The sequence below is a fragment of the Taudactylus pleione genome, unplaced genomic scaffold (genome assembly GCF_031769625.1).
Source record: "Taudactylus pleione unplaced genomic scaffold, aTauple2 ptg000543l, whole genome shotgun sequence".
Taxonomy (NCBI): domain Eukaryota; kingdom Metazoa; phylum Chordata; class Amphibia; order Anura; family Myobatrachidae; genus Taudactylus; species Taudactylus pleione.
In genome coordinates, this window is record NW_028284945.1 from 455,972 (window position 1) to 528,060 (window position 72,089).

The 72,089-nt window shown below is 42.1% G+C and overlaps 1 protein-coding gene across 2 annotated transcripts; it reads right to left on the reverse strand.

The window, feature by feature from the left end:
* Positions 1-5,130: 5,130 nt before the first annotated feature.
* Positions 5,131-58,368, reverse strand: PRRX1 (paired related homeobox 1). Of its 2 annotated transcripts, XM_088451276.1 has the most exons (5): positions 58,266-58,367; positions 49,602-49,777; positions 43,751-43,932; positions 19,019-19,100; positions 5,899-5,983 (listed from the first exon to the last, which is right to left on the reverse strand). In XM_088451276.1, exons 1-4 carry the CDS (start codon positions 58,279-58,281, stop codon positions 19,049-19,051), a joined length of 426 nt encoding a protein of 141 aa, XP_088307402.1. In that variant the 5' UTR covers positions 58,282-58,367; the 3' UTR covers positions 5,899-5,983; positions 19,019-19,048. The 2 variants fall into 2 exon arrangements, with proteins under 2 accessions (XP_088307401.1, XP_088307402.1); XM_088451275.1 differs by lacking the exon at positions 19,019-19,100 and having other exon boundaries at positions 5,131-5,983; positions 58,266-58,368.
* Between the last annotated feature and the right edge of the window lie 13,721 nt (positions 58,369-72,089).

Here is a 72,089-nt window from a genome sequence, read left to right on the forward strand (position 1 = left end):
TTAGTTTTTCATGTGAAGGAAAGTAAAACAAGCACCTGAAAATTATAATTAATAGCCCTAGAAAGAACTTTTGAGACACACCACAGCCTGGGTGATACAGGGGTATAACCAAATCTCAGAGGCATGGCCATGCCCAGATGAGAAAAAAGAATAGGAAAGTACTATGCCCACCACCGCTGGACTGGGATAATAGTGCCCATCTTCCCCCCTTCTCGATGGGCCGTGGTCCTACTACACATAAGTGCAGAAAGCAGTAAAATGTATTTAATATGTTGAGACTAATCCTCTATGCCGACTGTAGGTCAGTGTACCAAGCAGGCTAATGTTATGTCAACTTTTTTGATATGTTGACAATGGGCCTGATTCACTACGGATCGCTATTGCGATTGCAGCTGCGATTCCGCACGCAGTTCTGCTGTGAAAATATTCTAATGTCTGCAACTGCTCACTCAGCATAGAGATACCCACTACCGCTTTCGCACATCTGTATACATCAGTAACATCGAGTAACATCAGAGCCTCACACAGAATTACAACAGGTCTGACCTGTCTCAGAAATTGCAACTTTCATTGCACGCAATGAGTACCCAAGCTGCGAATGCCCTCGCAGTGGCTAATTAATGCATGCCCAGGAAACGGCTTTCAAATGGACAGGCACGTCTGCGTTTATCCAACCACTCCCGCCTCACCACCCCCAAATGCTGACGTGCTATCACTCAGTCTGCAATGGCTTTGTATCTGCACACGTGATCACAGTGCGATCACAATACTGTCCGGCGCACGTGCACTGCGATGCATGCACAGTATGCACCATAGGCCGATCTGCGTACGCTGTTGCAGTTGCGATCTGTGATAAATCAGACCTAATGACTTTTGATTGTAATTCTAACACTAACAATAACCTTAACGGTAACCCTAATCCTAGTAAGTGGTAACTCTAAACCTAACCCTAATGGTAACAATAAGGCTAATGGAATTGTTCACATCATGATAATGTCAACATTTCCTACAGAGTTGGCAGCCCATATGATAACAGCAAACATAGATGTTGATCTCTCTTCTGTCAGTTTCACAGGTGGTGTGACAATCTGCGCTGCACATGACTTGATAGGTGGGTAAGTCTGAGAAGAAGGATTAGAAGAGGTGCTCAGATATTCAGGAACCCCTAATGACTTTCACATCAAAATCATAAAAACATGTAAACTTGTCAGATAATTTTAATAATCGTGTGAGGAATATGATGATGTTACAGATAATTAACAATGCAATTCTTGATAAAAAAAAATAAAATAAAATAAAAAGAATAAAATATAAATGGATATCTGCTACAACAATGTGATCACTTTAAGATGGAAAACTACACTAATGTAAGAGAAATTTAATTTAAGTATGTATCCATCTGAATTCTGTGAAACTGTCACGGTAGTTGACAATTCCAAGTTATTAAAAATGGGTACTAAGAAGCAGAAATTAAATGTACAATAATTGACAAAACATGGCACAGAACATTGAAATGTGCTTGTATCATGTGACACACAGAACAGCAAGGCAGAGACCAGGCTGCCCAGAAGCTGGAGGAGGTGGTTACTGAAGAGCTTATGAAGGAGTCACCACTGGGTAAGAAGGGGGTCACTGACAAATTTGTGAAGGAGGCACAACATGAGCAAGAGGTGCAACACAGTAGATGGAGTATAACAGATAGGGCACCGCATAACCATTTACCTCTATGGTTTATTATCAGTCACATGGGGATCGCACCATATGCCTTTTCTTCCAACACATTGAGGAATTAATTTATTGTTATTTATTTTGTTACACGCCGGATATACTATTGTTTGTATTTGATTTCTTTATATTTTTTAGATAAGACTTTTAAATGTATTAAAAGTTTTTTAAAAATATATATTCTTTTTTTATATCGCATTAGTTTTTCACTTTTGAAGACATTATACCTTTAGGAAATAGTGTAAATGTAGTGTCATAAAGTATGATTGATTGGAGTGGGTTGCAAGGCAATTAATTGTAAGTGCATCCTAAAAAATACACACATAGCAGTGCACATTCTCCAGATAAGATACAGTATAATCCTGGGATTGAGTTTATTTACAGTATCTAAATGCCAGTAAAAGGTATGAGAAGGAATGATGGATAAATCTATAAACAAATGTATAACCCATCCTCTTAGCTTGTAAGCTTTCAGGGGCAAAGCCCCATTTAGTGACTCTGACACTGTGTGCTCAGCATTCGCTGGGTACAGTCACACTGAATGCTGAAATGCATTCCTATAACTCACCTCCAATTTCCTGTCAAAATACAGAGTTTTGTGACCATCCCTACTGCTACCAGGGATAATGAGACATTTCCCTGGTACTAGAGAGGGGGTGTAACCAAATCCAGGGACATGGCCACACCTGCTCGAAAAACCATTCACGTGCCAAAGGGAACATTGCTAGGCAGCTATGGTTCACCCAGGCCCTGGCCAGGCTCTCCCAAACAAGTCCAGGTAATTAGTATCTGTTTCCTGCACCAACACTTTCTCAGCACCCCAGACAGCTACTAGCATTGCTCTCACCCTAGAGTCTGAGGGCCTGATTCAACAAGCAACGCAAAGGAGAGAACGCATGCACTTGGCTGATGTTTTTGTAATGTGCATGTGTATACAGCGTGTGCGCGAACTAGCCAGCGCGGTCGGGTAAGCGTGCATGCAGACCCCTTCTGATATTAATTGACAGGAAGTGCTGTTTGTGGGTGGTGAAGGGGGGTGGTCGGGCGAACGCAGGCATGCCAGGGCATTGGGACGCCATTTTAGGGGCGTCCATAATTAAGCCAGTGCGGCGACAGACGCAGTGATGAGACTCTGTGCACACAGGAAGTTGCCAAGATCCTGCGTGAGGTCTGGTTAACCAATATTTGCAAATGTGGTCGATGGTTCTCAATGTTACCAATGTCTATGCTATCTTGCGTTCTGATCAGGCAGCCTAATATAGGGCTGGGCTTCTGCGTCTTGTGCTGCTGCCTCCGTGCATATGCATTGATTAGCATAGTCTCACAGCTGATGGGTGCGTGCGTTCTCTCCTTTGCATTGATTGTTGAATCAGGCCCCGTTTTTGGGACTGCCACTCATGAGCTTACAACTACAACGTATCAACCCACCCCGACAATTGTGTTTAGTTTAGACGTATAAACCCTGGACTAGATGTGTTTTACTTAGACCTTATCCCACTCGCCATTGTTAACACAGTTCCTTACCTGATCATCCTGCATCTTTTATTCACCCAACATAACCACTCCACTAATTCCTTGCCTAGTGAACAGAAGATGCTTTTATGATGTCAGTGTTTTGCAGTTTATTTCTTCAGATTGATACAGTATTTCAAGCTTCCAAGAATCAATGTGCCAACATCTTGGATATTGGTCCAAATGTGCTTACCAGGCTGTACCTGGATAAGATTCTCTCTGGCACCTCCACACCAGGCGTTCTCCAGTACCTTCCTCCATCCCTTTCCCGGGTTCTTATTAGTACTTTACTTACCTTAGATCTCCTCTTGGTTTCTGTTTTTCTCTGGGTCTCCTCTCTGACTCTTCTGCACTGACAGTGTAGACAGCAGGCAGCCATGTTTGAATGGGGTAAATAAAGAGCAGCCATGGTGCACCCCCAACTGTCCCATTGCCCTTGTGGCCTGGGCAGTGGTACCATTCACACTGCCCTCAGTACACCCTAGTGCATATACATAATATAAGAAATTGTGCACTGATCTTCAACTCTGTTGTCATTTATTATTTTAGTTGTAAGTTTACTTTATATCAATAGTTCTCGAACTCAGTCCTCAGGACCTCAAACAGTTCACATTTTCCAGGTCACCCAGCAGGTGCAGAGGTGTATTCATTACTCACTGACACATGTTAAAAGATCTAAAGGTGGAGCTAATTTTTTCACTTTCAATTCAGTGAAGAGACCTGGAAAACATGAACTGTTTGGGTGCCTGAGGGCAGAGTTTGAGAACCTGTGCTTTCTTTGATGAACTAGCTGCCCACCTTGGCTTCGCACTGGAGCAATTTCATCTAGCCAAAGCCTCCTGCATGTCATAAAAACCTACACCATGTCACCACAGTCCCCTACACCTCACCACAACCCCCTGCTTCTCACTCCTGCCCCCTGCATCTCACCAGTGTCACCACATCCCCCACCGCTGCTGCCCTGCAGCTGGCTGGGGCCATGCCACTGGGATGTGCTGGGAAGGGCAGGAGGATGATGGATGAGAGACTTGTATTGCAGCTACCATAAGCATTATCAGCAGCATGACCCGGAGCTGGGAAGCCTGTACATATTTCCACAGCCTCCATGCACACCCCTCCCCAGCTGCCAAACATGGCAATAAGCAATGTATTCTTTGCACAATATGCCCTGTATTTTATGGGCCTCCTGTTGAGGTCCCTGGCTGTGGTGCCCTTGTCCGAAAACAGCACTGACTTCCATGGGATGCCTCCTATTCATCTAGAGCATGTGGCTGAGCTGGAACATCATGCTGCAGAGGGAGCACTTCACGGTGGAGGAGTGGTGGCCTTAGTCCACTTGCAGGTTCAGTGTAGGGATGTACATCGTAATCCAATGGTTACTAACCATCAATGTTTTTGCTCCGATGGTAGTGTTTTTACCATTTAATGGTGGCGGTCTGATGTTTGCCACCATTGAATTAAAATCATTCAATGGTGTTCTGATGGTTGTTTTTTATTTTAATTCCTGATAGCTATGCCTCCCCTGGCTCCTTCCTAGCTACTGTGTCTGCATCAGGGCATCTTCATGGGTTCATTGGAAGCTGTCTCCCACTCTCTGTCTGCCTCAGATGTTACCCGCGCTCAGTCCCTGACTCCCTCACCTCCCTAAGCTGCTGCTAAGCAACAGGGCACATTGCTATCTCTGATTGGCTTTCACTGTCTTTTGCTGTTTCAGCACCCTGGCCAGCTCCTATATAGCAGCCTGGTGCAAGAATTTATTTCTGTGACTTTGCTTCACTAAAATCATGTCCGCTTGGCTCCCTTTTGTCACACATGAATGGTTCATACACATAAACCTTCCTTGTCCAATGCTGTATAGAATAGAATATTTATACACAACTGCAGACTGTTAAGGCACATTCATTTAATTAATAAATGAGCAAAAAAATAAAATAGAATTTTGTGCGAAAAGGTATCCGTATAATATAGATAACAACTAAACATTCCCTAAAGCTGAATTTAAACACAAACTGCACGGTTTTTATGATAGTGTTCCTTTAAAACATACCAAATGCATAATAAAAGCACTAATAGCACAAATGCAAATGTCGCGCATTAATGTTTTTCCAAAACATTTAGTCAATGGTAAAATTAATTCAAGTCATTAATCTTAGTGTTACACAGCAAGTGGTCTATATAAACAATGTATATCAATTAATATACGCAGAGTCCTGACCAAAAAGAAAACTTTTACAGAAAAGGGGTTGGCTTTTATTCTCTTTTCAACATTCATTTACAGAATGATCAGCTATGAATACTCAATTTTCTGAGAGATTTGTCCATGTCTATTTGCTGGTTTATTTACTGTAGTTGCAGCAAGGAGGTGTTGTATCTTTTCAGTATAAAATGCTTTGGGAACATAAGCTTTTTGATTATTTTAAGCAAAGCATGAAAAGAACACAAACAACAAACAGGTGGCATTTTCCTAAGACAAACGAAAACCACCCATGAATTAAAGACCAAAACAAACAGTTTATTCATCAAGGTCCCATTTTAACGCCGCAATTAATCAGACAATAATTGCCAATTGAAATCTTATAGTATATGTATTTAAATTGCTTGTCTTCTTCAATTGAGCTTTGGCACTTGATATCTTTGTAAACTGTATTCCTTTGCCTTCAGTCTAAGATTGGCAATGCTGTTGGCCATGTTCATCCCCAGGGCAGGATTGGCATTGACACAAGTAGAGGAATAAGTAGCCATGGCACTATAAAACAAAACGGTAAGGATGAGTTTGTAATACTTTAGTCACTTCTCTGTAAAAATGATTATAGAGCAATGCTGTCTAATAACTGTTGACAATGTGACCGTCCAATATTCCAATATACTATTTGCATCCACATGAAACACCCTCTGATGTAATAAATACCATATATATATATATATATATATATATATATATACATTTTTTTTTAATTTACTGTAACACAACTATGAGGGAGATGTATGAAGGGGTGATAGGGGGGAAAACAGAAACTGTGCATGTTAAGTATTGCAGTTACCACTTCCCCGCATGTAGTAATGCTATGCGCCCTTGTCATTATCTGCACTCCTCTCTTCAAGATAGGACGCCGGTGTGCAGGTAGATGTATGTCAGTGGCTCTGACCGCGCCAACAGCTACAGCTATTGATTTCAACAACTGCAGCTGTCGTTGCTGTATGCATAGCACTGTCCCTGGCTGTCAGTTCCAACAGCCATGGATTGTGCATTTAAAAATAATAAAGATATTTTATTCAATTAGCCATGGGTGCCGCTGGGGGGATTTCTGACTGGAGCATACACAGATGCACTACAAACACCAGTCAGAAGCCGAAAGAGGGAGAGTACACTTAGGAACCAGCTAATTTAAGACTTTCCCTCTTCAGCAAATCTTTTGTTAATACATGCAGGCAGTGACTGCACCTGCTTCTCCACAATAAAAAGGGGAAGCAGGTCGAAGCATTTACCGCATGATAGCCACCCTCTTCATACATCTCACCCTATATTCTTTATAACAAGCTTTATGAATCATTCAATAAATCCAACGTAATCTGAATATGTCTAAATTATTTTCTTTTATAAAAAATAAAATTATTATTATTATTAATAATAATAATAATAATAATAATAATAAGCATAAAAATATAAAAATACAAATAACAGAACATATGAGGATAAACTACTTGAAGAGCAGGGTCTGAGAAGGGTTTGGGAGTAAAGAAGCGGAAAATATAGTAATAATATATTGTTCCCAGTATCACAATGAAATATACATATTTAAGTTCTTGAGGCTCTAACAGGAGTTTAATATTTTAAAATTATATTCTCCTCACTGAGCTTTGAAGTGGGCCCCTCTTAGGGACTGCTCAAATAAGATGATATAATTTATTTATCAAGTTCTTAAAGTCATGTTAATGGTGTTTATTGGTCTAGGGACAGCAATGTACAGTAATACCTTCCATTGACATGTAAAAAATATAATCTATCAAACCAATATTTTATAGAAGGGGCACTTAAGTTCTTTCAACTTTAATAACAGCTTTTGCAGAGTTATTTAAATTCTTCTACATTTTTTATCTTTATAAATCAGTTTTTCTGTAATTTAAAATCCAACATGTTATCTGTTAGGCCTGGAACATTTTATTTAGGACTCTGGGGCATGTTTTTTTATTGTATTTTCAATAACTTGTATACTTTGGTAGGAAGTAAGGGTACGTGTAAAGATATTTATATATTGTAATTCTGCTATTGATCTTCCTACGTTCAAGTGACTTTAGGTAGAGAAACAAAAATTTATTCTATAAGTAATTTGTAAATGTGTGAAATAGAATGCTTAGTAGATTTTTGAGTTGTGTAAAGTAATTCAAGTTCCTCCCTAAAACATTATTCTTGTTAATTGTTTCTTATTTGTACAAACTGCAGGTCCATAATGCATTTAGTTTGAGACTCTTGTATGTTCTGAAATGGATGAATAGTGCCTGAATCCACCAGCTGGCCATTCCCTTGATGTCGTTAGTTACCCATTATTGTAAGGTTGGAGTAATTGTAGGATGTTCTACACTTGAGATAGTGTACATACATGTAATTATATCTATTGGTATATATTTTCCTTTATTGAAATTCATTGTTTAGAAACTTTAGATGTAAGTGAGTATGTGTATTCCTTTATCTAAATGTATTAAATCTTGATATATCAGAAAAATGTGGTGTTTTGAATCCTCTTAAGTGGTCCCACCTATTGCGTGTTTCATATTTCAATCTTGGCTTCTTTACAACCCAGAAAAAGTCACCAATAATGTTTGGTAGCTCTTACAAGAAATTAGGTGTGATTGAAATAGGAAGTGTCTGTTGGCACTATAGAATTTTGGATAGAAAACCGTTTTTTTAATTATATTGACTCTTTATTGTAATCTGCCAAATGTTTAGGTCTACAGATATTTTCCTTAGCATCTCCTCACAGTAATTTTTATATAAATTTTCAATGTCCTTGGTAAATTTTATACTTAAGGGACTTGTGCCATTTAAACATAAATACATGTTATAGGCCTTGTGAAGTAGTTACTTTAAGAACCTTTTAAGAGTAGCTGGTTTTAAAGCTGGATAAACAACCACATTTAGGGAATTCAAAGGACAGGCAAGGAAACCTGTCAAATCATCATCAAAAAGAGCAGTAGTCTGTAATCAACACATATATATTTGTCTCTTATAGCTCTAGCAAGTACTTCCATACATAAGATTAAGATAATAGTGACACCCTAAGCTTGTCACTATAGAAAAAGGATTTGACCATTTCTTATAATCTGGCATTCATGGATTTCTCATAAAGAGATGAGCAGATGGGTAGGAGACTGGATACCCATCCCATAGGAGACATATGGGGTTGATAAAAGCAGGAAAGCAGGAAGGGGACAGAATACAGAGGAGACATTGGGGCCCTTTTATCAACGAGTTTTAACCAGGGATGTGCAGGCTCGGATAGGTTAGAATTTTCCCGCCAAGTTCAGATTTTTCCAGCCAAAAATCGGGTCTTAGAAAGAGGCAAAACATCATCTTTCATGGACAAGCATCATCATTCCTGGACAAAAGTCCATGGAAGATGATGTTTGTCCATGAAAGATGATGTTTTGCCTCTATCCTAATTCTAACCTATCCGACCCTGCACATCCCTAGTTTTAACATACACAATGAGTTTTAAAACTTGTTGCATATATCAAAGTCAAATAATTGGTTATTATCGTTGTACAATTATTGTCTGATGGTCTGATGATGTGTTTCCAAGACGCTACTTTGCGTTGCGCAATCCGATGCGCTAAACTGCGTATTCACAACACAAATTCACTGATGCACATAACGCACACACATATAAATGAATATATATTTATATGCACGGATGCTCATATGTGAATGCACATACTTACACATGGATGCTCATTTGTATATAGTTGCTAATTCAACACACAGACGCACATATGCGGACGCATATGTGCAAGATGGTTCCCATTCACAATAGTTACTAACCAGAGTTTTAAAGATATTTTTAACTAATAATTATGATATAATATGCACCTAAATGAGATCTAAGGTTTAGAGCATAGTGGATATGTCATGTTTGGTATCATACTAAATCCCTGTTTATTTGCAGACTCCTGTTCCTTTTGGCAAAGGAGTCGCATCTTACGTCCGCTAGTTATGGCTGATAGGGAGTTATTGCATTGAATGTTAGTATCTATATGCAGTGTTGTAGCTAGTATTAACCAGTTGTTCGGCGGAAACTACACAAAGAGAACATTGGAGAACTGAGACATGCCCCTGATGACACCGTATGAATCAACCAATGACCAGATTATCCTGAAGCAAGAACCAATGGAAACCTGTCAACTAGTTCTTTTGTTAACGTAGAACTCTGTAAGGTATATAAGCAGTGAGCCGACCCCAGTGTACAGACATCCTCTTTGATGATCACAGACTTCTGGATTGATGACTGTATACTAGGATCAGTGCGCATGCGTATGTATCGGCTTGTACTATTATTGATTGCTTTTTACTCTAATTGTTAAATCTTTCACCCTGTTACTTTTTCTTTATATAAATAACTTTTTGTGCTTTGGAACCACACGATTGGACTGGAAAGCAATTCTTTCTTAAGCGACTTGCAACGCTAAATAGCGACTAGCGACTATTAGGAATCAATACATATGATAATAGTGCTCCAGCCAATCAGCTCCCAACTGTCATCTGTTTGAAAAATGACAGTTAGTAGCTGATTGCCTTGAGCACCATTTATCATACACAATTAGTTTCAAAACTTGTTGTGTAACATAAAACTCATTGATAAATGGGCCCCATTGTGAGAACAAGAAGGATAGACATAAAGAAAGGAAGAAGATTACAAATGGAGAATTACATACACTAAAAAAAGAGGCAGAATAAACATGTCAAATTGCTGTGGAATTTTCTGTGAAGTGAATTTCACAGTGGAACAGTGATTCAGATGTGATACAAATTGTTAGTGACAGTCTTTCATGTCAGCTTTTGCTTTACCATGATGCAGAATGCCCCTTCTGCAGTGTGTTTGTAAATTCTATGTTCCACGTTTTGCATAACTTAAAATATATAAACAGAGCTCAAATTACAAAGGTGTCAGTTCTACCTGCTTTGTGGTATGGACTGAACTCTGGGTGGATCAAAATGAGCAGAACGGTTAGGACAAAATAATGCAGCAGAATGTGTGAAGCTCTATACCCAAATGCTGACTGCACAGTTTTCAAAATTTTGCTCATCTATACACAGGGGCATCTTAAGAGAGGAGGGGGCCCGTGTGCACTCCCCGTGCGGGACCCCCTCCTCTCTTCCCGGTGGCCGACAGCCGACTGACGCGGCTGGCCAGCCACCGGAGCTTAAGTAGACTCCAGGCACTAGAGTGTGCCCGGAGTCTACGGCGCATGCACAGAACGCCAGAAAAATGGCCACAACGGCCATTTTCTGGTGTTCTGAGCAGTGCTGACACCCACCGCGGGACCACGGACAGGTAAGTTTAAAATAATATTGGTGCAGGGTGTGCGGTGCCCCGCACACATTGCACCCATTATAGATACGTTACTGTCTATACTGGAGACAATGGAGGTCAAACAATAGGAAAGAACTAAAGGCAGCAGGTACATGAGGTGACAATGGGCACAGACATGGCAAGGGACAGATGGCACATGCAGGAAAAATATGAACAGAAATACCATATGTACCCACGGGATGCGGTCAATATCCTGGCATAGGGGATGCCGGCGCTTAGAATACCGGCACTGGAATCCAGACACTTGTCGAATCTCAGCACTGGAATCCTGACTGCCGGCATCCCAAAGGTAAGTAGTGGGGTTATGGGGAGGGTTAAGGTTAGGCACTAGAGGAGGGTTATGGCTACACACTAGGGGAGGAGACTTAGGGTGTGGGGAGGGGGAGGTTAGGTTTAGGCACCGGGTAGAGAGGGATAGGGGTTGTGGAAGAGTTAGGATAACTACCGACAGATGTCTGTATCCTAACCCTGTCGAAATGCCACCATCTGGATTTTGACCACCTGGATCCGGACGCTGGCATCCCGTACCCAAACCACACCCATAATCTGTATGGCTTTGATAGGCGGATACATATGTGTGAGTCTACATCCATTTGCAGTTATGTGAACACTACCTTCCTATACTCACCCTATGTGGAAACGCCCCTTCCCTCCACGGCCTGCCTCTCCAATCACACACACAAGTGTGAAATTCAGGAAATCTGCATATGGGTGTGGCCAGTTTACTGGACATGTGTACAACACTTTGCATATTTTACACTATGCATTAAATCTAAGGTGAGCTTCAACTATATTGTTTATACATGGGTTAGATTAAGATTGTATAGTACAATGTTTTCTCTCAAGTCTAGTGCTTTGTAATTGTGTTATTGTAATATACTACTTATGTAATCATAATATTCTTTCAGGTTTAGAAAGCATGGAATTAAGCAGCAACAATTTTGAACATTATGAAAAGTCTGCAAAAGCAATTTGGAAACATTCTACATATAATCATCTTTATTGTTTTGCATGATTCATTTTAATCAGTACCTAACTGTTGAATATATTTTAAAATATATGTTCATTTAATGTTCTGATGTCATTTTCCAGACCCTGTGGTTGCTATTTAAACTGATCTCTGTTCATTTGGGTGTATAATGGCTTGGAAAAAGAAGTGCTACTTCCAAAATGTAGCATTCTTACTCAGTTTTATCATAACATGAGATAAGGCAGAACTACCAGTGTTGGAGTACTGCCATTTCTTTTTATTTATTACAAGCAGGAATGTCAGCCACTCTAACAAGCAATAGGAACCAGGAGGGATAAATGGGCATCCGACTTAGGGAATTTCTTAAACTTCTTACCAAATAATAATATGATGTAGAATAGAGAGCTCCAGTATTTGCTGGACAATTGTAAGACTGTATTGTATGCTGTTCAATTCACTGCACTTTATGCTGGCAATTGAAGGACCAATACTGAATTTCTAAAACAAAAGATACCACCCATAACCCATAGTCTTGCTAAAGTCGATACCACAAGAGAGGACAGGCCAGGATAATGTAATTCACAGTAAGTCAGTCTATGGTATTAGATGCCAAAAACAAAAACTTCAAAACAGCAGGCTACAATCATTTTCTTATAGATAACTGTCTAGATAAGTCTAATAAATATATACTGTAGCTTTTATTAACAATATACCAGTATTAAGAGAGGGCTCAAACATTTGGTGAACTTGTGATAATGACATAAATATACTACGCTTCAAATATGAAGATGGGCGGTAGAACTGCGCTCTCGTTGACCAGGGGGTGGTGTGTTGTGGTTTCGGGGTGCTGCACCTTTGTGTGGGAGTACCTTTCCCGCACTGAAAACGTATGGGGGTAGGGGGGGTAAGGTGCGCTCTTCCTGCTAGTAATGGTGATGGTGATGACTTGTGTGTGTTTGTTAGTGGTGTTAATTAGAATGTTTCTTCTGGTGGTGGTGATGTTTTGGGAGTGAGGAGGGTGTGATTGGGTATGGAGTGTAGTTTGGAGTAATGTGAAAAGGGGAATGGAATAGGATCAAAATGAGGCCAGCGAGACACAGTAATTTTGGGCAAAATCTTTTATTGAGTAGTCACAATGCTGCTCTGTTAAGATCCCGGGCAGGTGGGTGGGGTTCAGTGATGAGTGCTGATGAGACTGGGCAGGTAGGTGGACCCTTTTAGGGGGCTCCTTCCCGTGCGGTTCAGTGACCTTGCACGTCACCCCTGCTGGACCTATGGTCGACAGTCTAGGAAGTCTCGGAGGGGTGGGGGGATTTGCAGAGTGGGTTGGAACACCTGTGCGGCATCCCGTGTGTTCGTGTGAGTCTTGGCAGTACTTACCTACCGGTAGGTTTTTTGTTATGGTGATGTAGGTCGACGTTGCGGCCGTTGCAGATAGGTTGGAAGCTGCAGGTTTGTTGGTGAGCTGGATCAGCGTGTTGCTGGTGTGCTGCAAGTGCACGGCTGTTCTGATTGATCTGCGGAGGTCAACGACCGGAGTATGCAGCTGAAATTGGCTCTTGGTCGTGCCGCTGGTGGTGCAGTGCCAGAGGTGTGGATGGGTGAGCTGCTGGGAGGCTGGGTTGCAGCGTGTGTGCTGGGACCACCCCTGGGGGGTGGTCTGCCCGGGATACTGATTCAAAAAAAGCCAGGGAGGAGGGGGGATGTGGAAAGTGTGACCGGGATGGAGCTGGTCACTGGCGATGTTGGCTGGGCGGACTTGCGGCCGGATGTGCGGGATGCTCTTATCACTGACGGTCCCTTGTGGAAATGGGGATCGACGGTGGAGACACCCCTGGCCAGGAGTGAGTTGCTGAGCACGCCTGGGAGCAGGGGAGGAGAGGGGCTGGTCCGGGGTGGAGCCGGTCACTGGAGGTGTGAGCGGTGTGGACCAGCAGGCGGGTGGGCTGAGAGCTTTCTGCACTGGTGGTCCCTGGTGGGGATGGGGATCTTTAGTGGAGGTCAGCCTGGATCGGTGTCGGGTTAGATGTGAGGGTCTCCAACGCGTTTCGGCACAGGTGCCTTCCGCACCGCTCACGCCTCCAGTGACCGGCTCCACCCCGGACCAGCCCCTCTCCCCCAACATCGCCAGTGACCAGCTCCATCCCGGTCACACTTTCCACATCCCCCCTCCTCCCTGGCTTTTTTTGAATCAGTATCCCGGGCAGACCACCCCCCAGGGGTGGTCCCAGCACACACGCTGCAACCCAGCCTCCCAGCAGCTCACCCATCCACACCTCTGGCTCCGCACCACCAGCGGCATGACCAAGAGCCAATTTCAGCTGCATACTCCGGTCGCTGACCTCCGCAGACCAATCAGAACAGCCGTGCACTTGCAGCACACCAGCAACACGCTGATCCAGCTCACCAACAAACCTGCAGCTTCCAACCTATCTGCAACGGCCGCAACGTCGACCTACATCACCATAACAAAAAACCTACCGGTAGGTAAGTACTGCCAAGACTCACACCAACACGCGGGACGCCGCACAGGTGTTCCAACCCACTCTGCAAATCCCCCCACCCCCCCGAGACTTCCTAGACTGTCAACCATAGGTCCAGCAGGGGTGACGTGCAAGGTCACTGAACCGCACGGGAAGGAGCCCCCTAAAAGGGTCCACCTACCTCCCCAGTCTCATCACCACTCATCACTGAACCCCACCCACCTGCCCGGGATCTTAACAGAGCAGCATTGTGACTACTCAATAAAAGATTTTGCCCAAAATTACTGTGTCTCGCTGGCCTCATTTTGATCCTATTCCATTCCCCTTTTCACATTACTCCAAACTACACTCTATGTTTATAACCGAAGTGACACAGGTTACTAGAGATGTACAGGTTCGGTTCAGATTTTCCCGACAAGTTAGGATTTTTTCTGCCAAAAATCGGGTCTCAGAAAGAGGCAAAATGTAATCTTTAATGGACAAACATCATCTTTCATAGACTTTTGTCCAGTAACATGACTTGAGTTCTGCATCTGGTCTGGTAGCACTGATCTGATGCTCAGTGGGCTGAATAGATCAGTCTTAATCAGTGGCGGCTCCAAAAGTGGGGGTGCAGCGCAGTCCAACATTTAAATAGGGGAGCCACACCAACTGCCAGTCCTGGCTGGCGATGTTTGGCAGCCTTTGGGGTGGCAGTTGGTGTGGTTCCTCTATTTGAATGTTGGACTGCACTGCAGCCCCACCTCTGGAGCCACCACTCGTCTTAATTAATGTTCCAGATGCAAGTGCACCTACTGTATTCACACTGTGAGGTACAAATGTGTCCTCATACACCTAGCCTGAATACACCATGTGGAGATGCCTGGTGTGAGTGAGTTGGCAGGTCCTCTGCTAGTGCCGGGTGTTTTTTTTGCATCTTTTTTGCCCGAAAATGCATCTTAATTGCAATGTGATGTATTAGGATGCACCAGGAGACTGTGCTGATTAATTTGATAGGCAACACTTGTATATCTGTGTGACAAAGGGGTCTATTCACTAAGCTTTGAAAAGAGATAAAGTGGAGAGAGATAAACAGGGGCGTTTTAAGGGAGGAAGGGGCCTATGTGCAGGCTCAGTGTGGGCCCCCTGTTCTTTCCCGGGTGTGCCGAGGTGCAGTAGATTCGGGCTCAGTGCCCGCCCACGCCGTTTTCCCAGGTACAGCAGTACTGCACCTAAGTGAGTCACCAGGAAAATTGCCATTTTTCCAGTGATTTTTGCTGCTCTGCAACGCTGGCTCGGCGCTGCAGATCAGCACTACGGACAGGTACGTATAAGATTATATGGGTCCAGGTTGTGCGATGTGGGCTCCCCTGGACCCAGGGGCCCATGTGCACTGCACATCCTGCACCCATTATAGATACGCCCCTGGAGCTAAAGTATCAACCAATCAGCTTCTGTCATTTTTCAAACACAGACTGTAAAATTACAGTAAGGAGCCGATTGTTTGATACCTTGAGGCCTATGTATCAAAGCTGGGAGAGAGATAAAATTGTAACAAATAAATTAGCAACCAATCAGCTCCTAACTAAAATGTAAATTGAAAGCTGATTGGTTAGTACATTATCTCTCACAATTTTATCTCTCTCCCAGCTTTGATACATATTTTATCTCTCTCCAAGGCTAGTGAATAGACCCCTGAGACTGTAAATGTAGCACAAAGGAACTTGACATGGAAAAAAGCAACGGCTGCTGCAGCATAACACTTCGTATACAGATTCAGAGAATCAGTCGCACACAGATATACAAGTGTCACATGTCAAATTAATTATCTCAGTCTCCTGGTGCGTCCTAGTAGTATCACATTGCAGCTAAGATGCATTTTTTGGGTGAAAAAGACTAAATAAATATGCCAGGCTCTAGCAGAGTCTCACGTGACCTGGCACCCCAAGGGGGTTGTTTGGTGCGACTGCAGTAAGAATGTATGAGGACACATCTGTACATTACAAACAAGCTACACATGATGTTTTCACTGTGCTATAACATTTGTAGCAATGAGAATGGATCAATGATCACAGAGCTTGCTCTATATTCCCTGTGCAGTGTACAGTATGTGGCCATTTCTGTCCCGTCACACCTAATGCACCCCTAAGCTGTGTAATGTGTAAACAAGTCATTGCAGACCTGACCAACCTGTGGCTCTCCAGCTGTTTTTTTTGTCTTTTTACAGCAGCAACTAAAAGTGCCAGCATGCTTTCCCAGCTGATTAGTGGGATGGTATGCTGGAATTTGTAGTTTCACAACAGCTGGAGAGCCACAGGTTGGCTGGGTCTGCATTCGAGGATGCTAAAAGGCTTTATGAGCTTTATGGAGCTCCAGTGGTAGGCTGCAGAGTTGTCAAAGACTGTACAAGTAAAGATAAGAACCAGGGTTTTATTTAATATAATACAGGCAGTGATGTAAGTGAAGTGAAATAATTGGTGACAGCACAGAGAGAAATTAATTAAATGCTGCTTATTCCCAGAAACAGGAATTTACTTATGTAACTTAACTATCAGTAAATGATTGTTTATACTAACTACCTATTGTCTACAGCATACTGTAGCTACATCTCCTTCTGTTCACACCTCCCCCCTCCAAGTACTTACTGCCCGCCACACAGAATGCAGTACCTGTGCCTCTGTTGGCTCCTGCTGTGATCCCCGGTATTGTGCACTCCCTCTCTGCCTTCCCACTCCCCCCTCACATGGTACCCGGGAACAAAAGCTTCCGCTGTCTTCAGGAATTATGCCATTGCTTATAGCATTAAAGTTCGAGTGGGTAAGGACTAAACCTGCTTTACTGTTGCAAGCATATCTGTTTATTATAACCAAGCTGTCTCCAATATGACCACCCAGTACTGTCATTTGGTTCTGTAGTATTCTGATGCTGATTAATTAATTTATCACAAAGGTTTAAAATATCAATTAATACATTTAGTCTCAGCTCTGGATGGAAGTGGAACCTGTCAGGAGCAGGACATTTTATGCAGGATAGTTGTGTTTGAGGGTCTATAATCCTCAGTTGGAAAAAAAGCAACTATAGAATTTTTCCAATACAACAGTATATATTTATGGATTTGTGCAAAATGGTATCCACTGAAAATAGCAATCATGTTTAAAATATATTTAAATTATAATGTTTCAATGATGTCCCTTGAATTAAAATATATTTATTTTCATTAGAGTTCATCTTCGCTACATCCTGGACCAAATGATATACAGCACATAATACATAATGTATATTACTCTATATGGGACTGTCATTTATTTGCTATTATAACATGTTATTTAAAATAATTCCTCACAATTGGGCTGATTCTGAGTTGGGAGCAAAGCAAAAAAAGGAGTAACCATGCTGCAAAGACTGGGGTATTTTTTTGCATGCATAGTAAATAATGGCTGCTTTTGGAGCAAGGGTTGGTTCCTGGTCCCAGGCCAGTGCCCCCTTTTAGACAGAAGATGAAATTGCCTAGTCAAGCATTTGGACCGGATAATTTGCCGGGTCAACCCAGGTCCTTCTTCTGTGTGAAAGGATAAATTCGAGTTGCAGGTCACGGGACATAGTTGGGATCAGGATCGAAGTCCCAAGAATTTAGACCCATGTTGACCCTTTCACATAGAAAAATTACCAAGTCTTTTCTCTGTCTGAAAAGGGTATTACAGGCTGAGTCTCCCATATCCAAAATGCTTGGGACCAGGGGAATTTTGGATAGCGGATTTTTCTGTATTTTGGAATATTTGCATACAATAATGAGATATCTTGGGAATGGGACCCAAATCTAAACGCAGAATGCATTTATGTTTTATATACACATTATACACACAGCCTGCAGGTAATTTTATACAATATTTTTAATAATTTTGTGCATCAAACTAAGTTTGTGTACATACAGTACATGAAATTCATTTATGTTTCTTAGACACCTCATACACACAGCCTGATGGTAATTTTATACAATATTTTAATAAGTTTGTGCATCAAACTAAGTTTGGTTTGTATACACACAGTACATGAAATTCATTTATGTTTCTTATACACCTTATACACACAGCCTCATGGTATTTTACAATATTTATAATAATGTTGTTTCTTAGACAAAGTTTGTCTACATTGAACCATCAGAAAGAAAAGGTTTCAGTATCTCAGTCATGCTAAAAATATTCCGTATTTCTGAATATTTGGATATGGGAGACTCAACCTGTACTTCCTTTTTATGCTTTGCTCCCAACACCAAATCAGCCCAAAAGATTCATGCAAGATGGTACTTGGCTACAATTGCAAAATAAACATTTGAATTAACCATTTCTTACATAGAGCAGGATCCTTGCTTTATTTAGAAAAAAAAGCTCCAAACAAATAATACATTGTTTTGAATATATATTTTCTTCAATAGTGATACATGCAGGGAGTTTTAGGTGAACTGGAAAATGCTTTTCTGTGAAGCACAATTTAATTTCAAATATCTTTTACTTTTAGTTACTGTATACACCAGTAAATGTTATCATACTTTTTTTCTAAAATAAAGATTTAGTGGTCCTTAAACTGTTATTGCCTAAACCTGACTATTGTTGTACCAGTTTAAATTTTAAATTAAGCTTACTACAAAATATATGGATTTGTTTTTAAAGATTAAAACTAATATAATTTCCGATATGTTCTGTTACTTCAGTAACTATCTATATGGGCCATTGTAAAGCATTAATATATTGTACTCACATACTCACCAAATGTGGTAAAATTTGTTTTTCATTTTTTCACCAATCCTGGAAAAGGTAAGTCCTCACTTTCGGAGTTTGGGACCACCCACTAAAACGCAGGAGGCAAAAAAAAAATCTGCTGTCATTATTTCTGTAACCCCTACATATCATGTATGTTGAAGAAAATACAATAATAACTTAAGTAATTGAAGGGTGCCTTTAATGGTATGTTTCATGTTGCTGAAGATAATGGTATTTTTTCAAACATTCATGATTCAGATAAAAAATAGATTAAAGAACATGTATTTTAGATGCCTTCATGCAAAGCTTTTACAAAAACTTAGGGCCTGATTCAGACCCGTACGCTATATGCGTGTGCTCGCACTGAGCGTATGCAAATTTTCCAAATTGACGTCATGGGATGTGATCGCTCGCCAAGGCATAAGCACACCCACTTTGGCTGTGCGAGCGATTGCTCTGTGTATGCAGACACCCCTTAGCATATGTAGAGATGCCCACTGGCACACGTCATCTCCAGGAAGTGTATGAAAACATTGGTACATCGAGGAATGCGAACACGGTGCTTGTGGTAGCCTTACCCAACAGCAAGCTCTGCGAGCATTTCAGTGTAAAAAAAAGCCAAGTGACGTGTACTATGATGCTGCCTGTTAATTATGCACGCCTCTGAAACGGTGTTGAAACACTCAGGCACGCCGGCATTCGCATCTCCAACCCCCAGTTATTACAGGACAGCCCCTGTTACCACCCACAAACGGCCTCTCGTTTCTATATATTTGTTTTTATCTTCTAGAAGGGGCTTGACTGTTAAGTGCTGCACAATGGTGGATTGGGTATAGGGGTATACATACGAATCCCGGCAGCGGCAGGCCGACACGGCTGAAAATCCAGATCGTCCGCAGGTAAGTATGTTCTAACCTAACCCCCCTAACACTAACCCTCATTAAGGGTGTCTAACCCTAACCTTCCCCCCAGTGCTTAACCCTAATCCCCCCTATAAGTGCCTAAACCTAACCCCCCCCTTCCCTGCCGCCTAAACCTAAGTCCCCCGGGGGCTGCCTAACCCTAACCCTCCCTCCCTCTAGCCTAACCATAACCTCCAGGGGGGATGCCTAACCCTAAGTCCCCCCTGGGAGCCCTAAACCTAACCCTCCTTCCCCCGCGGCTGTCCGCAGCGGCGCCCGGCATCACTTCGATCGGGATGCCGGGCGCCGGTCTGCTGGCGTCGGTAAAATGACAGGCATCTAGAATTAGACGCCTGCCATTTAACCCTCACTGGGATAACGCATCCGGGAAGCCGGCTGTCGGGCTTAAGTGCGCCAGCTTCCCGATTGCATACCGGTATAGGAAAGGTGTTTTTGGGACATATGGAAATCAATAAAATAGTGCTACATACATTTTTCCATCCCTTACAAGAGCAACTAAACCTGATGCTCAAGTTCTTCTCTTACCAGTACAGTACTAATAATTAGGTTATGGCAAATTGATCACTAATGCACAATAGAAGGGCCAGGTTGGCCTATAGTAGTGTGCTGTCTTGGAGTTATCCTTGACTGCTCCCTCACCTTCAAACCACGCATTCGGTACCTTTCACAGTCCTGCCATTTCCATCTCTAAAATATTTCCAGCATCAAACCCTTTCTCACCTGGACGTTACTAAGACCGTCATCCACTCACTGGTCATCTCCACATTGGACTACTGTAACCTCCTATTTGGCCTCCAGAAATCCTGCCTCTCTCCACTGCAATCTGTCCTCAACGCCACTGCCCGGCTCATCTTCTTCTCCAAACATAGTACATCTGCCTCCCCTCTCCTACAAGCCCTACACTGGCTCCCATCCCTTTCAGAACCAAATTCAAGCTTCTCACACTTATTTACAAAGCCCTCACCATTCCTATCCCAGTTACATCTCTGACCTTATCTCCCTACACACTCTCATCCACACTCTACACACCACTAATGCATGCCGCCTCTCCTGCCAACTGATTACTTCTTCCCACGACCGCCTCCAAGACTTTGCATGTGCTGCTCCCTGTCTATCTGCCCCTAACCTTTAGAATGTAAGCTCTCACGAGCAGGGCCCTCTTCCCCATGTACTTTTCCCTCCCTTACTATTATTTATGACACCTAACCCTTGACTTCTGCCACGTGCTACTAATTTGAGTATTATGATCACTGTTGCAGCAATGTTTATATATCATGTACTTGTCCTGCACTGTTTTGTACTGTAAGTCACTGTTCTCTTGTTGTGCTAAATTATTTATGTACTTAGGCGCTGTGGAACCCTTGTGGTGCCATATAAATAAAGGATAATAATAATAATAGTAACTAGTAGTATTAAAGTGCACTTCTACTATTAACAAAACCTGTGTTTCTTATTCCCAATGGAGTTCAATTCAATGAAGTCTGAGAGGTAAATTTACTAAACATGTGATTTTGGTGCAGTTCACAAACAGCCACACATCAGACGTGGTTTTTAGCCACATACTGCAGGTTTTACTAATCTATGCTATAGAGGTCGAAAACGCAAACTATTCGATGAGTTGCAGTTTGCAAAGCACTACATTGCATGTGGCACAGAACAAATGGCTTGGTGAAAGTAGTAGTACTGGTCCTCAGGGGCAGACCCATACAGAGCTAGGCCAGGTCAGAGGAGCCTGGTGGCAGCAATCTCCCTGGTCCCACTGCAGCCCAGCACACAGCAGCGTGTGGTGTGCTGGGGAGAGTGGCTGCTGACAGGTAAGAGGGAGGGCATTGGGGGACCCGAACCTCTGTCAGGCCTCTCCAACAAGCCCAGGCCTGGGTAATTAATACCCATTCAGCCCTCTCTTTGTGATCCTGCTCAGAGGTGGCCCCAAACAGACCATTGGACCCCACGGCTATAGAGTACTGGTCCAATGCTGAATACCCCTTCTGGTACTCTATGTGGGTACAAGGGTAATTAGGTATTCATGACTCCATAGTAATAAAATAAGTGTAACTGCCACCATTATTAATAAACGTGACTAAGCGTTTTCTTTATACAGACGACCTACTGAGCATTATCTTTATACAGGAGCCCTACTAAGCATTTCCGTTTTATGGGAGCACTACTGAGCATCCATGAAGGTTTTTGGTTTTGTTTGGCAAATACCCAGGATGCCTACATGGAATGAAGATCACCTTTCTCCATTGTATTAAGGCCCTGATTCAGAGCCGGACGCTCTGAAAGAGCGCTCGCTCTGAATCTGGGCGTTTTTTTTTTTTGCTACATCCTGGCCACTCGCATAGCTGTGGGTGATCACCCACAGCTATGCGAGCGGCCAGGATGATGGTCGCGATGGTCAAGACCATCGCCAACATCGGGCTTGCGACGAGACCCTTGTGATAGAGCCAGAAGCTCTCCCACTGACATCACTTGTGATGTCAGTGGGGCCGCCCACAAATGGCAGTCGTTCGCTTGGGAATGCCTCCATTTGTGAAGCCACCCCCCAGCCATGCCTACCAAACGGGGCGAGCTGTCAATCACCATCGACAGCTCGCCCCCTGTGGTGTGAGACCCGGAGCGACAGAGCACCCGTCGCTAGCCGGGTCTCGCGCATGCCTACGACGGAGCCGGCTCTGTCGTGCTCATGCCCAGTGGGCAAACATCGACCCGGTTGCGAGCGCTCAACATAAAATACTATGTTGTGTATGTTCTGTCTTCATTTCAATATTTTCTTTACAGGTGGCCTGCAGGTGCCAGTGCAAAGATGGAATGCAGATGACCGGGAGTCATGGAGACCATCGGAGACCAACAGACCGATAAGTAGGTTTTGTTTTTTTTCTCACCACTGATTTTTCAGTGCTGAAAACCCTGTGAACATTTTTTTTATTGAATACCATGGGTATCGAGAGTGTGCATACCTGCGGTATTCCACAATTGGGTGTGAGGTCCCCATAACCTTTTTGCCGGAGAAAACCTTGCTCCCAATATGTATATGCCCCTAAGAGTGAAAGAGTTGAAAAATATTTTTAGCTATTACCAGTGCCGTAACAGGGTTCAACTGCTCCCTGTGCTGGTACCTCCCCCTGAGCTTATGACGTCATGATGTTACGCATGATGTCATTATGTTGCACAGAGGGGACGGGGCCATCAGCACGGTCAGTGCAATACTGACCATAGCATCCCAAGGATGCTCCATTCAACTTTCTAGACTGCAGGATGCCTGTCTGGAATGTCTGGGCGCAGCAGTGATCCTGGCTGCAGGGTGCCATTCCAGTAACCCATGATTCATTAAGGTTATGATTCACATATTGTCTATATTAGTTAAAAGGCTAAATTAGCCTGTGGAGCTGCAATGATTAATTGGCAGCATAGATGAGGTCAATAAGAAACCATGTGGTGCAATTGAAGTTGAAATACACCTTCTCCACAGGGAGCAACTGCCATGGGAAAGAGGACACTCAGCACCAACTGCCATGAGGGGTGGGCATTCAGAGTTAAGTTGCAAGCTGGGTACACACTAAATGACATGTGTACCCAGCAATGCGACTGTCAACCCCCCCGCTGATGGGCCGACATATAGGGCAGCTAGATGATCCGTTGCCTGACTGCCCGATATGTCGGCCCCTGCCGCATCCTGTTGCATGGGGTGGTCAGTCACATCGTCAGGTTGAACTGCATGTAGGGACAACCTGACGATGTGGCTGCTGACCCCACGGGAGTGCACAACAGCCGACATAGTGGTACCCATAGTGTACCACACTACACGATTTGGATGATATGTCGTTCCGATCCGTTGGAATCAGGCATATCGTCCGAGAAATCATATAGTGTGTACCAGGCTTTATCATTTACCCGCCTATAACGATCTGGCTACCGCCCCTAATCCGCATACTGCTAGCTCCAACACCATGGGAATAATGAAGGGGAAATAACTTGTGTTTTTAACTGTATTGATGTGCTTATGGATTGGTGCAGTAGCTCCAAAGAATCACATCTGTTTGGTGATTTCATATACACATGTCAGTATCTTCATCTAAAGAATAAACTGCATTTTGGTTGCAACAATCTGCCTGGGTGATTTGAAAGAACCCACTAGGATGTGCGATCCTTATACAGGCCCATCAATCCATCAGCCGTACAGGCATTTGCCAGACGTGCCAGATGGCAAGTCCATACCTGCACAGAGGGTTTCCTCTATAGAGCGTACTAATTAGGCACCACAAAATACCTTGGATTTACCTTGAAGTGTCTAAATGCCCAGTGCTCATCAAGACAAATATATACTCCCCATCTATTCTCCTTAAATTATCACTATTAAATTACCTACTGTATGTTACACATAGTGCTAATAATTCAGAGTTTAAAGTTAATTTCTAACATATTTCTCAAACTAAGCATGTACAGAAAAATGCACATATTTGCCCTGGTGAGTTTACACTACCTTTGCATACGTGCCTGGATTGCCACTAGTCATCATCATCAGTATGCACCCGATTACAACCCACAGTGCCATAACTAGGTGCAAGCAGTGCCGCCACAGAGCGCAGTGACCTATGGGCGGCACCACCGCACACTCTCCAGAGCATCCTGAGAATGCTTCGGTCAGAGCTGTAATTACGAGGGCTGCCGGCCCCACCCCCTCAGCATGACATCATGATGTTATGCTCCCAGGGGGCGTGGCCGGCAAAGGGCACAAGTATAGGTGTGACTGAAATGCATAAATCTCTGTTTCAGCTGAGCTGATGTGATCTCATTTATGGAGTGACACAGTGCAAACCGGCATACATTCAACTTTGCATCATCTCCAATATGCATAGGAATAGATAATGCTACTTACATCTGACTTATAGAATAATGGAAGCCTGATTATACATTTGAACATATAAGGGAGATGTATCAAGCCATGGAGAGAAACAAAGTGAAGAGGGATAAAGTACCAATCAATCAGCTTCTAACTAGAGATGTGCGTTGACCCTCGTGTTTTGGTTTTGGATTTGTCTCTGGATCTGTATCTCCCCTGGTTTTGGATCTGGATCTGGTTTTGGATCTTTTTCCTTGGTGTTTTGTTTTTAGGTTTTGGTTTTGGATCTTTTTCCAAAAAATTATATAAACAGCTAAAACCACATAATTTGGGCCTATTTTTGTTCCTACAATATTATTAACCTTAATAACAATAATTTTTAGGAATTTCCATGCATTTTTAACCATATCATAGCTCACAATATTGATTTCACTATTTTTCACCAATATAGGCCGAAGGCTGCAGCGAGCTGGCTGGCTACAGTAAGCGACAGAGCAGCGGTACAAATGCACGGCAGTTTAAAAAAATATCAGACATCTATGAAACATTGCCACACAGCAGTGGCAGACAGGATGGCAGTTTAATAAATTATAATAATGTCATTTGGCAATACCCCAAATTGTGCCAAATGTAAAGAAAAGAGATGCAAGATGGAATTGTCCCTCCCATCCACTCTTATGTGGGATATTAAAAAGGACATGCACAGTTTAACAAACCAAGCACTTTAGCCACTAGGACAGACACTATTGTGGCTGAACTCCTTGGTTTGTTTGGGCCCCCACAAAACATTGTTTGGAAGGACTACCTTCAATTAGTGGTGGAGATTGCATGTGCTTGGTCCAAACTGCTGGTACTGATACTGGACTGCTTGTTATTAATTATAAATTATTATAATTTTGTTAAACAAATTGCATGAACTCGCTGCAAATTACGTAACAGGGAGGAGGTGCCTAGATGGTTAACGGCCCTTCCTCTGCTAACTTTGGCTTTATAAATGGAATAGAGGCCTTCATAACTGTTGTCAGAATTTAGAGTAAAATCATTCTACACCCAAGACGAGGGTTTTCTGGCTTTCTTTTTATCATGAGCAAGAACTGCTGCCACTGGTGGCTGATTTACGCAAACCACATCCTCAACATCCTCATTAGCGTCACATAGGACACAAATTTCCCCCTCATCCTCCTTTTGCACTTCCACCACACTATCATCCTCATTTTTTATTATTTCACCATCTAATACTAGCACAGCCGTCATGGCGTCAGTGATCCGCTGTGAAACTGGGTGACAGCTGTTATACTTTCTTCCTCTATCAAAGGACTGTTTAATAGTCAATTGTTTTTTAAAATTACTACTAGTAGTAGTCTTCTTGGTCCCTTTCTGGGATGAAGATCCACTCCCAGAAGCAGCAACAGGAATAGCACTCAAGGATCCTTCTGAGGAATCACTGATAGGAGAGGTGTCAGTCATGCTTATGAAATTGGATGCAGGACTACTTCCGATCAAGAATGACAATGTTGATGATGATGCAGGTGTTGGTGGTGGAGATTGCAGGCGCTTGGCTCCAGATAGAAGGGAGCAGCTAGGTGACACTGGACTGATTGTTGTTCGTTTTTTTGTCCCCAAAGTTTTAGAACTTGAAATACCCTTTCCAATTTTATGAATGCGCTGCAAGTGACGTAACAGGGAGGAGGTTCCAAGATGGTTAAGGGCTTTACCTCTACTCACTGTTACTTGGCAATGGTTACAAACGGCTTTGCAAAGGTTGTCCAGATTTGGGTGAAAATAATTCCACACAATGGAAGTGGATTTTTTGGTCCTTTGCCCAGGCATGGAAACAATGGGATTTTTCCCACCATGGGCAACAAATTTTGCCTGATTTACAGTTTTTACACATACATCCTCGCCATCATCATCCTTGTTATTATTGCCAATTACATAAATATCCTCCTCATCTTCATGCTATTCCACAGAAGCATCCTCAATTTCTAATTCAGCATGTTGCTCATCCCCACATTTGCAGAGGGCACACAAATGGTGGAAGAAGGATCCTCTTCAAGTACAGTATTAGAAAGGTCAGGCTCACACATGGCAACTGCAGACACACTTGGACTCTCCTTGGGGATTTGTGATTTTTCAGAGCACACAGTTGGTTCCTGGTGTCTTACTCGTCTTAACAATTTTCATTTTTTTTCTACAAACAGAGGGGTTTAAATCATCACTAGAACCACCAGTCATAAATAATAAAGGCCAAGGCCTTATCCTTTCCTTGCCAATTCTTGTAGTGAATGGCATATTGCCAATTTTTTGTTTCTCCAAAGCTGACTTAGCTTAGATTTTGTTTTATTCTTTAACAGGGTAAAAGTTGATTTTTTTAGCCGGAGTTTTTTGGCCTGACTTAGGTGAAAATTTATCAAAGGTCGATTTGCAGGTCGATTTGAAGAGTGGTTTAGCTCTTCTCAAACCGACTCAAATCGAATGTAGAAAAAGCAGTGATTTTGCCTGATTTACTATTATTCGATTTAAGGTTTATCCAGCAGTTCCCACAATTGAGTTCAATGGAGGGAGCCGTTCATTGGCTGAGAGGTGGGGCTTGACCTCTCTCAGCCAATGAACGCTCAGACACGGAGCTTCAATGGAGGAAGCCGCATCTGAGCTCTTCATTTGGGAAGGAATAATCATCCTTGTTAGGATGGTTATTGCTTAATGCGAGGGTCACGTTTATCGTTTTGTTATTTTAACAACACCTTGGATGCCTACTGGACAAGGGGACCAATCAAGGTAATATAGGTGTGTGTGTGTGTATGAACTACAGGTCCCAGTGGGCCCTTAATGCCCCACATGCTGGTACTTGTGGTTCTCCAAGTACCAGCATGCAGGGGAGGCTTGCTGGGACCTGCTATTCTACTGTAAAGACAATGTTTTTATTCTTCTATTTTTACACTACACTAACACAATCAACCCACCACCCACTGCTCAAGGGTGGCGGGGATAGCCCCGGGCTATCAGCCTAGGCTAGGGGTGCCCTGGAGAGGTAGATCCCTTTATTGTAGGGGTCTCCAACTCGTCAGTGATCCCTGGCCTGGGCTGACTAGTGGTCAGGGCTGATGCTGCAGCTGTGGGGCCTGGTGATAGGGCTCCCCTGGCTATGGCATCAGTCCCACGTTAGAAAGGGTCCAGGGCTGGTTCTGTGAATTATAGGGAGACCCTACGCAATTTTTTTCCCAGTAATTCCAGAACCAGCCCTGGTTCCCATAACCCAGTGCTGGTTGTACTGAGTACAGGGAGACCCTACGCAATTTTTTCCCTGTACTTAGTCAACCAGAACTGGTTTGGAACAGTCCGGGGCTGGTTCTGTTTTGGGGGGGGACCTCACATCATTTTTTTTCACTTTTAACTCTTTATTTACTTTTTACAGTCTGATACATGCAGGCATCTCACTGATGTCTGCATGTATCTGTGTCAATCTGACCTGCTCATGCTCAAATTGAAAGCATGAAGCAGGTCTATTCACTTGGGGATTTGAAGTTCGATTTGAAGACGATTTTGAGATCGGTTTCAAATCGAATGATAGTAAATAAGGGTTTTGTGTGTTGGGCTATGAAAAAGTACCAATGTTTTACCGATGTTCGATTTGAGGCCGATTTGACTAAAATTAGATTTTACATTTGATTTGGCCTTTAGTAAATACCCAAAAGCAAAATCGAATACAAATCGAATGAAAATGGCACCTCAAATTACTCAAAATGCAAAATTGACCTTTAGTAAATTTACACCTTAAGCTCTGGTACATCGGCCTTCATAGATGACATTGACGGCCTTGCATCGTCATCATGACTGCTGCTGGCAGCTACAAGACTGGTATGTGGATCCTGCTCTCCTGTCATGTGACTGTCCTCCATACTCACTGCGGTCTTACAGCACAGCTAAGTTGCGGCTAGCGCACACAACCAACCACACAAAGCATTGTTTTTATTTTCACACTGGTGGTGTAGCTAACATGCAAACACAAAAAAAATGTTTTTATTTTCACAGTGGTGGTGTGGCAGGCTAACACACACACACAAAAAAAATGTTGTTTTTTTTTATACTGGGGGTGAAGAAGAGCACCCCTGATGGACAGAGCACCCCCTGGACAACACAACAGAACAGCAAGCCCCTATGGACAACAGCCAGCCCCTATGGACAGGATAACAGCCAGCCCCTATAGACGGGACAACCTCTATTATGCACAACAGCAGCACAGCACAGCTACCAGCACAACCTCACAAGTCACAATGCACAACAGCAGCGCAGCACAGCTCCCAGCTCCCTCTCACCCTCTTTACTCTCCACAGCCGAATGAAAAATGGCGGCGATCGCGGGACCTTTATAGAATCCAAAGCCCGCGAGAATCCGACAGCGGGATGATGATGTTTTGCCTCATTTTGAGATCCGAGTCAGATGAGAAAACCCGAGCCGAATCGGATCTGACTCTGATCCCCTAAGTTCGGGAGGGTTCGGGTCTCTGAGATCCGAACCCACTCATCTCTACTTCTAACTGTCATCTTACAGGCTGGGCTAGAAAAATGACAGAAGCTGATACTTGATCTCTCTTCTCTCCAATGCATGATATATCTCTCTCTCCCATAGAGAGACCTTCTCAGGGTAAAATCTGTAAGTTACTGTAAGTAAGTAGGCACAGTCAGTTGGTGATATTTTGCTCCTATGGAATGTTTGCTGTAGATGGTACAATTACATTATACTTTATGATGTTAACTTAGCTTTGAAATGAAAACCTAGGACACTGATGTGACCTGAAGTTTACTTAATTGCAAAAATAATCTGATATTTACATCTGTCTGCCAAAAAAGTAAAACAGATAGGTTTCTCTATCTCCACATGTCCTGTTAATTTGGGCACAACAGAAATATCTATTTAACAAGAAGCATTTCCAGTGTGATATTTATAAGGGAAACTAGGACAAATGGGGGGTCCAGCAAAGTCAACCTTATGGTTTCTGTGATGGCAGGATTAATTGTCCATTTCATGACTGTGAGGGTATTTTATACCTTTGTCACCAGACCATACTTTAGCTGTTTTACTGGCAAGAATCAATCATAAAAATTAGTGACAGGTCTTGGTACATAGTAAAAAAAATATATTTTTCATCTATGGCCATTTTACTGGGAAGACATTTGAAACCTTTACCCTATAAACTTCCACTAAATGAACCAAAACCATAGTAAATAAGGATTTATAACATGATTTAAAAAGACCAATGGGAAATAAAATATTATATGATGCTATAGTATTTCCCTTTTTGATTTTTCAAATCCTGTGAGTGCCATTCATCATATTTTTTTGTGTTCAATTTTGAACTGCTTTTTGACTGGTTTTGACTGGTTTTGTGTTTTTGGTAGATTTTCCGTTGATTTTGCAAACCTACTAAAATCGGCCATTTGCTATAGTTAAAACCGACCAAAGCCAAGACTAGAACATTTGACTAACAATGGATACTTTTACTTAGAGAAGAACAGGATCCGCAGATTCATTAAAGTTAAAAAAAAAAAAAATGTGTGCCCCCCTTAAATCCATAACCAGCCCCAGACCTTTTAGCATGGTGTCGTACTGGAAAATCGGAGGAAAAGCCCATTCCAGGCACCCTGCAAGCCACATGCAGGGGCCGTGGAACAGTGATGGTGCCGTCCACAGGTCCATGCTCTCTGTGCAGCAGCACAGCTCAGACACTCCTAGTCATGTCCTTGAACATAAATTAAAATAGCAAATTAATTTTATAACCCCTTTTTTTTGCAGTCACTTAAATATCACTATAGCTGTGGTTCAAATGATTAATTTGTTCATATATGTTAATTTTGACACTAAGCTGTCTACCTTAAAAGTACCTCTTTTCTACTCTACTGTTGCAGTGGGTGTGTTTCAAAACATTTAACATATTTTATTGTAATTAAGACATTAATAAATACAACAATTGTCTTTATAAATGTCTCTTTTTTTAGTCAAATGACTATAATCGTAGATGTGTTATAGATTAAAAATACATACTGTATACAGTATTTATATAGTCTGTAAGATTTGTTAAGCAAACAAAAAAATGTATTAACACCCTTTTTTGCAATACTAAATTACAGTGTACTTTGTATAAGTGATATACATGAAAGAAGGCAGAGTCACTAAGTATTCTATTGTAAACAATTGTTTTTCAGTTAAATAAATACAGCAATTGTTGTTTCAAATGATCTAATTATTTCCTAATATTCTGTCTAAAAAACACATGTAATTCTAATATATCTAACATAACATTTTTATTTTAAATTGTCACACCAAATGAGCTGTCTATAAAGCTTATAATGGTTAAGCAAGTATGGTAATTGTAAATAGCCTTTTAGATGATGCCACATGTTTAATACATTTGTACAATTTTTGCTGGAATAAATGCAACAAAGAAATGACAGCCATGGCATCTTTACACTGGCATTTTCAGTTGCTGGGGCTTATGTAATAGGGTGCGATTTGCCCTGCTGTCTGTAATGCTGTACTTTACCATAATAAAAATATACATTCAGAACTATAGTAATCAGTGTCGGACTGGGGCATGAAGGGCCCACCGGGGGAATGCAGTGATAGGGGCCCCTACTTAGGGGTGTGGCCAGCCTTTAGAGGGGGTGTGGCTAACCATTAGAAAGTGCATGGTCTGGGCCCCTTTAAAAAAATATATAGTAAATACGTCTAGTGCATGCATGATAATATACCAGATTAATAACAGCAATGCATTGTAGAAAATATACCATAGTCCTGTGCAATATAAGGTAACATATGTATAATGTATAATTCAAGTGCATATTCTGGAACCTGATCCCTTAAGGAGGGGGTGGGCCCCCAGGCAGTGGGGCCCACCGGGGGTTTCCCCTGTACCCCTGTGGGCCAGTCCGACCCTGATAGTAATCATTGTTGGGCTGACACTTTTAAAAAATTTACCTTTTTTTTTGAGTTGTATCGGTCTCAATGCAGCAACACTAAGCATGCACACACTTTGTTGGGAGTTCAACTTGGAGCGAAAAATCCGTGCTGGACTTTAAGCTCCACATCGGAGGTTTTCCGGGAATAAAGTATCAGGCGCGTGCCTGCTTTATCCCCGTATTCAATTAGGAATGTATGAAAACAGGAGCCGGCGGAAAGGTAAGTTTCGCAAAAAAAGGGAATTTTGAGAATTGTCCCTGGGACCCCCCTGAAGATGTCAATACATGGAGGATCACTATGGGTACCTCCGTTTTGGCTGCTGAAGGGAAGTCGGGTTTTTAAATAGCCTCGGCAGGTGCTTTTTTGCGCCTGTGAAGAAGGGGTGAAGAATAGCACTTAGGTTTTGTTTGTTTTTGTTTTTTTTTAAATATACCCATCAAATTTGGGGTACATGAAAATAAAGTGCATTTTGAAAATTCTTTAAAAAAAAATGCACCTTCCGCTACCACCCGCATTCTTTAAAACACCTGCCACATACTTGGGAACACCCCCTGAATTAATTTGGCTATTTAAAAACTTGTTCCTCAAAATGTAAATTTTTTTGGGGTGTCCCTATTTTTATTTTTATTTTTTAAACTTTGACAGTTCATTTTTAGGGGCTATTCCCAGGGGTGCAGGCTTTTTTTAAAAATAGTTATGGGTTTCGCGCTATAGAGTAGTACCTCTAGCTGCTGAACACCAAGAAGGTAACCTCACCTTCTTAAATAGATTAATGCTAATAATACGATATGGTGTCTGCGCTCTGAGGTGCTTATTGTGTCATGTGTTGTTACTAAATTACGGGGTGTTTGTGGGATATATCTGTTGTAAAACGTGAGTGGGTTGTACGTGTTTTTTTAATGTCTATGTTTGATTTGAGAGCTCCCCAAATTTTGGGACTTTATATGGAATGTCCTGGTGTAATCCACCTCAAGGAAGCTGTTGGGTGGTAGTTCTTAAAAAACAGCAGTCCTGGTGGTGTTTACTGGTGGGCAAAGACCATCGCGACCATCATTTTGCACACTCGTATATGCTGTGGGTGGTGACCCACAGCTATACGAGCGTCCAGGAGGATGCTCCATATTAATGGAGGTGGGCCCTGATTCAGAGAGAGCGCTCTGGTCAGAGCGTCCGGCTCTGAATCAGGGCCAAAGTTCCAAAGACTCCCTAGGAACCAAGGACTGCATTCAGAGTCGGTCGAAGCGGCCGCACGGTCGTACGCAGGCGATGTTCGCTGATCTGCGCATGCGTACAGTTTGCAATGCACATGCGCAAACTAGCGGCTACGATCAGAAATTTCTCTCTCCTTGAACACCACCAGGTCGGTAGTTTGAGTGACAGATTGCGGCGTTTGTGGGTGGTAACATGGGAAGGTGCTTGAAAACGGGGGTGTGGAGATCCGAACGCAGGCGTGCCTCATTATGCGAACGGCGGTTTAAGAGAGTGCATAATTAACAAAGTAGTGTCATGGCACACGTGACAGGGGAGGTTTTACACTGACATGATTGTAGAGCTTAAGAGAGGGTCTGGTCAACCTTTAGCTCTACGACCAGTTCCGATGGCATACGATGCTCGCGATTAATCCTTATGTAGCCAGAGATGACGTGTTATGCATACGAGAAGTGAAAGTATTTTTAGCGATCCGACCGCTTCCACTCCTTGGTCGGCCAGCTAACGATCCGATCTTAGGGACGCAACATGCGTGTGCATCATTTGCATATCCGGACCCTTTTTCTATACGACCGTGCGGCCGCTTCGACCGACTCTGAATGAGGTCCCAAATGCTCCTGCGACTCCCAGTCAAATTGAAACAAGTAGGTGTAATGTTGGTCCCTGTGACCAGCGCCGCTCCGGCGACTAGCTGGGGGACTGTGCGTGGCTCTAATGACTCACAAGCAGGGAAGTCGTGCAGGAGGGTGAGCCGTTCGTGCCTCAGCAACTCCCAATCAGGACATAAGGGGTGAAGGCTGGACAGTCTGCCTCTGTGGGGAATCTCCCCATCCAGCGGAGGCAACAGATAGCAGAAATGATGGTCCGCACAAACAGGCTCAGCAATGTCCGTCACTGTATCTCAGCAACACTGGTGGGTATTAATATGCAGGTACTGCAAATCACCAAACAATGGTTCCACAGATGGAGTACAGCAGTGTAGTATGGTCAAGAGTTGGAAAAGCAGTCCAGAGAACACCTTGACATGTTTCTCCCCTCAGGTTTTTTTCAAAAGGTAATGAAGTCACATTCCACTATGAGGACAGCCTATTTATCCTGCACCTCATTAATTAATTAAAAAGCATCTGTGTAACTAACAATTAGCAATCTGATTGACACAGCCTTTGGAATGCAATATCATGCACATCAAAAAAGAAAACATTTTACATTCAATATATAAATTGACACAGCCTTTGAGATACATTATAATGCAAACAGAAAAGGGGACAAGACTAATAAATTAAAACTAAACAATATATCACTAGAAATAAATATATATATGAATATTAAATAGCATTGATGTTTATAAAAAAAACCCACTACAGCTAGATCTTTCTAGCCTATAGGAAAGAGTGCAATGCACACAGAAAAATAGTAAAACTAATTTGTAGTACCTCATTATTGTTCTAATTATTTACTGTTTTATTTAAGTGAAAAAAGGTGTTTAAAGTACACACACACAAGTACAATGAAGTGGAATAACAAATCCATCTTGAAAAAAAAAGAATATTTAAATTAGGGGTGTGCACCGAAAACTTTTCGTGTTTTGTGTTTTGGTTTTGGATCTGGATCTTTCTTCGTGTTTTGGATCTGGATTGGTTTTGCCAAAACCACCCTTCCGTGTTTTGGGTTCTGGGTTTTGTGTTTTGGATCTGTATTTTTTTGAAAAAAGCATAAAAACAGCTTAAATCACAGAATTTGTGGGTTTTTCTGCTCCTATGCAATTATTAACCTCAATAACCTTCATTTCCACTCATTTCCAGTCTATTCTGAACACCTCACACCTCACAATATTGTTTTTATGGCCAAAAGATTGCACCAAGGTAGCTGGATGACTATGCTAAGCGACACGAGTGGGCGGCACAAACACGTGGCCCATCTAGGAGTGACACTGCAGTGGCAGACAGGATGGCAGTTTGAAAACTAGGCCCCAAACAGTACATACTGCAAAGAAAAAAAAGAGGTGCAAGATGGAATTGTCCTTCGGCCCTCCCACCCACCCTTATGTTGTATAAACAGGACATGCACACTTTAACAAACCAATCATTTCAACGCCAGGGTCTGCCACATGACTGGGGCTGAAATGACTGGTTCGTTTGGGCCCCCACAAAACAAGCTGGCAATTAATGTGTCCCTGCACAAACTGGCTCTACGGAGGCAAGATGTCGTCCTCATCCTCCTCACCCACTGATTCCTTGGAAAAAACAGGAAAAAGGGATTTAGGTGTCCCTGGACTGCTTACGGTCTTAGCCAAAGTTTCTGAACTTGACAGTAACTTTTTATGAACAAGCTGCAGGTGCCGTATAAGGGAGGATGTTCCTAGGTGGTTAACGTCCCTACCCCTACTTATTTCACCTTTACATATGGTACATATGGCAAGACAGTTGTTGTCCGGATTTGGATAGAAATATTGCCAGACCAAAGAGGTGGAATGTTTGGTCTTCTGCCCAGGCATGACCGTGATGGGCTTTTTCATCCCACGGACAACAACTGTCTCTCCCGGAGCCTGATTTAAACAAACCACATCACCATCAGAATCCTCCTCGCCAACTTCCTCCTCAGTGCCAGCTACACCAGGATCCTCATCCTGTTGTACTTCAACAGTGACATCTTCAATTTGCATATCAGCAAGTGGACTGTGGTGCTCCTTTCAGCACTTGCAGGGGGCGTGCAAATGGTGGAAAGAGCCACCTCTTCCCGTCCAGTGCTGGGAAGGTCAGGCATCGCAACCGCCACCACACTTGGACTCTCCTTGGGGATTTGTGATATCTTCTTAGAACGCACAGTTCTTCGCTGTGCTCTTGCCAGCTTAACTCGTTTGATTTTTTTAGTGGGAGGAGGGCTTCCATCGTCATGTGAAGCTGAACCACTAGTCATGAACATAGGGAAAGACCTTAGCCGTTCCTTGCCAATCCGTGTCGTAAATGGCATATTGGCAAGTTTACGTTTCTCCTCAGATGATTTAAATGTTTTTTTTAAGGTCATTTTCCTGAACTTTGTCATTTGAGATGGTATGTGCCCTCTACTATGACATTGGGCATCGGCATGTTATCGTCTATGTCATGACTAGTTAGTGGCAGCAGCTTCAGCGCTAGGAGGAAGTGGTTCTTGATATTTCCCTATTTTATTTTTATCGGAGAAAGTTTGGTCCTCCATTTATGTTATATTGATATATACGTGCGGCTAAGGCGCACACAAACACAGAAAATATTTTTTTATTTTTGCTGGAGAGTAGTGCACTTTGTGGGTTACACCACCCTTTAAGAAATGAGCCAGCCGGCTCTTTACTTATGGGACACAGGCGCACGCTTGGCGCTGCTCCTTTGTTGATGCACATGCAGCCACAGTGCATACAATTCACAAACACAGAAAATATTTTTTTATTTTGTTTGGAGTGCCCTTTGGGGGTTACAGCACCCTTTAACGGACAAGCCAGCCGGCCTTTTACTTATGGGACACAGGCGCACGCTTGGCGCTGCTCCTTCGTTGATGCACGTGCAGCCACAGTGCACACAATTCACAAACACAGAAATTTTTTTTTTATTTTGTTTGGAGTGTACTTTGGGGGTTACAGCACCCTTTAACGGACAAGCCAGCCGGCCCTTTACTTATGACACAGGCGCACGTTTGGCACTACTTTGTTGATGCACGTGCGGCTACTGCGCACACAATTCACAAACAAAAAAATATATTTTTTTATTTTGTTTGGAGTGCCCTTTGGGGGTTACAGCACCCTTTAGTGGTCAACCCAGCCGGCCTTTTACTTATGGGATACAGGCGCACGCTTGGCACTACTTTGTTGATGCATGTGCGGCTACTGCGCACACAATTCACAAACACAAAAAAATATATTTTTTTATTTTGTTTGGAGTGCCCTTTGGGGGTTACAGCACCCTTTAGTGGACAAGCCAGCCGGCCTTTTACTTATGGTACACAGGCGCACGCTTGGCGCAGCTCCTTCGTTGATGCACGTGCTGCCACAGTGCACACAATTCACAAACACAGAAAAAAAATGTTATTTTGTTTGGAGTGCCCTTTGGGGGTTACAGCACCCTTTAGCAGTCAATCCAGCAGGCCCTTTATTTATGGGACACAGGCGCACGCTTGGCACTACTTTGTTGATGCACGTGCGGCTACTGCGCACACAATTCACAAACACAGAAAATATTTTTTTATTTTGTTTGGAGTGTACTTTGGGGGTTACAGCACCCTTTAATGGACAAGCCAGCCAGCCCTTTACTTATGACACAGGCGCACGCTTGGCACTACTTTGTTGATGCACGTGCGGCTACTGTGCACACAATTCACAAACAAAAAAATATATTTTTTTATTTTGTTTGGAGTGCCCTTTGGGGGTTACAGCACCCTTTAGTGGTCAATCCAGCCGGCCTTTTACTTATGGGACACAGGCGCACGCTTGGCACTACTTTGTTGATGCACATGCGGCTACTGCGCACACAATTCACAAACACAAAAAAATATATATTTTTATTTTGTTTGGAGTGCCCTTTGGGGGTTACTGCACCCTTTAACGGACAAACCAGCCTTCCTTTTACTTATGGGACACAGGCGCACGCTTGGCGCTGCTCCTTCGTTGATGCACGTGCAGCCACAGTGCACACAATTCACAAACACAGAAAATATTTTTTTATTTTGTTTGGAGTGTACTTTGGGGGTTACAGCACCCTTTAACGGACAAGTCAGCCGGCCCTTTACTTATGACACAGGCGCACGCTTGGCACTACTTTGTTGATGCACGTGCGGCTACTGCGCACACAATTCACAAACACAGAAAAAATATATTTTTTTTAGCACTTGGGGGGAACACCCCTGATGGACAGAGCACCCCCTGGACAACACTACAGCACCCCTTTAGGATTGGGAGACTGCACAGGACTTTGGAGTGGACACAGCCCCTATGGACAACTGACTGCACAACACAGTCCAGCCAGCTCCTATGGACTTTGAAGTAGTGGACACAGCCCCTATGGACAACAGCAGCACAGCACAACACAGCCAGCCCGTATGGACTTTGAAGTAGTGGACACAGCCCCTATGGACAACAGCAGCACAGCACAGCACAGCACAGCACAACACTACTCTGCACTACACTACACTACACTACACTACACAGCCCAGCCAGCCCTAACTCCCACCCTCCCTCTTCACTGTCCACAGCCGAGTGAGAAAATGGCGCCGACACGGGTACCTTATATAGGATCCAAAACCCGCGAGACCCGGAAGGCGGGATGCTGACGTTTTGCCTCGATTTCAGATCCGAGTCAGGCGGGAAAAGTCGAGCCTGACTCGGATCGGCCTCGGATCGGGGGGGCTCGGGGGGGTTCGGATTTCAGAAATCCGAACCCGCTCACCCCTAATTTAAATAAGTTATAGTGGGATATAAATAAATATTTTATTAGCATTTGAGTAATAAACCTGCAACAATCAACTGATCTATAAGAATCATTTATGCAAATTACATTATTATGACCACTTTTATAAAGAAGGATAGATAGTATATTATGTCATTGAGAGGAAACATTTCAGCCCAGCATCCAGATGATTAACAAGTGACTGGCAGGCAAAGCTCCATCTCAACCTTCTTCTAAAAAAGGAAGACACATTTAAGTGTGAAATTCAGGTTCCCTTCCTCAAGTAAATCAGATCTGGGAACACACTTCCAAAAGTCACTAGAGTGTCAAAGTTATTTAAAAGGACCAAATTAGGTATCTTCCTTTAGACGACTGATACGGGCCACAATCTTCATCCCATTCATGTACATATTATACTGTGGCGAACCAACCAAATTTTAAGTGGAGACTTTATTTGTGATTATTTATTATTGAATTGCTCTATAACTAAAATATTAAAAATGTTTTATGCATTAGATAAATGAATGAGATGAACTACAAGTAGTACAAAATTGTAACAATTAAGTAATTGAGAGATACCTATCATATTGAAAGCATGGGCTTCAATATAGGTATAGATCATGAAATAATAAAAAACACAAATAAATTACATCCCAGTGTGGTGGAGGCCATGTATAAAAAATATGAACTGCCTTGTTTGTCTACAGTTATGGCTATCATTGCTGCAAGAGGAGCTCAAAGGTCAAATCACTAATGTTTCATAAGTAATAATGTCTAGGCATGTCAGCTTGGATCTCCTAAAGCATCAGCTAGTTAATAAAAATAGAGCCGTATTCAATTTGAGCCGAGCCACGTTAAGTTAACGTGGCCCGGACTTAACGCCGACTTCGCCTGTTTTGTAGGCGTTAAAGTATTGCGCGCGTGCACCCTTTCCCCCGTATTCAATTTCAAAGTACGTGTTAACGGCACCCGGTGATACTGTAACAAGCGGAAAGTACTGTCATTTTGGGGGAAATCAGCCTGTCGCCCCCCAAATGATACTTTGACATGGGGGTTCACTATGGTACCCCCCCGATTTGGCTTGCTGAAGTTATTTGGTGTTTTTAAATGGGCTCAATAGCTGCTAAATAGCGTTTTTCTATACCTGATGCAGAATAGTATTTAGGAGTATTTTTTCCAGAAAATAAGTTATCCCAGCTAATTTGGGGTACTTGAAAATGGGGGTCAGCATATTTAAAGTTGAAAAAACATGAAAAATCCACTTGCCGCAAACACCTGCAATCAAAGAAACACCTGGGGCATACTTGGGGACCCCCCCAGAGTCAAGTTCGCTAGTTTTTAACTTTGTACCCCAATTATTTTTTTTGCCCCCTTTTTCAAAGTAAATTTTTGGGGTGTGCTTAAGTTTTCGTTTTCTGCTAGCACATTGAAAATATTAATTTGTATTTAATAAACATTAGTTAAAAAGGCAAGAAATAAAATAACAAAAGTACCAACTTTTATATATTTTCTTTAGAGACATATGAGAAAATTACTGAGATGTACATTATTAGTCCAGTTCTCGTAAGTATAGGGATATTACATGTTACTTTTTCCAAGGAATATAGTAGTAATGGGACTGACAAGGGTATCCTTTGGGGCTGACTCTGGGGCTGATTCTGAGTTGGGAGCAAAGCTAAAAACTCAAGTAACTTTGCACCTGGAACAAACCATGTTGCAATGCAATGGGTGCAAATACATTTTTTTTTTTTGCCTTCAGGGTAAATACTGGGTAAATATTGGCTGCTTTTGCATGTATCCTATAAATGCTGGACAACTTTATTTTTACAATGAAATTTAGATTTCGGTTTGGACACGTCACTCTGAAATCTAAATCTTTCTGCGCATTTTATATCTTCCGAATCTGCAGTGCAACATGGTTGTGCCAAAGTGGAAAGTTACTTGCTCTTTTTTACTTTGCTCCCAACACAGAAGCAGCCCCTCTAACTGCATGCTAATGGAATAGGTTATAGGTGTTTGTATGACACAATCAAGCACATTCCCCATTTCTGGTGCTCTATTTTATCTTCTGTCCAAAAGATTGATTGCATAATGGAACTAATAGTAACTAAAATAACCGTTCATCTAGTTATCTATCAAGAGAACTACCTGGTGACTGGGGCCTCCAAGACGCAATCCAACACTGTTACATTGCACAAATAGTGTTCCGTGCTCTACGGGACCTGCCAGATGTCATTTTGTGTGGATACAATTTTGCACAAAAACCTAAATTGTCACTGTATTATTGGAGCTACAACTGTAGATTTTCTCATTCTTAGTTGATTGTTAGTTTTTCTTAGCAATGCAAAATTAGGTTCTTAATGGCCAATTCCGAGTTATATGCAAGGTTGCCGCAAGTACACTTCCATTGCATGCAGTGAACAAAACACGTATATTTGCCCCATATGTGGAGTAAATCACATATATGCAACCCCACTGCCCCTATGCATTCACTTGGTTTTATAATCATCATTATCATCCTGCATTTTCATCAGCCCTATACTGGGGGCAAGAGAAGCTTCTGAATACAGATCTGTGCCTATAGCCTAAAATTCTGTCTACACACTCTGACTAAGGGCCTGATTCAGAGCCGGACGCTATTTGCGCTCGCTCGTCCTGAAAAAGGGGCTGGCTATTTAAATTAACCGTTCGCTCTTTGCGGTCTGTTCACGCCTCTATGTCTGAACGAGCGAACAAAACATGCAAACGTAATTTTGAAAAAAACGCCCCCTGGCCGCTCGCATCATACGTCATGTCCACTATATATTAGATTAATCGAGTACATCGGACGGCGTATGAACTGCTCGCTATTCTTGTGGTTGGTTTTTCCTACCACAATCATGCGAGCAGTTCTAACTATAAAACAACCAAGTGACATGGTCGATGACGCTGCTTTAGTAATTATGCACACCCTTAAAACGCCCGTTTTGACCTTTAGGCACGCCTGCGTTCTGATCTCCACACCACGTTTTCAAGCACCTTCCCCTGTTACCACCCACATACGCCTCATTCTGTCACTCAAAATAGCAGGCATTCGCTATTTAGCGAGCACACGATTTTCGGCCGCACTGACTGGTTCGCGCATGCGTATTAAAATCCGTGTGCATGCGCAGTTGTGCGAACATCGGACGGAACGAACGAGCGGCCGCTTATGAGCGGCTCTGAATCAGGCCCTAAGTGCGAACACCCCTTCACTTCTTGTTACACCAATTCAGCAGTAAGTAGAGCTACAAGTGATATACATATAGCCCATTGTTGTGTATGCTTAGTTGCGGAGCATGTGTAGTGCTAAAAACCGTAAAATCCATCTGCAAAATGGTCTTGTGTGTAACTTTCTATCAGTCCCTTAGCTTTGAGAATATGGAGCAAAGATAAAAACATTGTTTCCATGTTAGTGTCTCCATATTAATAAATGCAAATATGCATAAAGTTAAGGCTCAAGTGTTTCTAAAAAAAGACATAAAAGAATATATAATTATAAACTGTACTTATAACTAAGTTTTGTTTTCCCTTTAACTTTCAAACATACAGTAGGTCAATGACAATAACACTGACAAGGTTTCTCAAACAAGTCTTTCTAAAGCACTTAAGAAAATGTGTTTAATGTTAGTCTTCCAATCAGTTGATACCAGTATTCAGAATAAAACTGTTCTAGTGTAGCTCCAAACCATAGCCGGTTCAGCATTTTGTCTCTGAAAGCAGGTACAACATCCAAAGAGTTTCCCACTACGCAGTCTTTACAAGCTGTAGCACAGTTATTCTAGTTTAAACCATGAATGAGAGTGCATACAATGTTTAGTCTGAATATAACCAAAATGGCCAGATAAAGTCCTCTAAAACTTTGGTTCTCAAACTCAGTCCTCAGGACCCCACACAGGCCACGTTTTCCAGGTCACGCAGCAGGTGCACAGGTGTACTCATTACTCACTGACACATTTTAAAAGATCCACAAGTGGAGCTAATTATTTCACTTGCGATTCTGTGAGGAGACCTGGAAAACATGCACTGTTTGGAGTCCTGAGGACCGAGTTTGAGAACCCGTGCTCTAAAACTTCCTTTAACTTTGCAATACTAATAAAAGAAAATGTTGTCTCCTTTTGCACTGTCACCATTTACACACACCTATTGCTGCTTTACCGCAATAAAAACACTGTTTTGTGACATCACTAATATTGAAACTGCAAACACACAGTTATAGCAAAAGTATGGCACACAATGTAAATACAGCTCTGGCAATGTCTGCATAAGTACGGTAGTTTACTTAGGTACAATGGATAATATTATGCACATTAGCATCAGACACATTGTTCTATTTTATAGCTTTTAATTGCATTATTATATTAATCAGGGGTGCAACTGTGCAGCATCGGCCCCATAACAAACTTTGTGTAGTGGAATAGGGATGCAATGCTAGCCTCCTGGGGCATCCATGCTACTCTCTTCATAAGCACTATATTTCCCCTGCTTGTGATAATAATGAAATTGGGGTCAATCTGATAAAGTTACATGCTGCTAAAAGGTTTGTTTTAAAATGAGAAAAAATCCTGCAGTGAGTCTCTCAGAAAGCGTTTGCTTGGGACCGCAACGACTGTGACAGCAAAAATATAGTATGATCAGTTTACATGTAGGGGGGAATTCAATTGTTTGAGCTGCACATAGGTCCCATCTAAAGTGACCGAAAGCTCTTCAACTGTTTTCACTAATCACAGATTTCTGCTCACAGCCTCCTGATGGGTATCTTAACTGCAGCGTGCCCTGCTTTTGGGGGTCTTACCTGTCACTTTAAACGGAAGAAGCTGCTTCAGTGGGCTAATCCCCTGCAGTTTGGGTGCGACATCTGCAATAAGTGATGGACACCCAAAAACAACTGAATAGCTCCCAACGCTTTAAACGGGAACTGTGGCCCCGATAAGACAATTGAATTTCGCCCATAGATTTTGTTTAAGTCTCCTGGTTAATAACGTGATACCTTAAAGGCCTCCATACATGATGTGATATGCACATCGCTATGCGACTTGCGATCCAGCGGCCGACATATCGGGCAATCCCCAAACACAGAGCAATCGGGTGGTTGACCACCCGATATGCTGGCATGCATAGCACTGCATGGGATCGTAAATTTCATCCCCAGATCAAGTGAACATGCAGTAAGATCTGAAGGTGCGATGTACGACCCCACGGGAGCGCGCACTGTCCGATATCATGCCCACACACGGTACGATATAGCAGCGATATCGTACCAATCCGTCGGATAGGCGGCTATATCGCACCGTGTATGGGGGCCTTAAGTGTTTGCAGCAATATTTAACACTGCAACAACAAAATGAATAATCAGTAGAGTACTATTAACACTTACCTATATGGAGATGTAGTACCCCAAGAAAGATACTCATTGGGTCTTGGAGCTGGGCGGGGTACTATAGGTTGTTCCACTGCAGTCACATCTCCAGTATATGATTTGAGAAGTGAAGCATTCTTGTTTGCTAACATTGCTCTTTCGTTCCTGCGAAACTTAGCTCTTCTGTTCTGGAACCAAACCTGAAAATGAATCACAAACATATATTGCAATATATACTATAGAAATATTTATTATTATTACATATATTATTACAATTATTATTATGTTTTATTTATAAAACACTGAAACTACTGACCGTCACTCTCCTCCACCACGCACACACAATGTTTTGTGGACCCTACCATTGTATTCCCCTGGTGGGTCCTTCATATGCCAATCTGATACTGCATGCACCTACATGCACCTAATTTCCCAAGACAGCAGCAAGGTGGGGCTTATTACATTGCGTATTATTATGGCTGACCTAGTACCATGCCATGTACTGGGAAAGGGTGACTGCTTTCAGTGCAGTGTCCAGAATTTCGCTATACATTTGTACCTTTTTGATATGATCATCAAGTCTTATCAGTGTATGAGATCATTTATATTGTGTCCTGACAAAGGGCCTGATTCGGAGTCGCACACATGGAGCCGCAAGCTCATTCAGATGTGGCAGTCAGATTTAGGACCATATGTTTGTGCAGTTATATGCAAGGCTACATACTGTATGTATAGCCACACTGCTCACTGTTTTTCCATCTGCAGTTACAACTGTCATCATTAGTATTGACACTTCCACCTATCCCATACTGGATGCTGGAGATCCATCTGAAATCAATGTCCCTTCGCCATATGCACACCTCAGAATAGCACAGTATTCCAGCTACATGCCCATGACACTTCCATTGTTCACAATTTAGCCGCCCAGCTGACACCCAGTAACGCCCATTTCACTGATGCAGAGAACAATCACTGTGCGTATATATGGTGCCTCACATGCATAGTTTGATAATAACTTTTGTATTCATCCACTTTTCGACTTGCATGCAATCAGAATCAGGCGTGATATGCGCAATATTCATAATCATTCTATCTTCTGCTCACAGCCTCCTCTGTTAGCCTGTTACAGGATATATTTCTTTGTTGAAGTATAAAACATGCTTGGAAGTTTGTTGGAAAATATTTACTCTAATCAGTACAGATAATAAGCATAGTATTCAACCATGTTTTTTGATTATTGTTTATATTTTGGAGAAAGCAGCTGGAATTAAGGTTCTATTGTTTCATTTACAGGGACCAATTTACCAGATCACTGTATTTTGGACATAAAATCATACATTTTAGGTAGTGTTGACTTTGGTATATCTTTGTTTGAACAAACAATGGGTATTTAACAAAAATGAATTCTAAAAACTGGGGTCAGACAACAGGAAAAGGATAGCAGAAAAGTGAGGAACAGACAATGGTTGAAACTCGAATTAACATTTTGCGCCAGTGTCCAAGTACCCAAAAGGATTTAGATGTGCTACAAGTAATAACCAACTATATGATATGAAAGAAAAATATTTATTGCATAACAAGGGCCTCTGGATCTATAGACTGGACGGATATAAATTATTGCTAGAGGTATTAAAGCTAAGGAGGATTTTTAATAAATTACGAGGGTAGTGGGACTTTAAGAGGCTACAGACTGAAGTTGGCTGGTGTTTACTAAGCAGGGGATCTTGCTCATTTGTAAGAGTTCTCCCTGGTTATCACTGGTTTTCAAGTCCAATGTTCGCTCTCTTTCTCTCTATACAGTCAGGTGCATAAATATTGGGACATTGACAGAATTTTCATATTTTGGCCTCTATTCACCACCACAATGGCTTTGAAATGAAACAAACAAGATGTAATTTACCTGCAGACTTTCAGATTTAATTTGAGGGTAATTACATCCAAATCAGGTGAACGGTGTAGGAATTACAACGGTTTCTATATGTGCCTCCCACTTTTTAAGGGGCCAAAAGTAATGGGACAAACTAAACAATCCTAAATCTAACTTTCACTTTTTAATACTTTGTTGCAAATCCTTTGCAGGCAAGTACAGCCTGAAGTCTGGAACGCATAGACATCACCAGACGCTGGGTTTCATCCCTGGTGATGCTCTGCCAGGCCTCTACTGCAAATGTCTTCAGTTCCTGCTTGTTCTTGGGGCATTTTCCCTTCAGTTTTGTCTTCAACAAGTGAAATGCATGCTCAATCGGATTCAGGTCAGGGGATTGACTTGGCCATTGCATAACATTCCACTTTTTAGCCTTAAAAAACTCTGTGGTTGCTTTTGCAGTATGCTTCGGGTCATTGTCCATCTGCACTGTGAAGCGCCGTCCAATGAGTTCTGAAGCATTTGACTGAATATGAGCATATAATATTGCCCGAAACACTTCAGAATTCATTCTGCTGCTTTTGTCAGCAGTCACATTGTCCATAAATACAAGGGAACCAGTTCCATTGGCAGCCATACATGCCCACGCCATGACACTTCCACCACCATGCTTCACTGATGAGGTGGTATGTTTTGGATCATGAGCAGTTCCTTTCCTTCTCCATACTCTTCTCTTCCCATCACTCTAATACAAGTTGATCTTTGTCTCATCTGTCCATAGGATGTTTTTCCAGAACTGTAATGGCTTTTTTAGATATTGTTTGGCAAACTCTAATCTGCTCTTCCTGTTTTTGTGGCTCACCAATGGTTTACATCTTGTGGTGAACCCTCTATATTCACTCTTGTGAAGTCTTCTCTTGATTGTAGACTTTGACACATATACACCTACCTCCTGGAGAGTGTTCTTGATTTGGCCAACTGTTGTGAAGGGGTTTTTCTTCACCAGGGAAATAATTCTTCTGTAATCCACCACAGTTGTTTTCCTTGGTCTTCCGGGTCTTTTGGTGTTGCTGAGCTCTCCGATGCATTCTTTCTTTTTGAGAATGTTCCAAACAGTTGATTTGGCCACACCTACTGTTTTTGCTATTTCTCTGATGTTTGTTTTGATTTTTCAACCTAATGATGGCTTGCTTCACTGATAATGACAGCTCTATGGATCTCATATTGAGAGTCGACAGCAACTGATTCCAAATGCAAATGTCACGCCTAGAATCAACTCCAGACCTTTTACCTGCTTAATTGATAATGAAATAATGAGGGAATAGCCCACACCTGTCCATGAAATAGCTTTTGAGTTGATAGTCCCATTACTTCTGGCCCCTTAAAAAGTGGGAGGCACATATAGAAACCGTTGTAATTCCTACACCGTTCACCTGATTTGGATGTAATTACCCTCAAATGAAATCTGAAAGTCAGCAGTTAAAGCACATCTTGTTTGTTTCATTTCAAAGCCATTGTGGTGGTGAATAGAGGCCAAAATATGAAAATTCTGTCAATGTCCCAATATTTATGCACCTGACTGTATATATATATATATATATATATATATATATATATGTTTTGTATCTATGAGGTTGAGTAAACCCTTGATGAAGCCGGAATATGTGACCATACATATTCCTTCAGCAATTCACGAATATATGCATGCTTATGTCTTTCATTATTTTCATTGTCATTAAGAGTACATAGAAATGATTCAGAATATATATATCAGTTGTAAGTTGCAGAGGACCAACATGTGTCGAATGGCCTCAGGCCTAGAGATGAGGTTTACCCTCTCTCTAAAGTAGACAGGTGTTTGTCTGAAGCAACAAAGCAACAGTTATTATTGTATAATCTAAAGGTATAAGTGTTATTACAGGAATAGGTATAAATCAGAACTGTGGAAAACTATTTCTTCTCTAGCAAGACAGCATAATGGGTTAGTTGAATATGAACAGACTAGGAGACAGTAGGTCTCAGATCTGGCTAAACAAGGAGGGAGCTAATCGGGATAGCCTTGGCCTATATGCAGTCACCAGTATTTTGAGAACATAGAAAGGAGATTATAGGTTTTGTTATGATTAAAATATATAATCAGTCAAATGTTTAGTGCGCATGAATATTGAATTAATTAATTAATATTCGCCATTTTATAATATGTTAGTAGCAGAGAGGAAAAAAGTATAAAAGATTGATCAAAAAGGGGTCAGGGTTGAGCAGGAGAGATCGTAGGTTGAGAGAGCCTAGCGGGGTGCTGGGCTGTAAGTATAAACAGGGCTGGCTGTCACCTTGGGAGTCTGTGCTCGGCATTGCAAACAATCATTTTGTTACTGCTGCTGAACTAATGTTTTTTTATGTTATAAGTCTGCTTTGTCCGTAATACAGTGGTGCATGTAGAATTCATTTGCTTTTAGAGTAAAACATTGTCATTTATTTTAAAGTTGGTATTGGTGAGAATTATTCCATTTCTTCTTATAATAAGTAAGGTTTAAAAATAATATCCAAAACACCTCGTGATATCAATCATACCCTATTGATGGGCCTGAACACCCTATATCAGAAAACAGCGTGTAATCAGGTGACTGCACTGATTGATGATTAGTGCCAGGTTTTTCTTGGCTATCCTTGGTTTTTTACCTGTGGCAGTGTAGAGCTAAACTTAAATGCACATATATGGCCAGCAACTGCACATGCACACAATGGCTTTTTTTATCTATTGTAATGGTTCAGAAGATTATAGTAAGAAATCCTCTTTAAAAAATGGCACCCTTCATAGCACTAAATATATATGTTGTCTAAACTGTATTTATATTTGTTTCATTGAGGTGTGATAACCTAAGTAAAAATGGAAGCACCAATAAGTACTTCAGAAAAACGGTGACCGTATGTTTAGATACATAAATATATTATTGTTTGAAAAAGCATTTTTTATTTTAAAGATGTTTTATAGTGATGATTAATATTGTGATGCAGATTAGTAGTGAAAGAATGGTGCAACTAGATTAGCTATTATAGTTGATAGGATAAAAGTCCACACCAGTAATGTCCTCATCATGCTCCTGACAACGTTATACGACAAAACGCCATGAAAGTGGACCTGGAAATTACTGTATTAGGTGGAGAGAGGCCGAACGCTGCAAACCTAAAGTCCGTGTGACAAGGTTCCGGAAAGCGCCATTTGTTCAGTGGCTTGGTGATATGTTTTAGAATGTTTTTATTCAATGTATGTGTATTTTTAACAGTGACAGTGAATCTAAATGATACATTCACTATTATGCGTCCCCATATTTGTTTATTATATATGTATATATACTGTATATATAAGGCAGGTGAAGTGTGTCAATGGGACATTGAAAAGGCTGGGGAGACTAAAAGATTTGTATTACATATTAGGCATAATACAGGATTGGAAGTAAGTAGGTGTTTGATACTCCTACTACCTGCATGGAACAAAATTCACCTGTATACATCTTGCATTGCACCTACCCTCTATGTGTACGCTGGGTTTTCCAACAGTCATCGTCACCAGTGCCCATTTGCATTATATTAGGTGCAAAAGTCATGTCTGGAAACAGGCATCGACATGCCTTCACTGAACATGAGAGAATGCCCCATTACAACCCAGTTACACCTCTCCAGTTGTAAACATTGATGTGACTGGAATGTGCACGACTCTGCATCCTCTGTACTTGTGATCAGTTCTGGAGCATGCGCAGTGCACAAACATGTAAGATATGCTCCGCAAACAGGTGTACATTCAACTCATCATCATCCTCATTCGGTTTACATTTTAGAATGACTGTGGCAAAAGCTGGTGCTCATGACAAAATGATGGCACAAATGCAACTGAACTTTAATAAAGACATTTGTATGATTGTAAACCCTGGGGTACAGACAGTCAAACATGTTGATTTTTGTAATCTTCTCTCTCACAACCACACAATCAAATTTTATAGGGATTACCTGTACTCGAGCCTCAGTGAGATTAACTCTCCGAGCAAGATCCTCTCGTACAAATGCATCTGGGTAATGTGTCCTCTCAAACACTCTCTCTAGGGCTTGGAGCTGGCTGCTGTTAAATGTAGTCCTGTTCCTTCTTTGTTTCCTCTTTTTCTTCTGTTCTGCATTTAACTGTTCACCTGAGTATGCACAAAATCAAAGATAAGATTATGCTAGGATTTCTTCTATACGGTTACATCTACTAAAAACAGCATATAGGGACAATTATAGATCATTATCACATTGGTAGCAAAAAAAGGTCAACAAGTCTTTGTTTTTTGATCCAGTCAAGTACACCATGAAAACACAGCATATAGCTCCTTCTAGCAACATATATATATATATATAAAACTTCAAAAAATAGATACTGTACATACTCATCAAACTATTTCTAAAGGGGTGGGGACAAGACAAAGGAAGGAAGTGAAGGGAAAGTGTGGAGTTGGGGTAAACAAAAAGGAGCAAAGGTGAACTAAGAGACTGAAAAAATTACAACGGTCAGGGGAGACTTGAACATAATTAGATATGTCTATACTAGGGACTAGGACCTAATATGAGCGAGAAGACTTAAACTGCATCCAACTAAACCAAGTTGCAACAAGTGGTTCTCTAGGGCAGTGTGAAAACATCCTCTATATTCATATAAAAGTACAGTCTTTGACACCAATCCCATATTGAAGGGGGCCACCATTGAACACCAGCGAACTGGGACACCTGCTCTTGCTGCATTATTTATATGTTTAAGGAGATATTTTTTATACTGGGATATAGGTATATCTGTGTGCAAAAGTAATCAAAAATCCGGTCCTGTTGGAGCCTGGAAACCCAGAATTTCTGACGATAGTGCTCTAATTTAGACCAGAATGGGGAAATTAGGGGACAGTCCCATCATATGTGTATCAGAGTACCTCTATCTTTGCCACATCTCCTACACAGAGGGGATACAGAAGGGAATAACTGGACACCTGTACCATCTTGTCAAAAGCTTATATTGAGTTTCAAGAACTGCTAGGCTAGAAGAGTATCTAGAGATCATTTTAAAGGCCTTCTCCCAATTGATATGTATATCACAATGTGTAAGGTCACTGTCCCATGCGCTGCAAAATTTCGGGTTCTAAAGAAAGTGGCCAGATAGAAGGATTTGATAAATACTTGAAATTACATGGATGGAGTCTGAAGGGTGAGAGCTCATGGTGTAAGATCTCTACCTATTGAGTTTTTCCCCCTGAGAGGAAGCAAAGAGGCGAACCTGAAAGTAAAACCAGTAATCTCATTCAGGGTTACTAGCAGACTGACATAGTTTGGAGAAGGACTTAAATATTCCATTAGTAACCAAATTTCTCAGTCTGGTAATACCTGCCCCCCCCACAAAGATGCCATGCGGCTTGAAGTCTAAGGAGGAAATAGAGGATTATTATAAATAGGCGTAAGTGGAGATACCACCAAGGAAATTCCCAGCTTAAGGAGCAGTTTTTTCCATTGCAGTACACTGGGGTCAACTGTAGTGTGGTCAGAGCTTATTTTAGAGTACCACAGTACATTGTTCAGGCAAAAATTTGTAGAGAAATATTCCAATTCTACCCACTGTTTGCTCCACAGGCCCCTGGACCAGTCCAAATCATAGGTAATTGTTGGCCACACTGTGTTTTTCATCTAAAAAGAGGAATATGCTTAAATCTGAGTTTCCATTTGCCCCAGACAAAGTTACGAATAACATTGAGCGTCTATAAATATATCAAAGATTTTGATAGAGCGATCTTCTTATTTATTGCTAAACTTTACATTCCTTATTAAATACAATTAAAAATGCCAATTCTGTTGGTGGAATTTAAAATGAAATAGGGAAAAAGGAATAATTAGTACAATAGATTTTTACCCTATTATAAATAGAAGTTGTTTATTTTAATTTCTTCAGGATATGACACGTAGTGATTGGGGAATGGGGTGGGGTCATGTGCATCCAACTCAACATCAGCCTCCGTGTAAATGATTTGCTAGTTAGACACATGGAGAAAGTGATCTCAGAGTTATTCTATAAAGTGCTTCATAATATGTAGTCATTGAATAAATTAAGGATTGCAATAATAATTCTGATGACAATAATAATAACAATAATAATAATAATAGTTCCATCATGAAAAATAAATCAAGGATTTTCCTGCATGAAATAGATGATCGTGTTTAGTAAGAATCACATTATCTCTGATATAGCACCTCACAAAGGGATGTTGATGACATCCAAGTCTATGGTATTGTATATTTGCACATTATACACGTACACCAATGTGCTGACCTTAATTTTATGAGCACTTGATTTTATCATTTAGATGACATGGCACAGCAATGAGCACAAATTTTGCTCCTACATATGCAAACATTTTCACTGGACAGTGGGAAAAGGAAAATATTTATATACAAAGTTTGATTCATAATATAATAAAACTGTAAAGAACATATATTGTTGAACATATTTTGTTATGGCAAAGTGAAGATTCTAATTTTTAAAACATATTATTAAAATTAAATTATAATAATTACAATTTAAAGCTTATACATAAATATCATAATAAACATATTGATTATCTGGATATTGTTGCAAAGGTTGATTCTTAAAACAAAATAACAATTAACACTTTCTTTAAAGAAACTGATGCCAACTGTTTCATCCCTTCCGCTGGCTGTTATCTTCCTACTCGGAAGAACAATTTGCCATATTCAGATTTGGAAAGAATTGTAGAGACAAAACAAAATACATAGATATCTTATGGCAGATGCGGTGACGTCAGACGATGGTCCTGGCGCTTGGTCATCCTGCTGGACATTTGTGTGGCAGTGCGATACTGTCAGCCCCATGCTGGATGCTGTATGTCGTGGAGACGCCGGCGATTCTCTGAGGCTGAGCTCTTACTATGCTGCAGATTGTTTTCTAAGATGTATATGAGCAATTTCCTATAGTAAAGTGTGTTTACAATATACTTACATGTGTGCTCTCCTTTTCTTCCTGCATGAATTGAACTCTGTTGCCCATGGTTACAGGCTTTTTGGATGAAGCTGCACTACATTAAATACTACTTAATTCTGGGACCAGAATATTAATTGTGGATCCAGTTAACTACTTTTGCACATGATCTAATATCCTTTTTAAACATAAAAAATAAATTCACAAATATGCACAGTATAGAACCACGCTCATTGAAATTCACAATTATTGAACACATCCTGTATCACTTTTTGTCAATTATAGGGATCTTGCTTTAGCTAAGAAAGAATCCTATTGGATACTGGGTTGTCTTAACGGCAGTGTGGGCCCTGGGCAAAGCATTGTGGCCCCTACCCACCCATTCACGGGAAAAAAATGTAAATGGTCAATAAAATTAAACCCTCCTGCATGCCCATCAGACCTCCTGCACATGCAGGGAGACTCTGTCTGACTGGTCTGAAGCTGGCGGATGAAGTGAGACTGGGACTGAGGTGAGTACTCATCACCGAGGGGGGGTGGGGGAGGTTAGATCAGAATACAGTGCACTGGCAGCTGGCTTATAAAAATATCACAAATTTACTAACTGGCCGCAGCTTCAGCGGGTGGGTTGGCGGGCCCCTACAAGCTTCAGGCCCTTGGGAAACTGCCCAACAAGCCCAATGGAAGAGATAGCCCTGATTGGATATACGCATTAGACACATCGATCCTAAGATGACTGAGTGAAGGAATAGACATAGTTTCTTTTTTAGAGAAGAAATAAAGTTTGTTAGATGTAATAAACACATATTTATATTAATATAATTTTCTAGTTGTTGACACTTTGAATCATATTCTCTTGTTAACAATTTGTGATGTTGATATTCTGGAGTAAAAACGTTATATGTATGATTATGCAAACTTCAGCATTATAATATTGGATCAAATTCCTTGTGCTTCAAATTTCATATTTTTCCATATATTTTGTACAATTTGCCTTGTTGAAATATTATATTGTTGATTAGTATAACTGCTCTGTTAAACATATTCATATGTAAACCTTAAGGTTTGATAAAGACTCCATTATTTTATCATTGTGTAAACATCAAGATTTCACAAAGACTCCATTACTTATTCGGCGTTTTCTTAAAAAAACATTTAAAGGTAAAAAAAAATTAGAATGGTGTCTAACAATATTAGTTATTAATTAATATTTTATATAAATGTTTTGGAATTTGAATAATTTAAAATCCCTATAACATTGTTCAATTAATCTAGCCACATATGTTGATAAAAAAAAATAAGAGCAAACCAAAATGGCAGTGACCATGGATTCATTCAAAACCATGTTTTTGAAGCTTACTCTCTTTTTACCTATATAGATATATTTAAATTGTTTACAAATATTTATAGGTTTAGGTATTTCAAATAAGTTATTGGTGATCCAATAGGAATGCCATAAAATATTTATTATAGGGTAAGCTACATCATGAAATCACTAATGCATATAAAGAGGCTTATCAAAATTGGTGGTGAGTCAGTACCATGTTGAAGTGTGAAGCTGAAGAGTACATTTTAGTAAAACTCCACTAATATTATTGCTAAGATACTGCAGTACAAGTAGACATCATCAGTCACTATATTTACATAAATCATATGGATATGAATAATTAGATTAAAGCTGAAAGGCTGCTAAAGGTGACATTTTTGGTGGTCCAGTTATAAAGTATTATGCTGATTTGATTATTTATAATGGACTTTTGTTTATTTACATTTTACGAGCAAGCTATATCACCTAATATGCAGTGTATATTATTCAGTTTCATTTTACAGAATAATTAGTAGATAAATTGTAGCTTTAAAACAATCATCAGGTGGGTGAACCTTCTCCATCATTTGTATGCTGTATATCACAGTATACAGTCTTTATTATAGTCATGATGTAATTTTATCTGATTAGTCCCATTATAAGAAGCCTTATATGAGCATGAAAGCTTAGAAGTGAACCATGTCATTGATGAAGTTCTTCCTCACTGAAACGCATTGGTTGGTTCCTGTCTGCTGAACTCTGGACACCCCTTGCAGTTAAAATGTTGTGAACTCACACTTACAAGAGTGTAATGGTGAACGTTATGTGATTTCATCCTTCAAGTCTTGCCGTGTACCCAGGAGATAAGTGATTATATATATTATTTTCATGTATCATATCCTATGTTTTATTTTTCATATAAAATTTAAAATGAGTTTATTTTTTGTAAGAATGCACTTTTGCCATGAATGAGGATTAACCAAATTGTATTTTAGAATAGAAAATTGGATTTAAGAAAATTGGAGATACTACAGTTGTAGAAGGGTGGACCTTGATGTGACTTTTACACTTATGTACAATTTCGCTTCTTAAGCCTCCCAAAGGGTGGAGAGGAAGCATGTGCCTTGAAGTGCAATGGGACAATCATCTAGGTGCACTGGTACAACCAAGTGTTTTTGTGCTGTGCATCCAGTGTGCTAGATCTGTGCACATTTTGGGTAGTCAGGAAGTAAAAACAAACTCCTGTGCAATGTTTAATGCATATGACACTAGTTTCCAAACTTTTTTGAATCATTGCACCATAGAGTATCAACATTGTTTTCAAGGCACCCCTAGGCCAAAAGTTTGTTAATGAGAAATTCAGAAAAAATAAATTAACTAAATTGTGCTTATCTGTCATCCTTAGGTTCAATGATGTGGTGGCAGACATGTTTGCGCTTCTATTTGTCCACATATTTACATTACATTGGCCATAAATAATTAGATTTAGTGCTGGATCACCAAACTGAGGCACCCCTGTAAGTGTCCTGAGGCACCACAGGGTGCCATGGCACACAGTTTGGGAACCACTGGCATATGACATATCCTTTTTCAATACAAATAAAAGCACAGTGTGCAAAGTGTAGACATTATTAGTGGATACTGCATACTTACAAATATTATTCCTTTAATGTGGTGCACACAAAGGGGGTCATGCTGGGAGTGTTTCTAATGCTTCAACATTTCTTTTCACCCTTAAAATAAACCCTGCATTGCTGAGCGTCACCAATGGCAGGTGCCTGCAATGACTACTACCTACCATCAGTTGGACAGTCAAATCAGGACTGTCCAACCTAAGTTAGAACAATTGGGAGGTATGCCACTCTATAATACAGTGCAGAGCATGTTGTGGTACATAAAAGAGTAAGAACATCTCAGCCTTCTATGTAAATTAGAGACAATGCTGGTGACTAGTGTATAGGACATATTCCTTTATGATAGCTAATATACAAATATAGACTGTTGCAGTGCTCAGAACCATATTCTGGCTAATAATGCACAAAGAAGAGCAATTTTTGATGAGTAGAAGAAACTAATGAGACATATCTAGTGACTCTAGCAAAATATGATGCATTTTAGCCTACTATAGAAGATGGAGTAATATCTGATGAAAAGAAGAAAACATCTACTGTACTGTACAACTTACTGACCTGTGCTGCCTCTGAGGACACTACTTCTAGATGGTAGTAACCGTAGTATTAATTGTGCTGGTTAAGTTACAACAATAGGCTGACAGAGGTCAGTTGATTCCCTGCTCTGTACACTGATTAGTCCAGAGCTGGAAGTCCAGGCAATGCTATCAACCTAGACTGATATTACTTATGAGTCCTGGCAAGAGGGAGAAAGGAGATAGAGTTTGGGTTCTACTTACTGACAGTCCTGTTTATCAATGCTCATCTTTCCCTATATTCTATGCTCAGTTACTTAGATTATATTTACTTAAAACTGCACCCTGTTCAACACTTTAATCTTCTCTGTTCTGAGTCTGCATATACATGACTTTTAAATCTGCCAGTTTATCTGATCCCGCCTATATCTTTTACTTTCAACAACCCATCTCCCATTCACAAATGTTTTTTTCCTCTTGCCTGCTATTACAGTCCTTGAATTATGTCCTTTTAATCACATAGAAAGAATCCTGAGCAGCTATAGAGTATTTCCCCTGAGAACTAAGCACAAATTTACATAACGTCTGCTCAATTATTAAATCACTCAGCACTTTTAACTGCCTTTTATTTCCTACATTTAATTATTGTACAGTATGTTTCCAGTCTTCAATGTAGGGTGTAATTTCTTTTCTTCTGTTTCTTTGATCCTTCCACTTGTTGTAGCACCCAATAGGAGTAAAAATAAACACCTACTTTACATACTTACATACTGAACATAGATATCATAAGCAACTATGTATTCCTGACTGTGCCTAAATGTTGTGAAGATGGACAACTTTCACTCTAAGGGCGAGATGTATCAAGAATTGCATATACTAAGCCATACATCCCGTCCCCTAATGCATGTATACAAGTGTTTAATAACACTGGTATGCATGAATACTTACGCCCCAGAAATGCTCTTACAATAAGAGCTGACCCTTGCAATAAGAGGACTTCTAATTTTATAACCTTTTGATTCTATATTGAAAAGCGGCCTGAAAAGAAGCCCATAAGTTTCTACAGATGGCGTTACCTAGCAGGCAGAGGCTCCAGAAAGTGTAGTTGCAGACTGGCACATTGCAGCCCCATAGAATGATATTGGGACTGCTGTGCCATGGGTACGCAGGTTTGGAGGTTTTACTAATATATCCTGCCCCTAACTGTTCTGGGTCTGTGACACATGTGGAAATGCTAGTATGAGCATATTTTTAGCAATGGGCCCTTTTATTATTAGGGACTCAATGAAGCCATATAGTGTTCAGCAAACTCCAAAAATGGCATTGGTTCCCAGAGCCCCACTCCTTGCTATGGGAAAGAGGTCTTGGGTTACAAATATGAATCCATGTGGATACCTCCACCGCCACCGCATTGTGTGTCCTGGGCCGTGCACATACAGTCGGCTGGATCGGCAGGGGTAAGTAACTTCTGTAATTGTGTTAGACATTGCTGGGACAGCTACTTTTTGAAGCTGCTGTCCCCACTTTAACGCAACACTGAATTGCTCTGGTAGTTAGGTATCCACAACTGCAACTTGCAGTGAGTTGGATACTTAATTATCAGGTGTCCACCTGGCCCCTGACGATAAATAGGCCCCCTAATGTTTTGGGTATGGTGAATATATTTAAAATAGCACAATTCTAGGTATCATGCACAAGAGCACTGTAGTTCCACCTGACGGGACTCTTATTTTTCCAACCACAGGACCGAGCTCTCTATGGCTGGCTTCACTGTCTGTGCTTCACACTGACTGCTTGTATGGTGAAAAAAGTTTTAATAAAGTTTTATATATAACAATTATAGACTACTATAAAGGTTGTGTGCAAGTTTTAGAAATCTATATTTTCAGGACAAAATAAGGGTAATAATCCAATGCTTTGTAGAGATGCTTAATATGATGTAATCGTAAAGTTTTTGCAATATCTTTCTGGATAAATTGGCCACCTCTCTGATTCGTGTTTATAAATATTAGCCTCAAACAAGGAAGCCATAGTGTCCTTCACTGAGGTTAATAAGTGGAAAAGTGTATCATAATTAGAAAGAAAATAATTATTAATAAATTGATACTGTTTAGAAACAGGAGCATAATTTCCCTTTATGGAATTCCTGGCAAATCTAATGGAGCTTCCATGTGGGGCTGGGAAGTGTGAAGTTTAGCAAAAGTATACTGGCCTTACCAGATATTCTATCCATTGGAAATCTCGTTCCTCCTCGGTAATCCAGCCATTTGCACAACCCAGGACAAATAAGGACTTAAGTTCTTTCTGAAAAAGGGCTGTGGGGTCATACTGCATCCTCCTATAACAGGAAGAATCAGAAAATTGGGTTAAAATCTCTTTCCTGTGTTCAATACGGACCAACTCTATAATACCCCTCACTTGAGCTAATTATCATTTATTTGTTAATTTCAGGTGGATCAAAAGCCTGCATATATTCTTTTTCCATTAGATGAATGGGTGGCTAATGTTCGCTTATCAGCAGAGGAGGTTTTTAATGTATTATTGAGACTGAAAAAAAATGATAGAATTGTATTTACAAATCACCCATGCCATATTAAACAACAGATCGCCCTATCCAATCATAACCAGCTTAATATTAATGTATACGTCTACTGGTTTCAAACAGCCAATAAGCGTGCAATAGACATCATGCCTACTGCCAGTTATTTCTCTATAAGGAAAATGGTTAAAATTTAAATGTCTATAGAAACGAGTCCTATAGATGGATATTAAAAAAACACATGACTGGTGAAAAATGGATGAAAAGCACAGTCATTGTTTGAAAGATATAGAGCAAAGTGTCACAGAGAACAAATGTGAATTGATACTTTTTATATTTAAAAATAATAAAACTACAGGCTTAACCTGTTAATGTGGGCCTATTCAAATACCAATTTAGCATCTAAAAGATATTCCCATATGATTGCAAATAATCTCTATATTTAAATTATGTTTTTTTGTTTTGGACAAACAAATGATTCTGAAGAAAAGCTACAATGGGCTAAAAAGGACTAGAAGTAACATTGACTAACAAACCACAAAGGCATAAAAACAAAAAACAAAAACATACTGTATATCAAAATGTGTCAGTGTCTAAATGTTTAACAGTAGTTCCCATCCATATTAGTTCTGATTTTTAAATACTACACAGGTGTCTGTTGTAATAGTTTGCCTCAAATACATATTATTTTCACAATCCCTTACCATATTGTTCTGGTGGACTTTACTAACACTAAGATTGTTCATATTATAGGAGGTGCAGTAAGATCTTGACTAAAGTTCAGAAAAACATACCTTATTGGAATGTTTGTAAAACCAGAGGAGATCAAGATTTACAATTTTCAAAAGCATAGCTCATTACACAGATACACCAATGACAGGGCAGCATTTGAAACAGTGATACTCCAGGTAAATGTAATATGTTAACGGACACCTGCCAGATATATAAACAACAGACCTGATCTGTTGTTTAGATATCTGTATGTACAGACAGATCTGTATGCAGATCCTGCCTACCAACTGCCCCAAATAGCTCAACATGTATGTGTTACCACTGATGGCTTTGGCCACAGGTGATCCTATGGGATGTAGTCAGCATCCTGGCAGTCAGGATGCCAAAGGTCACAATACCGACAGCAGCATCCCGACTGTCAGATTCCCAACATATTGCATAGGTAAGTATTAGGGTCAGGGGGAGACTTAGAGTTAGGTTTAGTTGGTGGGTTAGGGTTATTGACTAGGGATTCCTGATCTAACAATTAACAATACATGGTAATGTACTTTGGAGACATTACTCATAACAATATAAATAATAGCTAGTATAATTCATTATTTTTTCTGTAGTCTCTTTAGGGGACATTACATATAGCCCCACTTGTTGAGATATCTATAGATTTACCTACAAAAGAAATATTGGGTGGTCTCAATACTACCCCATAGGTGTTTGCACCGTTATCTGTTGCTTGAGCGGTGCTTCCATCTGACTGCGTTCTTTGTATCCACCGTAAAACTGGCTAACTGTGTTCGATAATTAACAGATATCATTTATTTATTTTTTTCTGCCATTTGAGTCCCATGATAGATATGGGATAATTTATATATACTTGTAGGTGAATATATATCGTGTGAGGTTTTTCAAAAGAAAGAGAGTGAGAGAGGGGGGAAAAATCCATGATGTACTGTCTGTACAGCAGACACTACCTTTTGAGGAAACCGGCGCAAAAAAACCCGGAGAAACGCGTCAATGAGTTCTCTGCATAGCTCTAATTGTGGGGATACTCTGTCTGCTGATTTGTGAAAGAACTGCCGCTTTATGTCCACACCTGGTAAGCAATTGCACTGCCAACTTGTGCCACAGCAGTGTTCCCATCTGACTGAAAGCCCGCAGCCTAGTCAGTATACTGTGTCTGACAGCTGGCAAGTGGAGATCATCATCCACAAAGACTGATTGGGAACCATATACAGACACAACCGCGTACTCCTGCTGACAAGCTGCCATTTTGAAATCTATAGTACCTAGCTGGGATGTGCACCTATTGTTTTTATATTGTTTTTATAGAAAGTGTAGCTGGAAAGAGTAAAGTATAGCTGTGAGGGTTGCAAAATACATGATTGAGGAAATATGTTCAAACCCTAGTGGGCCTGATTCAGAGACGGACGCATTGCAGATGTTTACGCAATTTGAGCGTTTATTGGTAATCTGTGCATGCGTCTGAGTCACATTGCGCATTCATCAATTTTTATTTTCCTCGTCACTTGGGGTAAATTTACTAAGAATTGAGTCTGATCGAGTTTTTTTTTTTTAAACTCGATTTGCATCGCCGAAACTCGGATGATTTTCCCGTTTTTAAACTCGCAAATTTACTAAGAAGTGAGTTTAGCTGAAAGTGATTTGGCCGATGGTGAAGTAGATTGAGATTTCTCCCCCGAGTAGCAAATTTAGATGAGATTACTCACCAGAGATGGCAGTGTTTTCTCTCTGCAAAACTCTCCCGAGCAAGCAGCCTGCACATATCAGTGTGCTTGCTGCTTGTGTGGTCTACCTGTTAAACGATGGTTAAATCTTTAAACAAATTACGTAAGGTCTCCCCCTAAAAGCATAATCAGCCTCGGACTGCTCAGCCAGTCCTCATTCCTAAAATTACGGGGAACAAAACGAGTAGGGTTCCCCCGTAATTTAGGAACCAGCACCTGGCTACAAGGTGCGTAGGGGTCCCCCTATATTTAAAACCAGCACCGGACCCAAGCCGACAGGGGTGTAATGCCACAACCAGGAGACCATATCACCGGGACTCCAGGGTCAAAGCATTAACAACCCAAGTCGGTCTACCAAAACCTAGGATCTCAGGGGCGGTGGGAACCCCCCAAGAAGGAGTCCCACCTCTACCAAAACCCCAGGCTTAGGATGAGGCCCATGGCTCTTTCCTGCACCCCTGGAGTGGTGGGTAGTGGGGTAATAATGTGGTATATAGTTCCAAATTATTGTAATTTACAGTGGAACTATAGGTGCCAGCATGCCTGCCCTTTGGCACTTGTGGAACTACAAGTGCCAGCAGGCGTCCAGGACCCGTACCCCCACTGTAAATTAAATAGTTAAAAAAACACATTACACACACATCGTCTAAAGTACAACTTTATTACATTCACATACAACTATATATCACATTATTATCCCCGTACCCACCGCTCCAGGGGTGCGGGAAAGAGCCCCGGGCTTCAACCTAAGCCTGGGGTTTTGGTAGAGGGAGGACTCCTTCTTGGGGGGATCCCCACCTAACCTGAGATCCCAGGCTTGGACTGACCACCATGGGGTGTTAAAGCTTTGGCCCTGGAGACCCGGTGATAGGGTCTCCTGGCTGTGGCATTACACTCCAGTCGTATTGGGTCCGGTGCTGGTTTTAAGTATAGGGGGACCCCTACGCATTCTTTCCCCCTATATTTAAAACCAGCACTAGCCCTGCAGCCAGGTGCTGGTTCTTAAGGGGGAACCCTACTCATTTTGTTCCCCATAATTTTAGGAACCAGGATCTGGCTGAGCAGTCCGGGGTTGGTTATGCTTTTGGGGGGGACCATATGTCATTTTTTTTAAATAAAAACACTTTAAATTAAGTACTGTGATAGGATCACTGGTAAAGTGGTCTGTGGCAGGTACATTGGTCCCAGATTCCCACAGACACTGGTAAGACTGTTCCAGGGGGAAGGGTGCTGGGCGGTGGAATGTACCTAAGACTGAGGGTGTAGAACCTGGAGACAGGCCTGCCAGGCCGGGAAGGTTCTTGCCCCGTAAACGACTAGACATTAATATGACTCAGTGTTTCCGATGTGGTGGCTTCGGCCATATTGCCGCTAAGTGTTCACTTACAACTGAACCTATGCAATGTGATACTGCTCATGTCTACCGCAGGGGGTCTTTCTTTGCACAGATAGCCTGTATGGCTGACCGGCAGGCTGAGACTGATAAGCACATGTGTGTACTCACTGTAGATGGCACTGTTAGACTCTGGTAGCTTGGTGACACTTATAAAAGCTGAGCTGGTGAACCCCTTGCGGCATGAGGGGAAAACTGTTGGTGTGACCTGCATACATGGGGATACTCGATATTATGTTACTGCCGAGGTGAACATCGAGACACCATGTGGTTCTGCTATAGTTTCTGTGGGTTTGGTGCATGGTCTGATGTACGATGCAATATTGGGGAGAGACTTTGCTCACTTCTGGAAGTTGTGGGAAAGCCGTTTTGTTCCAGTGGTGAACAACCCCGATCCATTTGAGAAGGTTGTCGATGTAGTGGAGGAGGGAGTTTCTTCTGAGTCAGAGTTATTCCCTTTTTCTACTATGATTGGCGAACTAGAGAATGCGGAGCGTGACGTGGCCCGCCAACTGATGTGCCTCTCATTGAGGTGGGAAGTGTTGTTGGGCCAGGTGATCGTCTGCCTGATTTAGAGGTCAGAAGAGAGGTCTTTGCCGTGGAGCAGTTGAATGACCCTACTTTGGTAAAAGCCAGGGAGAATGTAAAAGTAGTTGATGGTAAACCTGTAGACCCTTATAGTCCTTTGTCCTATCCCCACATGGCAATGTGGCAGGATTTGTTATATCAGGTGACTAAGAAGGGGGAAGATGTTGTGGAACAACTAATAGTTCCCAAAGCCTACAGAAGAACAGTATTGGATCTGGCCCATGGTCATATAACGGCAGGCCATCTAGGGGTAGAGAAAACCACTGAGCGAATAATGCAGAGGTTTTTCTGGCCCGGGCTGCATAAAGAGGTATCTGACTTTTGCGCATCCTGCCCTGAGTGTCAGTATCATGCTCCCAGGCCACATTTTAAGGGTCCACTAGTTCCATTGCCTATTATAGAGGTGCCGTTTGAAAGAATAGTGATGGATTTGGTTGGACCCTTAATGAAGTCTGCCAGGGGACACCAGTATATTCTGGTCATAATGGATTACGCTACCAGGTACCCGGAAGCGATCCCGTTGCGCAATACGTCAACCAAGACCATTGCCAGAGAGCTAGTTCATGTCTTTAGCAGGCTGGGTATACCTAAGGAGATACTAACTGACCAGGGTACACCGTTTATGTCAAAAGTCATGAAAGAATTATGCCGCCTGTTCAAAATCAAACAGTTAAGAACTTTGATTTATCACCCCCAAACTGATGGGCTGGTCGAGAGGTTTAACAAGACGTTAAAACACATGCTTAGGAAAGTGGTCGACAAGGATGGTAGGGATTGGGATTACTTATTGCCGTATTTATTGTTGGCCATAAGAGAAGTTCCCCAGTCCTCCACCGGGTTTTCACCCTTCGACTTGTTGTATGGGAGACACCCAAGGGGGTTACTAGACATTGCCAAAGAGACATGGGAGGGGCAGTCTAGTCCTTACAAAACGGTGATTGAGTATGTTTCTCAAATGCAGGAGAGAATTGCTGTGGTAGTGCCGATAGTGAGAGAGCACCTGGAACAGGCTCAACAGGCACAGCAGAGGGTATACAACCGCAATGCTCAGTTACGCAGCTTTGCTCCTGGGGACAGAGTGTTAGTATTGGTTCCCACTGTGGAAAATAAACTTTTGGCTAAATGGCAAGGGCCCTTTGAAAGAGTGGGGCAGGTCAATTACAAAGTTTACCAGCCGGGGAAAAGAAAGCCAGAACAGATATACCATATAAATCTGTTAAAGCCCTGGAAAGATAGAACGGTACTGTCGGCCGACCGAGCCCCTCTAGTAGATCCAGGGCCCTTAGTTCCTGAAGTGACAGTGGCAAAAACCCTGTCGGCAATTCAACAACAAGAGGTCAAGGAGTTTCTGATTAGAAATAGGGTGCTGTTCTCTGACGTACCTGGGAAAACCTCGGTCATTAAACATGACATCATCACTGACCCAGGGGTTAAAGTTAATCTAAAGCCCTATAGGTTACCAGAAGCACAAAGAGAATCGGTGTCGAAAGAAATTAAAAATATGCTAGAGTTAGGGGTTATTGAAGAATCACATAGTGAATGGTCAAGTCCCATTGTGTTGATTCCAAAGCCCGACGGGAGTGTGCGTTTCTGCAATGACTGCCGAAAGTTGAACAGTGTTTCAAAATTCGATGCCTACCCGATGCCAAGAGTGGATGAGCTGATTGAGAGACTAGGGACGGCAAGGTATTTAACCACTCTGGACCTAACCAAAGGGTATTGGCAAGTACCGTTAACCGAGAGCGCCAAACAAAAGACAGCTTTTTCAGCGCCAGAGGGCTTGTTTCAGTACAAGATGTTGCCCTTCGGGCTACATGGGGCACCTGATACCTTCCAAAGAATGATGGACAGGATTCTAAGGCCCCATAGATGGTATGCGGCTGCTTATCTGGATGACATGGTCATTCATAGTCCTGATTGGCAGTCTCACTTACCCAGGGTACAAGTAGTGTTGGACTCCATCTATAAGGCAGGTTTGACAGCCAACTCAAAAAAGTGTTGTCTAGGCATGGAGGAAGTAAAATATCTGGGATACACCATTGGCAGAGGCCTGATAAAGCCTCAGCTCAATAAAGTTGATGCCATACAAAACTGGCCACGGCCTCTGAATAAGAAGCAGGTGAGAGCCTTCTTGGGAATTACGGTGTACTACAGGAGGTTTATACCCAACTTTGCCACCATGGCAGTCCCACTGACTGACCTGACCAAAGGCAAACAAAAAGTCATGGTAGAATGGAGTCCTGAGGCAGCGAAAGCTTTTCAGGAGTTGAAAGTAGCGTTGTGTTCCCAACCAGTCCTGATGACTCCTAATTTTGAAAGGGAATTCATAGTACAAACCGATGCATCAGAAGTAGGTATAGGAGCGGTCCAGTCCCAGAACAAGGAGGGTGAGGAACACCCTATTTTCTATCTTAGCAGAAAGTTGAATGTACATGAGAGAAACTATGCCACAGTGGAGAAGGAGGCGTTGGCCATAAAGTGGGCGTTAGAGGCTCTCAGGTACTACTTGGTCGGAAGAAAGTTCAAATTGATCACTGACCATGCCCCTCTGAAGTGGATGTCTGAAAATAAGGACAGTAATGCGAAAATTAAGAGATGGTTCTTGGCGTTACAAACTTTTACATTTTCAGTGGAACACAGGTCAGGAAGCCAGCTGGCCAATGCAGACGCGTTGTCACGCGTTCATTGTTTGGGGGCTTCAGTTGTTCCGGACCACAGGTCGAAACAAAGGGGGAGATATGTGATAGGATCACTGGTAAAGTGGTCTGTGGCAGGTACACTGATCCCAGATTCCTGTCTTATGTGTTCTAAACCCCCAGGAGAAAGTCTGCACTGTAGCAGGCTTGAGTCTCGGTTTTTTGAAAAGCCGGTTTGGGACCTGGGGGTTGTGGGTGAGAGGAGAGGGAGGGCTCCACCCACGGCCACTCCAGGTTTTGGTTCTCTTAGCCTGGTAACAGGCTTGTTAGGGTTTCCACCTGAGAGTGGCCAATATAAGCCTAGTGTGTTTAGGGCTGATTGTCTCACCTGGGAGAGCAGGCAGGGAGTTTGCTCAGAGACACTTGGAAACCTAACTGTGAGTGTTGTGCTGTGCTTTTGTTGCTGGCGAGGGCATTAGGCCCTGCCAGGTTCTGGTAGTGAGGGAACTACCTGTGAAGTTAGTGCCCCGACAGGGCTAGGATTTATATTTATGTTTTCTTTATATTTCTGACATTGTACAATAAAGACTGGCGCCGACCAGCTTGTACTTGCATCCAGACTGGTGTGCTGCTTCCCTGCTGCTGTGTGTGTGTGTAAGGATTGAGTCCTCTACCCAGGAGAGGGACCCCCTAACCTAACTGTGTCACAGTACACATGCAGAAACATACACAAATCACACTGGTCTGTCGTATGTTTCTGCAAAACTCGCAGCTCAGGAGGTGGAGTGTTTCAAACTTCAATTTCTCTGCAAGTTTGCTCCAATCTCACCCAAGACTGTAATCTCAATTCTTGGTAAATGCCCGAGTTGCCTTTTTTTTCATGAAAAGTACTTCCTAGTTTGCCCGATAGTGAGTTGTTTGAGTTTGCGATCTCACCCGAGTTTTACAAGTTAGAAGAGAGAAATCTCTCCCAAACTCACCAGAGTTTGTCTTTACTAAATTTGCAAGATGAAAAATATACCTAAGCTCACCCGAGATTGTCATCTCGACCACGGACAGTTTGTGGGCGGGAACTGGGAGGAGGTGACTGTAACGTAGACATAACGCATCCATTTTCAGGGCGTGTCTCTGTGATACCATACTAAGTAAAATAACCCCGGTGTCTCTGTTCCCGTGGTCATTCTGCGTGACCATAGGGTTACTCTGGAGTCCATTAATCGACTGATTTACGACCGATCTGCATCTTTGTATGCAGTCACTTGGATGTGCAAAGCTGCTGGTGGGCGCCTCAATACATATCCCGGAGGCTGCAAGATTTGCATATTTCTGCCCAGCCGCTGCATACAAATTTGCAGCTGCGGCTGTATTAGTGCCCATCTCAGAATCAGGACCTGTGTACGACCACTTATCAGGACTGTTCAGGAAATAGTGGCAATTAGTAAATTGTAGGTATATTCTACTAAGTATAATTAAATCTCATCCAATAAGTATCAAACTTAACAAATGCATTTACCTAACATGGGGAAACCAGCAAAAAAAAATAGCTTCCATTGAATTACCAAAAATATCTTTCACTATAAAGAAATATATTTTCTAGGAATATAGGGGCCCATTTATCTAGGATCACTTTTGCAAAATAGGGGCCCGGGCTTGCTGGAGAGGCTCCCCCTCCCTCCTACGTCACAGCAACCCAGCACATGCTGCTGTGTGCTGAGCTGCACTGGGAGACTGCTTGCTGCTGCCGAAGCAGTCTCCTATGCCTATGGGAGGAGCGATCACACTGATCACGCCCCCCATTGGTTGTGCACTGGGCTGAGGGGCACACAGTGCCCCTCTTTCCCCAGCGTGCAGCGCCACAAAAATGATTTTTAGCCCATGCCCCCTGTCACCTGGGCCCAGCGCGGCTGTCGGCGGCCCTGGGTATATGGAGGGGCGTAGGAATGAAAATTTTCATGTGAAGCAAAAAGCTAAGGACTCCTATAAGGCCTGGAGCCCCTTTTTCTTATGTTTGGTATCTGGTATGTGCTATAGTATCTGGTATGTGCTATAATATCTGGTATGTGCTATAATATCTGGTATGTGCTACAATATCTGGTATGTGCTATAATATCTGGTATGTGCTACAATATCTGGTATGTGCTACAATATCTGGTATGTGCTATATTATATGGTATGTGCTACAATATCTGGTATGTGCTATAATATCTGGTATGTGCTACAATTTGGCAACAATGAGACTGCTGCTAACGTTTTAAACCACTGCAGGCCGCAATCATTCGCTCTCTGGGCCTGATTCAGAGCCGTTCGCTATTTGTGGTCGTTCGTTCAAAAACAAGGGGTGGCTATTCAAATGATCCGTTCGCAAATTGCAGTCTGTTCCCACCTCTAAGTCTGAACAAGCGAGCAAAACATACGCTCGTTTATTTGATAAAAACGCCCCCTGGCCGCACGCACCATACGTCATGTCCGCTATTTATTAGATTAATCGAGTACATCGTACAGCGTATGAACTGCTCGCTATTCTTGTGGTTGGTGTTTTCAACCGCTATTTTGCGAGCAGTTCTGAGTTAAAAAAAACCAAGTGACGTGGTCAATGACGCTGCTGTATTAAATATGCACTCCCTTAAAACGCCCGTTTTGACCTTTAAGCACGCCTGCGTTCGGATCTCCACTCCCCGTTTTCAAGCACCTTCCCCTGTTACCACCCACATACGCCTCATTCTGTCACTCAAAACAGCAGGCCCTCGCTATATTGCGTACCAACGATTTTCGGCCGCACTGACTGGTTCGCGCATGCGTACTAAAAACCGTACGCATGCGCAGATGTGCGAACATCGCTCGGAACGAGCGTACTGCCGCTTGCGAGTGGCTCTGAATGAGGGCCTCTGTTCCTTTGTTGTACAACTTACAAGAACAGACAATGGGAAGTGCAGCTTCCCGTTCTCATGTGTTTTCCTATGCTTGCTGCAAATTGTGATAGCAATATGAGTGGGGCTTCTAAGAAAGAAAAAAAAAAACATTTGCAAGAAGAAAATGTACACAGAACAAACATGAAGATAACTTCATTTTCGGTATACAGAAATGACAGTTGGCGAGTTCAAATAAAGCTATTATCACTTCATCCCCATTTTCATTTTATTCATCCCCATTCGCTTTTGTGTAAAAGTTCATGTGGGGGCAAAACACAGTCTTTGCAAACACAACAGAAATCATGGGTGGGGGTGGGGGGGGCTACTGCTTCCTCTGCCCCCAGGTTCCTATGCCCCTGGGTAGATGTATTATAGCGTTACGCATCTGGCAGCTATAACCCTTCCTGCTTCACCTCTTTATTAAGACAAAACTGGAAGCACTACCAATGAGATGTATGAACATCACATAAAGGGGCGTTTTAAAAGAGGAGGGGGTCCGTGTGCAGCCTCCATTTGGGCCCCCTCCTCTCTGTCAGAGCAGTAGATTCTGTCTTCAAGCCAGAACCTACTGCGCATGCGTGGGTCTCCAGGAAAATGGCATCCTCGCCTTTTTCCCGAAGACATGTTTTCTGCGAATGTGCGAGTGTTCTGCGAATGGCCACCGTCATTCTCCCTGTGATTTTTTGCTGCTCTGCAACGCCGGTCCGGCGCTGCGGAGCAGGACACTGGAATCTGCGGAAAGGTAAGTATAACTAACTCTGGGTGCAGGGTGTGCAATGTAGGCCCCCCTGGACCCAGGGACCCATGTGCAACGCACACCCTGCACCCATTATACATATGCCCCTGATCTCATCTGCTGGAGTGCGGGAGTGAAAACTTCTTCCTCCAGTGATCCCTGCCTGAGCACACAGCGCATCAGCCTAGTGCTGATGCGCTGTGTCTCTCTTACCGGCCAGCTCAACTGGGCAAGCATCGCGAGATCTCGCGTGCAGCCTGGAGACAGCAGCCACCGCAGCAGAGACAGTGCTGTCCCCTCTGTGGTGATAGGGCCACGACAGCTGCAGCTGTCGATATCGATAGATTTGTAATTATCATAACTTTGCAAACAAAGCAGCCAGCTGTTATCTAATTGTGGAGAAGATGTATTATAGCAGCATGCATTGTGACGCTATAACTCTTCATGCTCCGCCTCTTTACCATGGCATAGCAGGAGGCACTGCCGATGATATGTATGAACATCTCATGTGCAGGAGTGGGGGAGTGAAAACTCCCTCCCTCCCCTCCAGTGATCCCTGCCTGAGCACACAGCGCATCAGCCTAGTGCTGATGCTCTGTGTCTCTCTTACCGCGGCTTCACTGGGCAAATCGCGAGGGACTGTGGTGATAGGACAACGACAGCTGCAGCTGTCGATATCGATAGATGCAGCTGCTGGAACAGTCAGTGGCACTGACCGTTCATACATTGCCCAGCATATCGGCGCTGCTATCTTGTAGATAACAGCGCCGATAACGACAGAGGTATATAGTGCCACTGTCATTTAACACTAAATCCTACTTTAATACATGGGAGACAAGCGGTATCAGCGCACATATCGCCCGCTGATATCACTCCTCCCCCATATCGTCGGGTAATACATTTACCCCTGTATTCAGTAAGAATGATTAGAGATGCCTTTTACATGGTGTAAACATCAGCATAAATAGCTCCTTCTATAGGAATATGCAATTCTTATTTTAAAAATTTAAGTGATGTCTTATGTGTGGTTTGGGACATGGGAGACCGGCAGTAGGGATGCCGGCTGTCAAAAGACCGACAGCAGCATCCCGATGCTCAGAACCCAGACAGAAGTTAGGTAAGTATCCTAACCCTCTCCCCTTCACCCTCTAACCGTAACCCTCCCTTCCTGCAACCTAACCCTAACTCCCCCCCCACGCACCATGACCCAGGGCCGTAGCTAGGGTAGTGCGGCCGGTGCCATCGCACAGGGCACCACAGGTCAGGGGGCGCTGTTTGGGCCTGTCAAATTTCTATTTATTATCATTCTTGCTTGTAGCTTCCTCTTATTTCACCCCCAGCATCTCCTGGCCTCTCCTATCGCTTCCCTGACCCTTCCCCATGAAGCCATGGCCCTTTTTTGGGTGCATTATGTCGCTTTGAAAAATGAGGGGGGCGCCAATGCTCTTTCTGGCACAAGGCATCAAAAAGTCTATTTACGGCTCTGCCATGACCCTCCCGTTAGTGCCTAAACCTAACTCAACCCCCTTAGTGCCTAACCATACTCCTCCCCGGTGGTGCCTCACCCTAGCCCTCCCACAGTCTAACCCTAACCTGCCCGTGGTGCCTAAACCTATCCCTTCCCCCCCTTCACCCGTCGCTAACAGCTAACCTGGCCCCGCTATACTTACAATCAGGATGCCGGCTGTCAGGATTCCGGCGTCTGCATCTCCACTGATGTCGCGATTCCGGCGCCGGTCTTCTGGTGGCGGTTCAGGATTCCGGTATCTGGATTTCTGCATCCCGATGGTCGGTTTATTAACTACATCCGTTATGTGTGATATGGTCAAATACACAGCATCATACATCACTTGTCATTCTGAATTGTTGTGAGTTCCTTGTGAGTTATCCCTCATGACTCATCAGTGATCCTTTGTTATTTATCCCTCATAATGTTGAACATCATTCATCTTTTCTTTTCTATTTCCACATGATTTATTGATAGTCACAATTTCTCATACTTTGGGCTAAATGGAATAGCCTGCTATTTGCCGGAGCCAGAGTGATTACATCAATTAGTTTAAAGGCCAGTTTGGTTCCTCCATTGAACTAATTGCTGTTTTAAATCTAGTGACTATCTCGTCCTAATCAAGCCAGCTCTGGCAAATCACTGGCTATTACACATTTGACCATTAGTATTCACACAGCAAAAACTTGTTTGATGCTGATAATGATGCTTGAGTATCACAAATGGCAATGTCCTAAGAATGGACAATATACTGTACGAGGAAGCAAGAGCAAGTTTGTCACATTCTCTGCTGTTAGCAGTATGAAGCCAGGATGCAAGTGAACATATGTAAAGGCCTATGGTTGTTTATTTTTTGTTGATTAAATAATGGCAAAGTCAAATTGGTCATATGTTAGTTATCACATGATTATATTTTTTAAATGTTAGGACTTTGGGCCTGATTCAGACCCACTCGCGAGCGGCTGTCCGCTCGCAAGTGGGTCGATGGTCTGCACTGCGCATGCGCATGACGGAGGGAGCTCCATCGTGCGCATGCGCGAGACACGACGAGCGAAGGACTTTCCTTCGCTTGTAGTGTCTGATCAAAGGGGGCGTGCTGTCGATGTTGATTGACAGCACGCCCCCTTTGGTGGGCGTGCCGGGGGCGTGCCTCCCAGACGGAGGCGTTCCCATGGGAACGCCTACCGTCAGAAGCCGGCCCCACTGACATCACTAGTGATGTCAGTGGGAGTGATTTTGGCTCTGATAGAGCCAAAATC

What these genes read in the sequence shown, in the direction of transcription:
- PRRX1 (XM_088451275.1), bottom strand. An exon ending in TCACTGAGGCTCGAGTACAG is followed by an intron (nt 43,933 to 49,601) that starts GTAATCCCTATA and finishes ATTCATTTTCAG; the next exon opens with GTTTGGTTCCAGAACAGAAG. An exon ending in GGTACTACATCTCCATATAG is followed by an intron (nt 5,984 to 43,750) that starts GTAAGTGTTAAT and finishes TTTGTTTTATAG; the next exon opens with TGCCATGGCTACTTATTCCT.